The sequence below is a fragment of the Engraulis encrasicolus genome, chromosome 23 (genome assembly GCF_034702125.1).
Source record: "Engraulis encrasicolus isolate BLACKSEA-1 chromosome 23, IST_EnEncr_1.0, whole genome shotgun sequence".
Taxonomy (NCBI): Eukaryota; Metazoa; Chordata; class Actinopteri; order Clupeiformes; family Engraulidae; genus Engraulis; species Engraulis encrasicolus.
Genome location: NC_085879.1, coordinates 51,380,065 through 51,452,153, shown reverse-complemented (window position 1 = coordinate 51,452,153; position 72,089 = coordinate 51,380,065). Strand labels below are relative to the sequence as shown.

General features: G+C 40.9%; 1 protein-coding gene across 1 annotated transcript; it reads left to right on the top strand.

Annotated features, from left to right (window-relative positions):
• Positions 1-33,859: 33,859 nt before the first annotated feature.
• LOC134439810 (cytolytic toxin-alpha-like) lies at positions 33,860-67,995 on the top strand. Its single transcript, XM_063189716.1, has 7 exons — positions 33,860-33,921; positions 39,192-39,284; positions 45,460-46,905; positions 55,999-56,277; positions 57,420-57,671; positions 66,311-66,553; positions 67,340-67,995. Coding segments are annotated over exons 1-7 (2,331 nt in total). The 5' UTR covers positions 33,860-33,905; the 3' UTR covers positions 67,342-67,995.
• Positions 67,996-72,089: the final 4,094 nt, after the last annotated feature.

Below are 72,089 nucleotides of genomic sequence, written 5' to 3'. Positions count from 1 at the left end.
CAAAGAACGTCTACTGTTCTTTCCGGTCTGGTTGGGGTCTAAAAGTTTATCACTCATTTCAAACCAAAATTGCATTCAAAATTCAAATTACTTATAATTATGAGACATTAGTTTTTCTTTCAGAATAATAATGAAAAAAAAAAACAATGTCTGAATTTCGGGAAATACACAAGTGATGCATTTGCGTCTGTTGTCCAGTAGGGGGGGGGGGGTGCTGCAGCACCCGGAACACCATACTTCCTGCGCCCCTGAATGCATAATTTAAACAAGGACTAGGAACTTTAAGGAGTTACTAACTGCGTGTCTCTAGGAGAAGCAGTGGTCAGGAAGCGATTCATTCAAACAGGTTCCTTACTTGGAAAACTATGCATCCCTGGTAGATATTAGGTCATTTTTACTACATTAGTAGCTATTTTAATCAGTTCATGTGTGTTTTCAAACTGTTGAGACAAATATCAAAGCTCAACTATAATTTCAAGACAATGTCAAATGGATTTATTACACGGGTATTGTGAGTGAAAATTGGTTCTTTGGGTCTGAAGATCTCATCCGTGTAAGTAATTACACTTTTCTCGAGGTGTCAGTCACAAAGCACAATCATCTACCTGTCCCCCCACCCCCCCCCCCCCCACCCCCCGCATAACTTATTGCTGTGCAGTAGGATATACGTGGCATTAAACAATAAATAAGCAACCATGAACTTGTATTCAGATTAACTTGCCTTATTGGTGGTTCGTATTCAGTGCTTTACTGCATTTGTCTTTGGAAAAATGTAAAAAAAAAAAAAAAAAAAAATCAAAATTGTTAAAGGGGGGGGTACTAAAGCTAAAGCCCCCCTAAAATAGGCCTAACGACGGCCCTGTATATACAGTATAAAGAGTAAATAACGAGTACACACACACACACAAACACACACACACAAACTAAACTAAAGTAAACATCATGTCAATAGTCTGCCCTGGGGCAAGGCCAGCTCAAGCATTAGTCTATTATCTCGAAAGAGGAAGGTCTTTAGTTGTTTCTTGCAGGCTGCAAGAGATGTGCTTTGTCTTGCTGCCTCTGGGAGACCGTTCCACCACTTGGGTACCACAACGGAGAACAATCTTGACTGGGAGTACCTAGAGCGACTGGATGGCAGAGCACATGGCACCTGTGTAATTCGCCCTCTGCAGTTAAACTAAGGACAACTACAGTGTCTGTTTCTGGTGTCAAGGGTTGTACTCATCTATACATTGGCATAAATATACTATATAGTCAAGTCAAGTCAGCTTTTATTGTCACTTTCTTCATATGCACAAGCAGGGGCGTAGCACCAAATTTGGGGCCCTAGGAACGACCTCTTCCATGGCCCCCCCTACACACACCCCAACCTACCCCCCCCCCCCCCCTCCAGTAACACTGATACGGGCAAACGTGACGTGTGTGTGTGTGGTTGGGGTGTGTGTAGGGGGGCCCATGGAAGAGGTCGTTCCTAGTGCGCCAAATTTGGTGCTACGCCCCTGCGCTGAACAGAAACACACGCGCTAGCGCACACATTCGTTCACTTGCACTGCCCCGCACACACGTCACGTTTGCCCGTATCAGTGTTTGGAAGAGCAAGGAGAATCAGCTGTGATTTAGCCTAGGGTACTGACAGAAGCTGACTTCGAAATGTCGCTTAAAACCTGCTGTAAAGCAGAGTAAAGAACAAAAGTAGGCTATCGCTGTTTGGATTTGATGTCGTTATTCTCAACCTTTTAAAGTCAGGGCACCCCGAAGTTATATTTATTTCTTTGAAATCATTATTTATTAGGCTACTGCATATAATGTCAGAATTAAATTGACCAGGAACTATTTCACAGTAGCCTACCTTGTAGTAATTTTCATGAGCACTCAATGCAGCACGGAGGTAGGCTACTCTGCCTGTCTTTTCTATGCACACCGCTTTGCGCAGATAGAATGGCGTCAGCAGCATTCAAAACGCAGACTGGTGCCCCGTCAAAATATCGTCATTATTTTACCGGCGATGTCAGATGGTCAGAGACATGGCCAAGTAACCAGAGCTTTCCTATTGAGAGTGTTGAGACCGCAAAATAAAAGCAGAATGAAAGTTCAAGACTGACAGCTGTTCGCACCGCCACCTTGACATTGGCAACTGATGAACATGACGTTGATTACCTATTCATCGTTACGAGGACAGAATCAATCTGCAAATTTGATGACCAGGGCGGGCAGCATTGCAGCCGGTTGAGAAACTGCTTTTCTTCAAGACTAGGATAGCTAAAATAGGCTCACCTTCTCTCAAGTTCACACCATTTGCACCTGCTGCGACAGGGGGCATCTTCACGTCCGTGACATTTTCTGAAATTGAGTGGGATTCATTTTACAAATAGCTTTGCTGTCATTTGGATATTTGAACCAACATCGACCCATGTTGGTCTTTTGGGACACTTGTGAATATAGGCCTACCTAAAGACAAATATGGGTTCTATCACAATGATAGCCAACAAAATGAGATTTTTTTCATTTGACTTCGGCTATCACCAGTGGCGGTTCTTAATTGAGGCGTACCTAGGCAACCGCCTTAGGCCCCGCCAAATGTAGGGGCCCCCAGAGCACCCCCCCAAACTTCCCATAGGCCTACAGTTGGTAGTTAGGGCGCTTTGGTCAGTAATGCACATACTGCGTTCATGAATATTTATTTCTGTACGTCAGAAACAAAATAAACAGCATAATAAAACACAAATAAATATAGATTACATGCACACCCCCTCCCTTTCGCGTGAACATGGTATATTCCATCTATGCCATGTGCGCCAGACGAATATCCAAAACAACGTTCACGGTGACAAACTTGTGCAAGTCGGCGCGGCGCAAAAAAGCGCATTGCCAATTACAATGCAATCAGTGTGGTTGTGCTCTGCTGTGCTGCCTGCGCATATTTGTGCAGCATGTGGCATCGCGAACGTGTTCCTTTTGCGAGAGGAAAGTTGAGTCAAGCTCAGTTGTGATGAAGTTGCAAAATTATCAAAATGAAGCGCCAATACCATGGTAGTGTTACCAAACGGAGGAAAGGGAAGATACTTAATCAAAGACAAATTCACTTACGAAGCTGATAATCTTTTTTATGCATCAACACCAGTTGGCCCGAATGTTGTGGATGTCCATTAAGATGACGAGTGGATTACCAACTCAAAAAATGACGTGGTGGGGAAGGAGGATTGCAAGCAGACATGAACGTTTTGTGCTTTCCTGAATATGGATACCACTATGCGTAAATGTTTTAAAACTCCAACATCGGTAGCTTTGGATAACCCACATGACATGTTAGAAGCCTGAACTATCTCCGTGGATCCTGACCATTGACAGCCGTGCCGACAAGGAAGCGGTGCCCTACAGTAGCACTAGCAGGTCGACTACTGTGGCTATCCCCACTGATGGATCTGTGAATGACCACGGCACTGATAAACCCAATCAGGTTTTGTTGAAAGAATACCTCATGAGATATTTTGTTTCGAAAAGACATTACTTTTCCTCTAGCTGTGAACTGGGATTGGCTCGAGTAAGTTATTCCATTGAAAAGGACGCAGCCTTTTAAGCGCTTGCAGACAGCTCGGTTACTGTATCTTCAGACACACAACCTTCTCAATCTCTCTGAAATGATTTCAGAAACATGCTATCGAAATTTGGAAAGGCTTAAAGGGACACTGTGCAGGAAATGGTCAAAAAAGGTACTGCAACTATGCTGCTCATTGAAACTGGGCTGCCTATTGCCAAATTTGATATTTACATGAACGTTTACTAAGTAATAAACAAATATTTTCTAGTATGGTCCAAGTACAGTAATTTTTGCAGCTAAAAATGGCTATTTTTGGAAATTCTAAATGGCGGACCATGGAGAAGATCCCCCTTTTCATGTATGAAAAGTGCAATTTTTCCAGTCATAATGAATACTTAGAATGTGATGCTGGTGGTAAGTACTCATGAAAAAGGTAACATTAGTGAATGGGCAGCATGCATTCTGGAAATAAACAACTAAAAATCTCACACAGTGTCCCTTTAAACAAGCATGCAGCTTTCAAGGAACATTCAGTAACTTGACGCGATGTGGCGAGATTCAGAAAAGCGCAGAACAGCTGACATGTCACCCACAGCTCTACATGTAGATATGCTGTAGTTTTTATTGGCTAATCAACTGCGTTACTTGGCGATATTGCTGGCTAGTTCTGGATGCTAACAGGAGGTGATGTGGAAGTTCAGCCTGGAGAAACGCTGACATGATTGACAAAAGAATGCGCACTCTACTCATAGTAAGTCACATTGATTGTGTGTGTGTGTGTGTGTGTTCGCGTGTGTCTGTGTGATGGCAATTGGAACTATTGCTACTATGCCTCAGTTGGTTGCTTCGAATTTCACCCGCCGTGGTGTTTTGTTTTGTATTCAGTTTGAGATGCTTGCTGCTCGGCGTACCATACATCATGTGCACACACAGTTGGTGTGGTGGGATGTTGGCATTTGGGCAAAATGCAGATACTCCTCTGTTGGTTGCTTTGAAATGCGTCGTCAGAGGTGCATCTTGTCACCAGCCTAGAGAGGCAGGTGTGTGTGTGTGAGAGAGAGAGAGAGAGAGAGAGAGAGAGAGAGAGATGATGCCCATGTGTAATTGATTGATGCGCATGTGAAGATTGCAATGTTGAATATGTCAACATTGAATGCTGTCTAAATGAGAGCAAAACTGTGCCCAAGCACATTATGTTCACAAGGCCTTCTGACTGTTTTAGAGAGCTTGGTTTTTGAATTGTGTACATGCTGTGAGCTAAGCATCTTCCCTAAGCAAGCCTATTATGATTATTATTATTATGATTATTATTATTATTATGATGATGATTATTAAGCGGGCTTGCGGAGCAAGAGCAGAGCTCTTGCAGAGCAAGGCCCGTTTATAGTAATCTCTAAGTCCTGTTTTATTATTATTTATTTATTAAGCGGGCTTGCGGAGCAAGAGCAGAGCTCTTGCAGAGCAAGGCCCGTTTATAGTAATCTCTAAGTCCTGTTAATTAAGCGGGCTTGCGGAGCAAGAGCAGAGCTCTTGCAGAGCAAGGCCCGTTTATAGTAATCTCTAAGTCCTGTTTAGTTATTAAGCGGGCTTGCGGAGCAAGAGCAGAGCTCTTGCAGAGCAAGGCCCGTTTATAGTAATCTCTAAGTCCTGTTTCTTATTATTATTATTGGTCTTGTGCAGGGCAGCAGTAAAAATAGAAAATGGATCTCCTCCTAGGCCTTTCGAGATAGAGACACCGTTCAAACACTAAAACGACCGGCTCGGCTTGGAGATCGCGTATCGTTATAGGCTTCTCCGTGTCTCTTGTCGTTTTCCCGTTTTTGGCGATTTTGTGAAAGCCTGGGTCTCCATTGAAAACTATGGTGGAACCTTCATGAACCAAAGTTCCGCCACTCTAGAGATTAGAGTGTAGGAGGCTTTTTCGGTCATAAAACATCAACACTTTCACCTAGAAGTTTAGTTGACGCGTTGTTAGCGAGCTCTATGGGATGTCTCCAAATTGTGAAAGTTTCATCTCCCAACTCCCAATACTTTTTAAATGGCAGGTTTGTAAAAAAAACAGACCTGGCTCTATGGAGAATCCCAGTCTTTGGAAAAGTGCATTTTTCAAGAGATCAGCGCATGTCCCACACGGAGGTCCATTTGTGCCTGAAAAATTTAACCTATAAACTTCATTCAAAGACTGTTAGAGAGATCACAAGCATGACTCCGATCTGTGAAAAGGACACGTGCCAACTCCTTTTAGTTTTTTTACAACGATGTTGTAAAGACAAAAAACTCATTCTCATTTTCTCCCCTGTTAAAGGCTCAATACTAACTGTCTTTCAGTCAATCACAACAGGTGCAGCCAGTGAAGGATTCCATTTCAACTGTCACTGTCTCAAGATTCCATTCTTAACGAGCAGGTGCGAGCAAGCATTCTAGAAGTCCATTGTTCAGCTCTGCAATGCAATGTAATATAGTCTTGCTGGACTATGCATGACAATTAGCTGCTTGGCTTAGTGGTAATGCATGCTGCTGCATTAGAGATATGGAGGTTGAGGGTTCGAAACCCACCTGAAGCCATGTTGATTTTCTAAATTATATCATATGCAGCGTTCCTTGGCCGACTTAAAATGCCATGTACGTATATCATTTAGTATGGATGGCAAATGTGCTGAATTACAGATATTGAGGTTGGGGGTTCGAATCCCAGTCAAAGCCATGTTGATTTTCAAAATTATATCATATGCAGTGTTCCTTGGCCAACTTAAAATGCCATGTATGTCATTTAGTATGAATGGCAAATGTGCTGAATTAGGGATATGGGGGTTGGAGGTTCGAACCCCAGTCGAAGCCATGTTGATTTTCAAAATGATATCATATGCAGTGTTCCTTAGCCAACTTCAAATATCATGTATTGTATGTCATTTAATATCAATGGCAAAGGGGTTGGATTACAGATATGGAGGTTGTGAGTTCTAATCCCGCTCGAAGCCATGTTGATTTTCAAAATTATATCATATGCAGTGTTCCTTAGCCAACTTAAAATACCATGTATGTCATTTAGTATATCCCCAAAACGCAGAGCTACAACACTTTCAAGATGGCTGAATCCAAGATGGCTGAATTGTTTGGCCCATAACTTCTGACTGGGTGGATGGAGTTTTTCCAAGATTTCTTTTAGCTTTGTTTTCTCAATAGTACTTTGTTTCATCTCTGCCCCAAAAGGCAAGCCCGCTTCCAGCATTTTCTGTGAGAATGCATTTCTAGTTTATTATTGGTTCTCTTGTGCAGGGGGACAGTAAAAATAGAAAATGGATCTCCTCCTAGGCCTTTCGAGATAGAGACACCGTTCAAACACTAAAACGACCGGCTCGGCTTGGAGATCGCGTATCGTTATAGGCTTCTCCGTGTCTCTTGTCGTTTTCCCGTTTTTGGCGATTTTGTGAAAGCCTGGGTCCCCATTGAAAACAGTGGTGGAACCTCCATGAACCAAGGTTCCGCCACTCTAGAGATTAGAGTGTAGGAGGCTTTTTCGGTCATAAAACATCAACACTTTCACCTAGAAGTTTAGTTGACGCGTTGTTAGCGAGCTCTATGGGATGTCTCCAAATTGTGAAAGTTTCATCTCCCAACTCCCAATACTTTTTAAATGGCAGGTTTGTAAAAAAAACAGGCCTGGCTCTATGGAGAATCCCATTCTTTCGAAAAGTGCATTTTTCAAGAGATCAGCGCATGTCCCACACGGAGGTCCATTTGTGCCTGAAAAATTTAACCTATAAACTTCATTCAAAGACTGTTAGAGAGATCACAAGCATGACTCCGATCTGTGAAAAGGACACGTGCCAACTCCTTTTAGTTTTTTTACAACGATGTTGTAAAGACAAAAAACTCATTCTCATTTTCTCCCCTGTCTAGAGCTCAATACTAACTGTCTTTCAGTCAATCACAACAGGTGCAGCCAGTGAAGGATTCCATTTCAACTGTCACTGTCTCAAGATTCCATTCTTAACGAGCAGGTGCGAGCAAGCATTCTAGAAGTCCATTGTTCAGCTCTGCAATGCAATGTAATATAGTCTTGCTGGACTATGCATGACAATTAGCTGCTTGGCTTAGTGGTAATGCATGCTGCTGCATTAGAGATATGGAGGTTGAGGGTTCGAAACCCACATGAAGCCATGTTGATTTTCTAAATTATATCATATGCAGCGTTCCTTGGCCGACTTAAAATGCCATGTATGTCATTTAGTATGCATGGCAAATGTGCTGGATTACAGATATGGAGGTTGGGGGTTCGAATCCCAGTCAAAGCCATGTTGATTTTCAAAATTATATCATATGCAGTGTTCCTTGGCCAACTTAAAATGCCATGTATGTCATTTAGTATGAATGGCAAATGTGCTGAATTAGGGATATGGGGGTTGGAGGTTCGAACCCCAGTCGAAGCCATGTTGATTTTCAAAATGATATCATATGCAGTGTTCCTTAGCCAACTTCAAATATCATGTATTGTATGTCATTTAATATCAATGGCAAAGGGGTTGGATTACAGATATGGAGGTTGTGAGTTCTAATCCCGCTCGAAGCCATGTTGATTTTCAAAATTATATCATATGCAGTGTTCCTTAGCCAACTTAAAATACCATGTATGTCATTTAGTATATCCCCAAAACGCAGAGCTACAACACTTTCAAGATGGCTGAATCCAAGATGGCTGAATTGTTTGGCCCATAACTTCTGACTGGGTGGATGGAGTTTTTCCAAGATTTCTTTTAGCTTTGTTTTCTCAATAGTACTTTGTTTCATCTCTGCCCCAAAAGGCAAGCCCGCTTCCAGCATTTTCTGTGAGAATGCATTTCTAGTTTATTATTGGTCTTGTGCAGGGCAGCAGTAAAATAGAAAATGGATCTCCTCCTAGGCCTTTCGAGATAGAGACACCGTTCAAACACTAAAACGACCGGCTCGGCTTGGAGATCGCGTATCGTTATAGGCTTCTCCGTGTCTCTTGTCGTTTTCCCGTTTTTGGCGATTTTGTGAAAGCCTGGGTCTCCATTGAAAACAGTGGTGGAACCTCCATGAACCAAAGTTCCGCCACTCTAGAGATTAGAGTGTAGGAGGCTTTTTCGGTCATAAAACATCAACACTTTCACCTAGAAGTTTAGTTGACGCGTTGTTAGCGAGCTCTATGGGATGTCTCCAAATTGTGAAAGTTTCATCTCCCAACTCCCAATACTTTTTAAATGGCAGGTTTGTAAAAAAAACAGACCTGGCTCTATGGAGAATCCCAGTCTTTCGAAAAGTGCATTTTTCAAGAGATCAGCGCATGTCCCACACGGAGGTCCATTTGTGCCTGAAAAATTTAACCTATAAACTTCATTCAAAGACTGTTAGAGAGATCACAAGCATGACTCCGATCTGTGAAAAGGACACGTGCCAACTCCTTTTAGTTTTTTTACAACGATGTTGTAAAGACAAAAAACTCATTCTCATTTTCTCCCCAGTTTAGAGCTCAATACTAACTGTCTTTCAGTCAATCACAACAGGTGCAGCCAGTGAAGGATTCCATTTCAACTGTCACTGTCTCAAGATTCTATTCTTAACGAGCAGGTGCGAGCAAGCATTCTAGAAGTCTATTGTTCAGCTCTGCAATGCAATGTAATATAGTCTTGCTGGACTATGCATGACAATTAGCTGCTTGGCTTAGTGGTAATGCATGCTGCTGCATTAGAGATATGGAGGTTGAGGGTTCGAATCCCACCCGAAGCCATGTTGATTTTCTAAATTATATCATATGCAGCGTTCCTTGGCCGACTTAAAATGCCATGTATGTCATTTAGTATGAATGGCAAATGTGCTGAATTAGGGATATGGGGGTTGGAGGTTCGAACCCCAGTCGAAGCCATGTTGATTTTCAAAATGATATCATATGCAGTGTTCCTTAGCCAACTTCAAATATCATGTATTGTATGTCATTTAATATCAATGGCAAAGGGGTTGGATTACAGATATGGAGGTTGTGAGTTCTAATCCCGCTCGAAGCCATGTTGATTTTCAAAATTATATCATATGCAGTGTTCCTTAGCCAACTTAAAATACCATGTATGTCATTTAGTATATCCCCAAAACGCAGAGCTACAACACTTTCAAGATGGCTGAATCCAAGATGGCTGAATTGTTTGGCCCATAACTTCTGACTGGGTGGATGGAGTTTTTCCAAGATTTCTTTTAGCTTTGTTTTCTCAATAGTACTTTGTTTCATCTCTGCCCCAAAAGGCAAGCCCGCTTCCAGCATTTTCTGTGAGAATGCATTTCTAGTTATTAAGCGGGCTTGCGGAGCAAGAGCAGAGCTCTTGCAGAGCAAGGCCCGTTTATAGTAATCTCTAAGTCCTGTTTAGTTATTATTGGTCTTGTGCAGGGCAGCAGTAAAAATAGAAAATGGATCTCCTCCTAGGCCTTTCGAGATAGAGACACCGTTCAAACACTAAAACGACCGGCTCGGCTTGGAGATCGCGTATCGTTATAGGCTTCTCCGTGTCTCTTGTCGTTTTCCCGTTTTTGGCGATTTTGTGAAAGCCTGGGTCTCCATTGAAAACTATGGTGGAACCTTCATGAACCAAAGTTCCGCCACTCTAGAGATTAGAGTGTAGGAGGCTTTTTCGGTCATAAAACATCAACACTTTCACCTAGAAGTTTAGTTGACGCGTTGTTAGCGAGCTCTATGGGATGTCTCCAAATTGTGAAAGTTTCATCTCCCAACTCCCAATACTTTTTAAATGGCAGGTTTGTAAAAAAAACAGACCTGGCTCTATGGAGAATCCCAGTCTTTGGAAAAGTGCATTTTTCAAGAGATCAGCGCATGTCCCACACGGAGGTCCATTTGTGCCTGAAAAATTTAACCTATAAACTTCATTCAAAGACTGTTAGAGACATCACAAGCATGACTCCGATCTGTGAAAAGGACACGTGCCAACTCCTTTTAGTTTTTTTACAACGATGTTGTAAAGACAAAAAACTCATTCTCATTTTCTCCCCTGTTAAAGGCTCAATACTAACTGTCTTTCAGTCAATCACAACAGGTGCAGCCAGTGAAGGATTCCATTTCAACTGTCACTGTCTCAAGATTCCATTCTTAACGAGCAGGTGCGAGCAAGCATTCTAGAAGTCCATTGTTCAGCTCTGCAATGCAATGTAATATAGTCTTGCTGGACTATGCATGACAATTAGCTGCTTGGCTTAGTGGTAATGCATGCTGCTGCATTAGATTGGAGGTTGAGGGTTCGAAACCCACATGAAGCAATGTTGATTTTCTAAATTATATCATATGCAGCGTTCCTTGGCCGACTTAAAATGCCATACATGTATATCATTTAGTATGGATGGCAAATGTGCTGAATTACAGATATTGAGGTTGGGGGTTCGAAACCCAGTCAAAGCCATGTTGATTTTCAAAATTACATCATATGCAGTGTTCCTTGGCCAACTTAAAGTGCCATGTATGTCATTTAGTATGCATGGCAAATGTGCTGGATTACAGATATGGAGGTTGGGGGTTCGAATCCCAGTCAAAGCCATGTTGATTTTCAAAAGTATATCATATGCAGTGTTCCTTGGCCAACTTAAAATGCCATGTATGTCATTTAGTATGAATGGCAAATGTGCTGAATTAGGGATATGGGGGTTGGAGGTTCGAACCCCAGTCGAAGCCATGTTGATTTTCAAAATGATATCATATGCAGTGTTCCTTAGCCAACTTCAAATATCATGTATTGTATGTCATTTAATATCAATGGCAAAGGGGTTGGATTACAGATATGGAGGTTGTGAGTTCTAATCCCGCTCGAAGCCATGTTGATTTTCAAAATTATATCATATGCAGTGTTCCTTAGCCAACTTAAAATACCATGTATGTCATTTAGTATATCCCCAAAACGCAGAGCTACAACACTTTCAAGATGGCTGAATCCAAGATGGCTGAATTGTTTGGCCCATAACTTCTGACTGGGTGGATGGAGTTTTTCCAAGATTTCTTTTAGCTTTGTTTTCTCAATAGTACTTTGTTTCATCTCTGCCCCAAAAGGCAAGCCCGCTTCCAGCATTTTCTGTGAGAATGCATTTCTAGTTATTATTATAGCTTGGTCTTGTGCAGGGCAGCAGTAAAATAGAAAATGGATCTCCTCCTAGGCCTTTCGAGATAGAGACACCGTTCAAACACTAAAACGACCGGCTCGGCTTGGAGATCGCGTATCGTTATAGGCTTCTCCGTGTCTCTTGTCGTTTTCCCGTTTTTGGCGATTTTGTGAAAGCCTGGATCTCCATTGAAAACAGTGGTGGAACCTCCATGAACCAAAGTTCCGCCACTCTAAAGATTAGAGTGTAGGAGGCTTTTTCGGTCATAAAACATCAACACTTTCACCTAGAAGTTTAGTTGACGCGTTGTTAGCGAGCTCTATGGGATGTCTCCAAATTGTGAAAGTTTCATCTCCCAACTCCCAATACTTTTTAAATGGCAGGTTTGTAAAAAAAACAGACCTGGCTCTATGGAGAATCCCAGTCTTTCGAAAAGTGCATTTTTCAAGAGATCAGCGCATGTCCCACACGGAGGTCCATTTGTGCCTGAAAAATTTAACCTATAAACTTCATTCAAAGACTGTTAGAGAGATCACAAGCATGACTCCGATCTGTGAAAAGGACACGTGCCAACTCCTTTTAGTTTTTTTACAACGATGTTGTAAAGACAAAAAACTCATTCTCATTTTCTCCCCAGTTTAGAGCTCAATACTAACTGTCTTTCAGTCAATCACAACAGGTGCAGCCAGTGAAGTGTTCCATTTCAACTGTCACTGTCTCAAGATTCTATTCTTAACGAGCAGGTGCGAGCAAGCATTCTAGAAGTCTATTGTTCAGCTCTGCAATGCAATGTAATATAGTCTTGCTGGACTATGCATGACAATTAGCTGCTTGGCTTAGTGGTAATGCATGCTGCTGCATTAGAGATATGGAGGTTGAGGGTTCGAATCCCACCCGAAGCCATGTTGATTTTCTAAATTATATCATATGCAGCGTTCCTTGGCCGACTTAAAATGCCATGTATGTCATTTAGTATGAATGGCAAATGTGCTGAATTAGGGATATGGGGGTTGGAGGTTCGAACCCCAGTCGAAGCCATGTTGATTTTCAAAATGATATCATATGCAGTGTTCCTTAGCCAACTTCAAATATCATGTATTGTATGTCATTTAATATCAATGGCAAAGGGGTTGGATTACAGATATGGAGGTTGTGAGTTCTAATCCCGCTCGAAGCCATGTTGATTTTCAAAATTATATCATATGCAGTGTTCCTTAGCCAACTTAAAATACCATGTATGTCATTTAGTATATCCCCAAAACGCAGAGCTACAACACTTTCAAGATGGCTGAATCCAAGATGGCTGAATTGTTTGGCCCATAACTTCTGACTGGGTGGATGGAGTTTTTCCAAGATTTCTTTTAGCTTTGTTTTCTCAATAGTACTTTGTTTCATCTCTGCCCCAAAAGGCAAGCCCGCTTCCAGCATTTTCTGTGAGAATGCATTTCTAGTTTATTATTGGTTCTCTTGTGCAGGGGGACAGTAAAAATAGAAAATGGATCTCCTCCTAGGCCTTTCGAGATAGAGACACCGTTCAAACACTAAAACGACCGGCTCGGCTTGGAGATCGCGTATCGTTATAGGCTTCTCCGTGTCTCTTGTCGTTTTCCCGTTTTTGGCGATTTTGTGAAAGCCTGGGTCTCCATTGAAAACTATGGTGGAACCTTCATGAACCAAAGTTCCGCCACTCTAGAGATTAGAGTGTAGGAGGCTTTTTCGGTCATAAAACATCAACACTTTCACCTAGAAGTTTAGTTGACGCGTTGTTAGCGAGCTCTATGGGATGTCTCCAAATTGTGAAAGTTTCATCTCCCAACTCCCAATACTTTTTAAATGGCAGGTTTGTAAAAAAAACAGACCTGGCTCTATGGAGAATCCCAGTCTTTGGAAAAGTGCATTTTTCAAGAGATCAGCGCATGTCCCACACGGAGGTCCATTTGTGCCTGAAAAATTTAACCTATAAACTTCATTCAAAGACTGTTAGAGAGATCACAAGCATGACTCCGATCTGTGAAAAGGACACGTGCCAACTCCTTTTAGTTTTTTTACAACGATGTTGTAAAGACAAAAAACTCATTCTCATTTTCTCCCCTGTTAAAGGCTCAATACTAACTGTCTTTCAGTCAATCACAACAGGTGCAGCCAGTGAAGGATTCCATTTCAACTGTCACTGTCTCAAGATTCCATTCTTAACGAGCAGGTGCGAGCAAGCATTCTAGAAGTCCATTGTTCAGCTCTGCAATGCAATGTAATATAGTCTTGCTGGACTATGCATGACAATTAGCTGCTTGGCTTAGTGGTAATGCATGCTGCTGCATTAGAGATATGGAGGTTGAGGGTTCGAAACCCACCCGAAGCCATGTTGATTTTCTAAATTATATCATATGCAGCGTTCCTTGGCCGACTTAAAATGCCATACATGTATATCATTTAGTATGGATGGCAAATGTGCTGAATTACAGATATTGAGGTTGGGGGTTCGAAACCCAGTCAAAGCCATGTTGATTTTCAAAATTACATCATATGCAGTGTTCCTTGGCCAACTTAAAATGCCATGTATGTCATTTAGTATGCATGGCAAATGTGCTGGATTACAGATATGGAGGTTGGGGGTTCGAATCCCAGTCAAAGCCATGTTGATTTTCAAAATTATATCATATGCAGTGTTCCTTGGCCAACTTAAAATGCCATGTATGTCATTTAGTATGAATGGCAAATGTGCTGAATTAGGGATATGGGGGTTGGAGGTTCGAACCCCAGTCGAAGCCATGTTGATTTTGAAATGATATCATATGCAGTGTTCCTTAGCCAACTTCAAATATCATGTATTGTATGTCATTTAATATCAATGGCAAAGGGGTTGGATTACAGATATGGAGGTTGTGAGTTCTAATCCCGCTCGAAGCCATGTTGATTTTCAAAATTATATCATATGCAGTGTTCCTTAGCCAACTTAAAATACCATGTATGTCATTTAGTATATCCCCAAAACGCAGAGCTACAACACTTTCAAGATGGCTGAATCCAAGATGGCTGAATTGTTTGGCCCATAACTTCTGACTGGGTGGATGGAGTTTTTCCAAGATTTCTTTTAGCTTTGTTTTCTCAATAGTACTTTGTTTCATCTCTGCCCCAAAAGGCAAGCCCGCTTCCAGCATTTTCTGTGAGAATGCATTTCTAGTTTATTATTATCGTTCTTGTGCAGGGCAGCAGTAAAATAGAAAATGGATCTCCTCCTAGGCCTTTCGAGATAGAGACACCGTTCAAACACTAAAACGACCGGCTCGGCTTGGAGATCGCGTATCGTTATAGGCTTCTCCGTGTCTCTTGTCGTTTTCCCGTTTTTGGCGATTTTGTGAAAGCCTGGGTCTCCATTGAAAACTATGGTGGAACCTTCATGAACCAAAGTTCCGCCACTCTAGAGATTAGAGTGTAGGAGGCTTTTTCGGTCATAAAACATCAACACTTTCACCTAGAAGTTTAGTTGACGCGTTGTTAGCGAGCTCTATGGGATGTCTCCAAATTGTGAAAGTTTCATCTCCCAACTCCCAATACTTTTTAAATGGCAGGTTTGTAAAAAAAACAGGCCTGGCTCTATGGAGAATCCCATTCTTTCGAAAAGTGCATTTTTCAAGAGATCAGCGCATGTCCCACACGGAGGTCCATTTGTGCCTGAAAAATTTAACCTATAAACTTCATTCAAAGACTGTTAGAGAGATCACAAGCATGACTCCGATCTGTGAAAAGGACACGTGCCAACTCCTTTTAGTTTTTTTACAACGATGTTGTAAAGACAAAAAACTCATTCTCATTTTCTCCCCTGTTAGAGCTCAATACTAACTGTCTTTCAGTCAATCACAACAGGTGCAGCCAGTGAAGTGTTCCATTTCAACTGTCACTGTCTCAAGATTCTATTCTTAACGAGCAGGTGCGAGCAAGCATTCTAGAAGTCTATTGTTCAGCTCTGCAATGCAATGTAATATAGTCTTGCTGGACTATGCATGACAATTAGCTGCTTGGCTTAGTGGTAATGCATGCCGCTGCATTAGAGATATGGAGGTTGAGGGTTCGAATCCCACCCGAAGCCATGTTGATTTTCTAAATTATATCATATGCAGCGTTCCTTGGCCGACTTAAAATGCCATGTATATCATTTAGTATGGATGGCAAATGTGCTGAATTACAGATATTGAGGTTGGGGGTTCGAAACCCAGTCAAAGCCATGTTGATTTTCAAAATTATATCATATGCAGTGTTCCTTGGCCAACTTAAAATGCCATGTATGTCATTTAGTATGCATGGCAAATGTGCTGGATTACAGATATGGAGGTTGGGGGTTCGAATCCCAGTCAAAGCCATGTTGATTTTCAAAATTATATCATATGCAGTGTTCCTTGGCCAACTTAAAATGCCATGTATGTCATTTAGTATGAATGGCAAATGTGCTGAATTAGGGATATGGGGGTTGGAGGTTCGAACCCCAGTCGAAGCCATGTTGATTTTCAAAATGATATCATATGCAGTGTTCCTTAGCCAACTTCAAATATCATGTATTGTATGTCATTTAATATCAATGGCAAAGGGGTTGGATTACAGATATGGAGGTTGTGAGTTCTAATCCCGCTCGAAGCCATGTTGATTTTCAAAATTATATCATATGCAGTGTTCCTTAGCCAACTTAAAATACCATGTATGTCATTTAGTATATCCCCAAAACGCAGAGCTACAACACTTTCAAGATGGCTGAATCCAAGATGGCTGAATTGTTTGGCCCATAACTTCTGACTGGGTGGATGGAGTTTTTCCAAGATTTCTTTTAGCTTTGTTTTCTCAATAGTACTTTGTTTCATCTCTGCCCCAAAAGGCAAGCCCGCTTCCAGCATTTTCTGTGAGAATGCATTTCTAGTTTATTATTGGTTCTCTTGTGCAGGGGGACAGTAAAAATAGAAAATGGATCTCCTCCTAGGCCTTTCGAGATAGAGACACCGTTCAAACACTAAAACGACCGGCTCGGCTTGGAGATCGCGTATCGTTATAGGCTTCTCCGTGTCTCTTGTCGTTTTCCCGTTTTTGGCGATTTTGTGAAAGCCTGGGTCTCCATTGAAAACAGTGGTGGAACCTCCATGAACCAAAGTTCCGCCACTCTAGAGATTAGAGTGTAGGAGGCTTTTTCGGTCATAAAACATCAACACTTTCACCTAGAAGTTTAGTTGACGCGTTGTTAGCGAGCTCTATGGGATGTCTCCAAATTGTGAAAGTTTCATCTCCCAACTCCCAATACTTTTTAAATGGCAGGTTTGTAAAAAAAACAGACCTGGCTCTATGGAGAATCCCAGTCTTTGGAAAAGTGCATTTTTCAAGAGATCAGCGCATGTCCCACACGGAGGTCCATTTGTGCCTGAAAAATTTAACCTATAAACTTCATTCAAAGACTGTTAGAGAGATCACAAGCATGACTCCGATCTGTGAAAAGGACACGTGCCAACTCCTTTTAGTTTTTTTACAACGATGTTGTAAAGACAAAAAACTCATTCTCATTTTCTCCCCTGTTTAGAGCTCAATACTAACTGTCTTTCAGTCAATCACAACAGGTGCAGCCAGTGAAGGATTCCATTTCAACTGTCACTGTCTCAAGATTCTATTCTTAACGAGCAGGTGCGAGCAAGCATTCTAGAAGTCTATTGTTCAGCTCTGCAATGCAATGTAATATAGTCTTGCTGGACTATGCATGACAATTAGCTGCTTGGCTTAGTGGTAATGCATGCTGCTGCATTAGAGATATGGAGGTTGAGGGTTCGAATCCCACCCGAAGCCATGTTGATTTTCTAAATTATATCATATGCAGCGTTCCTTGGCCGACTTAAAATGCCATGTATGTCATTTAGTATGAATGGCAAATGTGCTGAATTAGGGATATGGGGGTTGGAGGTTCGAACCCCAGTCGAAGCCATGTTGATTTTCAAAATGATATCATATGCAGTGTTCCTTAGCCAACTTCAAATATCATGTATTGTATGTCATTTAATATCAATGGCAAAGGGGTTGGATTACAGATATGGAGGTTGTGAGTTCTAATCCCGCTCGAAGCCATGTTGATTTTCAAAATTATATCATATGCAGTGTTCCTTAGCCAACTTAAAATACCATGTATGTCATTTAGTATATCCCCAAAACGCAGAGCTACAACACTTTCAAGATGGCTGAATCCAAGATGGCTGAATTGTTTGGCCCATAACTTCTGACTGGGTGGATGGAGTTTTTCCAAGATTTCTTTTAGCTTTGTTTTCTCAATAGTACTTTGTTTCATCTCTGCCCCAAAAGGCAAGCCCGCTTCCAGCATTTTCTGTGAGAATGCATTTCTAGTTTATTATTAAGCGGGCTTGCGGAGCAAGGACCATGCAGAGCATGGCCCTTGCAGAGCAAGGCCCGTTTATAGTAATCTCTAAGTCCTGTTTCTTTTATTATTATTGGTCTTGTGCAGGGCAGCAGTAAAATAGAAAATGGATCTCCTCCTAGGCCTTTCGAGATAGAGACACCGTTCAAACACTAAAACGACCGGCTCGGCTTGGAGATCGCGTATCGTTATAGGCTTCTCCGTGTCTCTTGTCGTTTTCCCGTTTTTGGCGATTTTGTGAAAGCCTGGGTCCCCATTGAAAATAGTGGTGGAACCTCCATGAACCAAAGTTCCGCCACTCTAGAGATTAGAGTGTAGGAGGCTTTTTCGGTCATAAAACATCAACACTTTCACCTAGAAGTTTAGTTGACGCGTTGTTAGCGAGCTCTATGGGATGTCTCCAAATTGTGAAAGTTTCATCTCCCAACTCCCAATACTTTTTAAATGGCAGGTTTGTAAAAAAAACAGGCCTGGCTCTATGGAGAATCCCAGTCTTTGGAAAAGTGCATTTTTCAAGAGATCAGCGCATGTCCCACACGGAGGTCCATTTGTGCCTGAAAAATTTAACCTATAAACTTCATTCAAAGACTGTTAGAGAGATCACAAGCATGACTCCGATCTGTGAAAAGGACACGTGCCAACTCCTTTTAGTTTTTTTACAACGATGTTGTAAAGACAAAAAACTCATTCTCATTTTCTCCCCTGTTTAGAGCTCAATACTAACTGTCTTTCAGTCAATCACAACAGGTGCAGCCAGTGAAGGATTCCATTTCAACTGTCACTGTCTCAAGATTCTATTCTTAACGAGCAGGTGCGAGCAAGCATTCTAGAAGTCTATTGTTCAGCTCTGCAATGCAATGTAATATAGTCTTGCTGGACTATGCATGACAATTAGCTGCTTGGCTTAGTGGTAATGCATGCTGCTGCATTAGAGATATGGAGGTTGAGGGTTCGAATCCCACCCGAAGCCATGTTGATTTTCTAAATTATATCATATGCAGCGTTCCTTGGCCGACTTAAAATGCCATGTATGTCATTTAGTATGAATGGCAAATGTGCTGAATTAGGGATATGGGGGTTGGAGGTTCGAACCCCAGTCGAAGCCATGTTGATTTTCAAAATGATATCATATGCAGTGTTCCTTAGCCAACTTCAAATATCATGTATTGTATGTCATTTAATATCAATGGCAAAGGGGTTGGATTACAGATATGGAGGTTGTGAGTTCTAATCCCGCTCGAAGCCATGTTGATTTTCAAAATTATATCATATGCAGTGTTCCTTAGCCAACTTAAAATACCATGTATGTCATTTAGTATATCCCCAAAACGCAGAGCTACAACACTTTCAAGATGGCTGAATCCAAGATGGCTGAATTGTTTGGCCCATAACTTCTGACTGGGTGGATGGAGTTTTTCCAAGATTTCTTTTAGCTTTGTTTTCTCAATAGTACTTTGTTTCATCTCTGCCCCAAAAGGCAAGCCCGCTTCCAGCATTTTCTGTGAGAATGCATTTCTAGTTATTATTGGTTCTCTTGTGCAGGGGCAGTAAAAATAGAAAATGGATCTCCTCCTAGGCCTTTCGAGATAGAGACACCGTTCAAACACTAAAACGACCGGCTCGGCTTGGAGATCGCGTATCGTTATAGGCTTCTCCGTGTCTCTTGTCGTTTTCCCGTTTTTGGCGATTTTGTGAAAGCCTGGGTCTCCATTGAAAACTATGGTGGAACCTTCATGAACCAAAGTTCCGCCACTCTAGAGATTAGAGTGTAGGAGGCTTTTTCGGTCATAAAACATCAACACTTTCACCTAGAAGTTTAGTTGACGCGTTGTTAGCGAGCTCTATGGGATGTCTCCAAATTGTGAAAGTTTCATCTCCCAACTCCCAATACTTTTTAAATGGCAGGTTTGTAAAAAAAACAGACCTGGCTCTATGGAGAATCCCAGTCTTTGGAAAAGTGCATTTTTCAAGAGATCAGCGCATGTCCCACACGGAGGTCCATTTGTGCCTGAAAAATTTAACCTATAAACTTCATTCAAAGACTGTTAGAGAGATCACAAGCATGACTCCGATCTGTGAAAAGGACACGTGCCAACTCCTTTTAGTTTTTTTACAACGATGTTGTAAAGACAAAAAACTCATTCTCATTTTTTCCCCTGTTAAAGGCTCAATACTAACTGTCTTTCAGTCAATCACAACAGGTGCAGCCAGTGAAGGATTCCATTTCAACTGTCACTGTCTCAAGATTCCATTCTTAACGAGCAGGTGCGAGCAAGCATTCTAGAAGTCCATTGTTCAGCTCTGCAATGCAATGTAATATAGTCTTGCTGGACTATGCATGACAATTAGCTGCTTGGCTTAGTGGTAATGCATGCCGCTGCATTAGAGATATGGAGGTTGAGGGTTCGAATCCCACTCGAAGCCATGTTGATTTTCTAAATTATATCATATGCAGCGTTCCTTGGCCGACTTAAAATGCCATACATGTATATCATTTAGTATGGATGGCAAATGTGCTGAATTACAGATATTGAGGTTGGGGGTTCGAAACCCAGTCAAAGCCATGTTGATTTTCAAAATTATATCATATGCAGTGTTCCTTGGCCAACTTAAAATGCCATGTATGTCATTTAGTATGCATGGCAAATGTGCTGAATTAGGGATATGGGGGTTGGAGGTTCGAACCCCAGTCGAAGCCATGTTGATTTTCAAAATGATATCATATGCAGTGTTCCTTAGCCAACTTCAAATATCATGTATTGTATGTCATTTAATATCAATGGCAAAGGGGTTGGATTACAGATATGGAGGTTGTGAGTTCTAATCCCGCTCGAAGCCATGTTGATTTTCAAAATTTTATCATATGCAGTGTTCCTTAGCCAACTTAAAATACCATGTATGTCATTTAGTATATCCCCAAAACGCAGAGCTACAACACTTTCAAGATGGCTGAATCCAAGATGGCTGAATTGTTTGGCCCATAACTTCTGACTGGGTGGATGGAGTTTTTCCAAGATTTCTTTTAGCTTTGTTTTCTCAATAGTACTTTGTTTCATCTCTGCCCCAAAAGGCAAGCCCGCTTCCAGCATTTTCTGTGAGAATGCATTTCTAGTTATTATTATTATTATTATTATAATTATATTTTATTTTATTATTTTTTTTGGGGGGGGGGGGACACTTGGGTGGGCCGATGGGCCCCCTAGCTAATTTCGCCTTAGGCCCCCAAATTGCTAAGTTTGCCACTGGCTATCACAGAAGGCCACACGTAATGGAAATGGGATAGGCGTAACCAGTTATCCTACTGTGTAGCCTAGGCTGCAATTTTGACATTTGGGCTCACCTTTCTTGCAAGAAATCAGCTGCAGTTGCTTTCCTTCATTTTGTTTCCCCTGTCTCTCTTGCCTTTCTATTCTTTTTGTGAAAGCCTGGTGTTTTAGACGTCTTTCATTGCTAACCGACTGCTGTGTTTAATGCATAATATTGAAGTAAATGAGTGTTGATTCCGCATATTGTACAATCAAAAGTCCGCGAGCGGGCGGACTAAACCAATACGTGATAATGGGGGTGTCCGATATAGAATATAGCCTATTTGCAGGCTAGTATATCCAATTCAACAGATGTATTTCCAGAGAACATTGGAATTACATAAATTGCCAACATGTATTGACATTATTTTAAAAATAATGTTTTAAAAAAACGAAAGAAGAAAATTATTTTCCAATTGGAGGGCCCCCGGTGGGCCCCCCAGGTGGTCTGGGCCCTAAGAATGAGTCAGGGTTTTCCCCACCTGTGTGTGTTTGAATAAACGGCTGAGTCAGTTGCAAGCAGTATGAAGAATGCCAGCCAACGGAGAAGATTTTGTCCGAGTGTCTCTCTTTTGCTAAGCTAGCAGTCAGTAAAGTTGTTCACTGTCTAACCTACGTAAAACGCAAAGCTGCTGCCCACAGAACAGAACAGAGAGTAGAGTAGCAGATGATAGAAAGTAATTTAGGTAGTTAACAGGTAGAGGGAATCAGGTAGACAGAGACAACCAGATAGACCAGGGGTGTCAAACGTACGGCCCGCGGGCCGCATCCGGCCCGCCAGAGGGTTCCATCCGTCCCGGATGTAAATATATATATATTTTTTTTTTTTTTACTTTTTTTTGTTTCAATCAAATAAGCGAAATGCGCAATTACGCCCCTCGGGGCAAAATCGAGACCTGCATGACATTAACCCAATGGTCCCTCTGTTATACTGTATATATGTAGTAAAGTGCACATCACACTTCTATTATAAATGGTGAATTTGTACTGTAACAGGCATTTGATAAAACTCATATATTATAGAGATAAAATGTTAATACAGTACTTCTTTTTCATATTGTATTGGTATTGGTTGTAATTAAATAATAAATATAATTGGATTTGTATTGGTTCCTATTAAGCTGAAACTGGAAACGGGATGTTAGAGTGCGTGAAAATGCAGGAAATTACATCTAAGAAATACAACATTTTCTGGGGGAAAACCCCCAGACCCCCTGCCAAAATGAACTGTCCCATATTTAATTAATTGACGGTTGGCAATGAATGAATGAAGTCAAGGAAATTTTGCATAGGATTATCAGTATTGCATTGCTTTCTACATATTCAACACACTTAAAACGTGATAGTACTGAACACTAATCCTCTGCTTTAGGCTTTTTTTGCGATGATGTTACTAATGCGGCCCGCTTGAGGTCCACATGGGTTGTATGCGGCCCCCAGACCAAAATGAGTTTGACACCCCTGACATAGACAGACACACATAACGACAGACCGAGACAGACCAGACTGACAGGAACAGAGAGAGAGAGAGAGAGAGGCAGAGAGAGAGAGCAAGAGAGAGAGAGAGAGAGAGAGAGAGAGAGACAGGGTCAGAGAGAGAGAGAGAGAGACGGGGTCAGAGAGAGAGAGAGAGACAGAGAGAGAGAGATAAGAGCCAAGAGCTAAGAGCTCAAATAAGGATGCCAAGGAGCGAGCTCATGACAAGTGTGTATAATCTCTCTTAACCTTTCTGGGAGATCAAAACTGTTGTTACTGCTTCACCTCGTCATCAAGGTGCCCTGCTGTGTTGAATCCTACCAGCAGACCTGCCATCTACTATGTGTGAATTCTTGTCATTCAAATATTTTGAGAACATACTTTTTAAACCAATATAAAATGTGTTTTGCAATTCAAAAAAAATCTACAAAATAGATTTACCCGTTTTGCAATTAAACTCCACATCTATAGCCTCAAAATGTTAGATTTCTAGAGATGGGTATTAGAGTTACTTGGGTACTGCTGTTTCCAGAATAATTTTAGGTCCATAATGCAACCTAAGCATTTCATTATTCTGGGGCTGAACCTCAGTCACTTGACTGTGGTCAATATGCCCTCAGAGGAGAACAGTGAAGAAGACTGTGGTTGATAAGTGGAACTGGTGAATTTCCGAGAACTTCTTGTACATCTCAGGATCACGAGCTGGGTGGATAATCAGGTCAACCACTGCTGGATGTGTCTGACATCAGACACCCTTGTGAACATTTGAAGTGGCCTGATGCACATAATGACCAAAATTGATATGCATTACCCAAGTTAGATGGGAAATACATTAAGGTGACATTTTGGGCAATAAAATCAGGAAATGATGTCATAATGACGTCATAATATCCAATAAAGACACCAAACTGATGTCATTCATAGATCTTTGGCTGAAGATCATCCCCTCCAAGTTTGGTGGTCATATGCCATTCGGTTCCTAAGTTATGAGGGGGGGTCAAAAGAGCGCGCACACACACACACACAATTCACACAAGTTGATTTTATGGTTGATACTGTACATGGCCAAACTATAAGATTGCAGAGTAAAATGTGTAATAAATTAAAATAATGATAATTTAAGAAATACTATATGTTTCTAAGTATTTCTGTAATTCCATATTATTTTGTTGGGTCTTCCACTTGAGATTTAGGTCGCTGATGATCCAGATGGTTAGTGCATGTACTTTGTAGTTTTGGGAAAATATTGCGCTGTGTTATGAACACAGGTAGAACTCTACACTGAAGTGTTGCAAAAGGGACAGTTGTCCTGGGCACAGGGAGAGAGGGGACCCAGAATTGGGTCCTCAGTACATTGTATGCAGGGCTCTAAATTACCACCAGCCAACCAGCCAAATGCTGGTGAAATTTCATTTTGGCTGGGACCCTTTCAGACAGCTTTGTCCTGGGCCTGGCCAAAGCTGTCAATTGCCCTGATTAGGACTTGTGCAAGCCTGAGAACACCATACTGACCTTGATACATTGGGGTGGCAGCATCATGTGATATAGGCCTGAGAACACCATGCTAACCTTTAATACATCGGGGTGGCAGCATCATGTTATACCGTAGGGTTGTATACCTTGGGCATCATGTTATACCGTAGGGTTGTACACATCGGGGTGGCAGCATCATATTATACCGTAGGGTTGTACTGTACACATCGGGGTGGCAGCATCATGTTATGCCGTAGGGTTGTACTGTACACATTGGGGTGGCAGCATCATGTTATACCGTAGGGTTGTTTACATTGGGGTGGCAGCATCATGTTATACCGTAGGGTTGTACACATTGGGGTGGCAGCATCATGTTATACCGTAGGGTTGTACACATTGGGGTGGCAGCATCATGTTATGCCGTAGGGTTGTACACATTGGGGTGGCAGCATCATGTTATGCCGTAGGGTTGTATACCTTGGGCATCATGTTATACCGTAGGGTTGTTTACATTGGGGTGGCAGCATCATGTTATGCCGTAGGGTTGTACACAATGGGGTGGCAGCATCATGATATAGGGCCTACCATAGGCCTGAGCACACCATGCTGACCTTGATACAGTACATTGGGGTGGCAGCATCATATTATACCCTTATTTTGCTGTGGAGGAACTGCCACACTTCCTAAAATAGAAGGCATCGTGAAAAATATTGAAGCAAAATCTCAACATTTGCAGACTGACGGCAAATGGGTCTTCTTAATGGACACTAACTAAAAGTGTACCACTAAACTGTTTAAAAAGGACTTGAGGACAACAAATGGAGTTTTTAGATCGCCCATCACAACGATCTCAATCCTCTTGAAAATTCTCTCTCTTGTTCTTTGATTTGGAAATAATTTTGACTAATGGAAATAATTTTAATAACCCTAAATTACCTTAAACTCGAAATATTTTATCTGATTTTAAGGTAGAGGATGCGATATGATTGTGTGTCTTTACATACATTACAAACATTTCAACTGTATATACAAATATCAATAACTTGTAAAACAGGCATAAAATGCAACCTTTTCAAACAATAAAAAAATGAAGACAATAACTTATTACTGGCAGTGCGATTAAAAATGGACTACAACTACAGGCACAGTGGCTATCTAGAAAGGGGAACAGTCAAGAATGCCAGTGTGTGGTGGAAATAACGTGCCATTGGACAAAGAGGAAGTAAGATGGGTTTGGTTAGGATGAAAGAGGATCAAGACAATAGTTTAAAAAAAAAAAAAAAAGAAAAAATGGAATCGAAAGCAAACTAACTGGGGATGAAAGTGACCTGAATGTTTTGTCTGCAAATACTTCACACGCAACAAAGTTATGTGACAGTGCCATGTTACCAGTTTTTTCTCCATTGGTTTGGCTCATTTCTCTAAACAGATTACATTCTCAAAACTAGAATGGGCACTCGGTAGAGCGCAAACCTTCGACTATGCCACTTATTTTTTTCTGTCCATCTTCAAAATGTGGGGCATAACATTCTCCAAATTTTTTTTGTTAGTTTCTTTTAAATCGGACCGGAATATCGTAATATTACATTTTTGGCCCAGTCGTGACCTCTTATTCAATTCAGCATGCACACGTTCTTCTGGCATATAGTGCTTGGCAAAGAAAAACGTTTTTGACCTTTTTGTGACCTTGACCTTGACCTTTGACCCAATCACTCCCAAAAAGTAATCGGTTGTTCCTTGGGTCATGACCAATCATCCCACTAAATGTCATAAAAATCGGCTCAATTTACGTTTTGACCTTTTCGTGACCTAGACCTTGACCTTTGACCCAATCACTCCCAAAAAGTAATTGATTGTTCCCTGGGTCATGACCAATCATCCCACTAAATTTCATAAAAATCGGCTCAATTTACGTTTTTGACCTTTTCGTGACCTTGGCCTGGACCTTTGACCTTTGACCCAATCACTCCCAAAAACTAATTGATTGTTCCTTGGGTCATGGCCAATCATCCCACTAAATTTCATAAAAATCGGCTCAGTTCTTTCTGAGTTTGACCTTTTCGTGACCTTGACCTTGACCTTTGACCCAATCACTCCCAAAAAGTAATCGATTGTTCCTTGGGTCATGACCAATCATCCCACTAAATTTCATAAAAATCGGCTCAGGTCTGACTGAGTTATACGAAGTACAAACAAACATTTTGACCTTGACCTTTGACCTTTGACCCAATCACTCCCAAAAACTAATCGATTGTTCCTTGGGTCATGACCAATCATCCCACCAAATTTCATAAAAATCGGCTCAGTTCTGACTGAGTTATACGAAGTACATACAAACAAACAAACAAACATATTCACAAATAAATAAATAAATACACAGCGGTCAAAACATAACCTTCGCCGACTTTGTCTTGGCGAAGGTAACAATATGGACAACTTCCCAAACCAACTTGCAATTTTCCACAACAGACTGGCATTTCTCATTGCTTTCATCAAGAGAGGTCGTTATCAACCATTCGCATGGCTTTGCGTAAGTAATAGACCCCAAAATGTAGGGATAGTTCATATGCGCAGTAGTGTGAAAAGCTGCTCCGTCCTGGACAGCGCGAATAAAATGTATTGGCCATTCTTTCAAAGAAACTGCTACGCATGTGTACTACCCCTACATTTAGAGTAGAGTAGAGTAAAGTATCATTTATTGATCCCAGGGGGAAATTAAGGTGTCAAGTAGCATACACACATAAAGACATTGCCCACAAGACATAACACACATATTTACACATAAAATAATCATATATAGCTTACTGTTGTATACATTTTGCCAAGGCATCTCTCTCTCACACTCACACACACACATTTTGTAGTGTATTAGGCAAAGCCATGCGAATGGTTGATAACGACCTCTCGAGCCTCCTGGTAGTTAGAGTAGGCGCCTACTCTGCCATTCCTATGGGACCTCTTCTATCAACTTATAACGCCCATTCTATCGTGTGATAATGTTAGAGGGAGGTGCAAAAGGTTATGCAACATCAGCAGACAACTAGCAAACAGCTATACATCTGGCTGCAGGTATAGATCCATCAGATGGAGGCGAGCACGCTTCCACTGAAGCTTTGTACCACATGCCATCACTGCACTAAACAACATCCCATGGTGACCCCCTGCATCTGACCCTCCTGGAGTGTATATAGTGTCTGTCATCATGTTGCGTTCTGTGCTGTCTGTACATGTCTGAGTGGGTATGTATCTAGTATGTAACTGCCACCAATGTCTAGTATGTAAATTGTGATTGTCAAAGGTGTTTTGATGTCTAATATGAATGCCTGTTGTAGGCTGTGACAAGACTGTTATGGTGGTGAGAACAAATTTCCCCTTGGGGACTATAAAAGTCTGTTTGTCTGTCTCTCTGTCTGTCTGTCTGTCTATTCCTTTTGGGAAAATATTTGGAATAGGCCTATGTTAAGATTTTAAGCATATTGAAATTGACTGAAGTGGTACTTTATGCCTAATTTATGCTTCAGACGCATAGCTTCTGCGTCCGTCAAATCTGGAGCTCGGGGCCTCTCTAGACAGCTGACGACACTGCTCACATGACAACTGAGTTCTGGAGTTTGGCGCATGAAAGCCACTGATCCCGGAACATCGGAATCATGCCTGTTTTGTTTTGGTCCTCTTTTCTTTTTTTCACTTCCACTTGAGCCTCCACATCCACAACATATAATTTTAGCTGAAGTAAGCTAAATTAAACATTCAGAGGCCAGCATTACTGACATATGTGCATCTGCAATTGAAAGACATCAACTGGTGTTGTTGATAGTGATTACAAGATGATATTTTAGCATTTATGATACTGTTTACATGGCAGTTGCATGCATGGGCGCCATGTTGATGATGCGTGTGTCGTCACACAAAACACAAGCTCGGGAACTCGTTGTTCTATACTTCCGCCAGAGATCAACCTCGATAATTATCGATCTGACATTACGTCTCCAAATGTTCACTCACACTTTCCCAAGGTTTAAGGTCGTCTTTCTTGGCATTCTCAACTTTTTGAACGAGCCATAAGGTCTCTAAAGGAAAACTTGCTGGTTTTACACACTGTCATAACAAAGTGTGGGGAGGCAGCCTTTAGCTACTATGCTTCAAAGCTTTGGAATCAGCTTCCTGAGGAAGTGAAAAACGCCCCAACTGTTGATAGTTTCAAGACCAGACTTAAGACTGTAGAGTGCAAGAAAGGATTTCCAAGAGAAGAGAATATTTTTTACTCATTGAAGGTTCATTCCCTTAAATTAAAGTTTTACAATTTCTAAATGCGCGGGGAAAGGGGAAGGGAAAGAATGGTAAGATGGAGAGTCTCTGGCTCAATTCGATGACTCTCCTCCTACATAAACAAGTCACTGATCAGATAGCTGAAGTTAGCTGATGAGGCAGCCGTTACGAACGGCACTAACGCGTGCGCTGCCTTGCGCATTTTATGTTACGGCGATTCTATGGCGGGAGTTACGTTCATCACATTAGCGCTTAGCTTACGCATGCTATTTGAACGGTGAATGATCGTCAGACGGCGGAATCGTAAAATGGGCTATAAATAGATCTAGCGACAGCATATTTAGATACTACAATGTTGATTTATCCATTCGATTTTCAATATCTACATACATAAGTGTCAGAATAAAGGTAAGGTAAAGATAAGGTAGTAGCTTGGGTAGTAGCCATGTTTGTTTTTCAGGTTTCCGGTTGAGAGGGAGGTGGCGCACAGCATGTTGGGTACCAAGGCAGCGAAGTCAGCATCTGATGCTGCCCTCAAATATCCCCATTACGCCCACAAATGCACTCAACTGCCAAGGGAGGAAATACAGCAATTTTTCGTTTCGATCTACACTTCATGATTCGACGTTCAGTTAGCTGCCTTCCCTGTTTCGAACGGACCCTCTGTTGTGCGCGCCTCCAGGCCCTGCGCGTCTGTGTCTTTATCCTGGGAAATCCCGATTGGGTCACGCCCTCTCCAGCTGGTAAGTCCATATTAGGCGTCGTGCGTCATACAGGATAATTGACTGGTACGAGAACTGTGTTAGCGACAAAGACAAAGCTTTTCCCTGATGCCTTCTCTTAGAGATCAACATGTTTATCATGTTTTTATATATTTTTCCCCTTATCTCCTGCTATTATCCCTACTTTTTATTCTATTTTCACCAGCCAGGCCATATGCTTTTATTTCTACTTCATTTCAAGTTATTTTATTTTATATCATTTTTATCTTACTTTGCTGTACAGCACATTGAATTGCATTCATGTATGACATGCACTATACAAATACAATTGCCTTGCCTTGCCATTACAGGTGCACTGTGTAATGTTTTTAGTAGTACAGTTTATTTCCAGAATTCATGCTGCCCATTCACAAATGTTACCTTTTCTATGAATACTTACTATAACTATAAAATTCTAAGTAGGCCTATTCATCAGGACTGGGAAAATGACATTTTCATAAATGAAAAGTGGTATCCTCTCCATGGTCCGCCATTTAGAATTTCCAGAAATGGACATTTTTAGCTGCAAAAATGTCTGTCCTTTGGACACACTAGTAAATATTAGTTTATTATTTAATAAATATTCATGAGAAGAGGACATTTTGGAAAAAGGCAGCACCGTTTCAATGAGCAGCATAGTAGCAATACCTTCTCTGGCCAGTGGCCACCATCCTACACAGTGGGTACACCTTTCAGACCTCATCTCTAAAGCCGGGCATACACTGTGCGATATTTTCAGTCGTGGGTATTAAGCTCCTGCTCACACTGCACGAGTGAATTTCGCGATTTAAAAGTTCACATCTCACCATACTCAGCCAACCTCAACGTTGCACAGTCGTCGTCTACAGGGTTCACATCATAAGCAGACAGTACCTTCATTTTATTAACATGATAAAAAAAGTTTAACAGCTTGCAATTTATGATTATGTTGAGAACAGAGTTGACAGGCAATTTTCCCCCCAAAAAAATCCATTGACAAAAATAATGGATTCCATTATGGAAGAAGTGACCTCAAAACATAGTTAGCCAACTCTTTTTATTTCACTGTGTGTGTGTGTGTGTGTCTTTCGTTTTGTTTCGTTTGTTTCCTTCTTTTAAGTCATTGTAATTTTGTTTCCTTAACTGTATTTTTCTTCTCGAGCACACATCAGAAGAACTGCCTTTCCCTAGCTTCTCATTTGCCGTGCCTTATGGCAGTGGTTCTTAACCTTTTTTCTGAAAGGCCCTTACCTGTGCCAAAGACAAGCCGCGCACCCCCATCCCAAACTTCTACACGTGTATACGCACTGAAAAAGGATTGAAGTGATTAATTACAATGATTCTTGCTTGAGACACTAATCAATATCTTATCTTAATGCCTTTACATGGGGACCAAAACATGTATCAATTTGGTTTTGATTTGGCCTAATTATAATGTTCGCCAGACGAGTTTTGGTCACAACCTCAACACAAACAAAATACAGTGCAACCCTGAAATCTCTGGCGCACCCCCAGGGGGTGCCCGCACCCCAGGTTAAGAACCACTGCCTTATGGGTTGATGTGCTTTGTAATAAGAGTGGATTGTTGTTTTTCTACCGTTTGCAGTGTTATTGAGTTACTGTGAAGCAGTTGCTATCGGGTAATTGGGGAGGGACTGAACAGTGTGTGCGCTCTCCTCTCTCTCAATGTCAAGTCTGTCATTCCCTGTGTCTCATGTTTGAACAATGTTCTTCATTTTGGGGTATTTTAAAGGACATTTTATAGAGAATTTGTGTTAATAAAAAGACTCCATTGAACCCCATACGACCTGTCGCTGTCGTCCTAACAAACCTGTGAGTCTGCGTGCATTAGAACTTTCTAGAGGGGATAACTACCCCCTCTATCATTCTACCCACCTCATATCATTGTCTCTGGCTTGATTCCAGCTGGAATGAAGCCAAGACCAGAGCTGAGCTTCAACTGATTTCTCACTTCCCCCAAGGCCATACCTGTACAAACACCATTCACCATTCCCATGTCAAAGCATTATGAGGAATTCAAGAATAGCATTGCAACATTGTGTGTGTGTGTGTGTGTGTGTGTGTGTGTGTGTGTGTGTGTGTGTGTGTGTGTGTGTGTGTGTGTGTGTGTGTGTGTGTGTGTGTGTGTGTGTGTGTGTGTGTGTGCGTGTGCGCGCGTGTATGTGTGTGTGTGTGTGTGTGTGTGTGTGTGCGTGTGTGTGTTAGAGGAGGGTTGTTGTCACATCACCCCACATTAGAAGGTGGAGTCTGCAGAGTATATAACACACTGACATTCTACTGTCCATTTCCACTCTCACCTGGTAAGAAGATCACAGCAGCCTTCAGGTGACATTCTACTGTCCATCTCCACTCTCACCTGGTAAGTCACAGTTTCATCCTGCGGTGGGATGTACACTTGATGTATGTGTAGTCTCCTAACGTTTAGTAATCAAGGGAAATGATCTCCGTTTAAGTAGCTATACACTTTTAAATTTTCCCTTAGTGAAGACGTAGCCCCAAAATGCACACTGTACCATCTGAGGCACTCTGCAATAGTCATTAAAAGGTTAATTAGGCCGTATCATAGTACTACTCCACTATGACACAACACCTGGTCTTTAGTAATGCACTAGGACTCTGTCATTGCCATTCTGTTCACAACAAATTTATAATGTCGTGTTTTAACAGGTTAAACTTGCTATTTTTATACCTCTAAATGGGTTTTAAGCTTATCTTAACCATGCAATCAAATCTGCTTGCATTTGCTTTTAATTTCTATCTTTTCGTTTAAATTTTATTTTCTTACTTGGTTTTAGCGTTTTAAGTATTGATGCACACTCAAAACTTGCTTTTAACGTCTGACCTTGTTTTATGTTTTTTTTACTCCTCTGTTTACATCTATTTTAATGTTTTTTTTAATGTTTTTAGTTTGTGTACTGTGTACGTTTGCTGCTACCTTCGACAGGGCTCACTTGGAAAAAGATTTAAATCTTAATGTGATTTTGTCCCCTCATTAAATAAAGGTAAAATAAGAATATATAAACGAAGGACAAAACTATAAATAAACGAAGGACAAAACTATATTACCTTAGTTATATTATAACTAGCCTTGACTCACACATGAACTTAAAGTTAATTTCAATATGCTGTTGTATTGCTCAGTCACGCTACCCTTGACTTGTCAGTACCTGGTGATGCCACATTTTTCGGCTCAGCCCTTTCCGAGATATGAGTTATTCTAATGAGAGCAGTGTTTGTTTATATATATATATATATTTTAAATGAGCATAGGCCTACTCCAAATTTTTTTCCCAAAAGGTACTTATGTTTGCTAGTTGTTTGCTGATGTTGCATAACCTTTTGGATGTTTTGGGGAATAAATAAAAATGTTTTTTTTTTTTTAATTTATAATGTAAACAAACCGCTACCCCCATTACAACGACCAAGATCTTGGAAAAGGTTGAAGAAGAAGGTAAAAAAAACCTCAAGTACTGACCAGTCCAGGGTAGTGTGAGCATTACATCTGCATGTTGAAATTGACTGAAGTTATCCTTTAAGTGCCATCCTATAGCCCATAGGGGTCAATATCAGTGTGTGACCTAACCAAAGCACTTTTAGAAGAATGGTCAAAAATTCTTATTAACACAATTCTCAAACCTCAAACAGTGAAATGGCAAGCAAAAGGTGAACCGGCATCATATTGAACCCTTTGAATGAGGAATTGGACCTGTACTATGGCAGTAAATGGCACTTAATTTCATCTGTCAGCCACTTTAGCAAATACTTTTGGTAATATAGTGTACATGGGTAGATGACAGCAAAAAACATTTTTTTTCACAAAACCCTTTTTATGAGGCAAAGAATTATATGTCTACATAGTGCGGCAATTAATCTTTCAAAAAATCCCAGTGGTCACAATGTTGGTCTATTAATTGATTATTTGTTTACATTGCTAAAGCAATGAGCTGTAAATATGTCCTTTGGTGTGACATTTAGAAATATATATATTAAATAATGTTGAAATGGCTTGAGGGAGTTTTATATACATTTTTACACTCTTTGTATTTAGTGCAATATTTTAAAATATTAATTTAATGAGAAATAAACATTTAAGTATTTTTTCCCCCCATGAGAGGCAAGCTTATTGGAAACCTTCAAGGAAATACAGAGATAACTTTCCGTTTAAATGTTCAAAATTGTCCGAATTTATACTATATATATACAGTACTTTTTCACAACATATACTTAAGTTTAACCATTTAAAACATTAACAAATTTGAAAGCATGAATTAACTTCATTTTAAGAGCCTGTGACAGCAAAATTAACACGTCGCATCATCTACCCACATACTTTGAAGTTCTTCTAGAGTTCTAGTGTTCACACATGACCTGAGGAAGGCCGACAGGCCGAAACGTTGTCACATTGAAAACTGTTTATTTAACTCCTCCTGCAAGTTCTTCTAGTGTTCACCATCCGTTCATGTCAGAATGTTTTTTGTGTTACAGTTTCGATCTCCAAAAAAACCTGGTGTTCCTTTCAACCAGCTAATCAAATACCTGCTGTTCCTTTCAACCATTCAATCAGCATCTTCACTGAAACCATGGCTGAAATAAAATGTAAGTAATAAAAACAACAACAACAATAATTATAATAACTAGATCTCATTTCCTCACAGAAAATGCTGGAGTATGCTTGTCCTTCATGCATTCTTTGCCTTTCTTGCATGCGTAACATTCATACACACGTCACACATTGCCCAATAGACACTGGCAAGCATACTAATAATGGGTCTTACACACCAGGGCGGTAAAGCGTCGCGGAACGGCCACGTTTTTTACCGGCGCCGGTGAAAATACATTGAAACATATATGTCCTTACACACCAACCGGCGGTAGTCGAGCGTAGACTGCGCGGGAGCCGGCTCCGCGCCACGCTGCATTTGGAAAATAGAACTCGAGCATATTTTTCACGCCAGCGACCGGTGGTGTCTCATTCAAATGAATGGCAAAGTAGCATACTAGCTTTGACTGTGGGAACGCCGACGCTGTCAGTGTGAAAGGCAGAGAAAAACACACCGGCCGAAACTAAGCAGAAAGACCGCGTTCGTCCCGCGACCGTTCCCTTCCGCCTTGGTATGTTTTGGCCCTAATGAGGATAAAAACAGCAATACATTATTATTTTTATTTTTATTATGATATTGATATTATTGAAGAACGAATGAATACAGTACAGGCCAGGAGGTTGGACACACCTTGTCATTTACAGTAATTTACAGTAATGCATTCTCTTTATTTTCGTGGCTATTTACAGCACATTGTACATTTTCACGGAGGGCATCAAAACTGTGCATGGACACATGTCAATTCTATCAATTCTAGCAGCTGTTCAACAACTATGGGACCATTCCATCATTTGCGCTGAACACAGCAAATGCTGAGTTTCAACTAACGTCAGCTGCAGTGGCAAAAATGGGCAATTTCCGCCTATATTTGACATCCAACATTCATAGTACAATGTCTCTGGTTCTACATAAGCTATTGCCATCATGTATGCAACAATTGAAAGATTACATTTGGGACATCAACTTAATAACACCAAATGGTTAAATTGAGATATTTATGAATTCAATATTATACTTGGCACAACAGTAAAATCCATTAAAAAAACACACACACATTCAAAACGGCTATGATTTATTTGCTATTTTTTAACCTGAAATTGGGTTTTAGGGGCAGAGCTAAAAAAAAACAAAAAAAAAAAAAAAAAAAAAAAAACCTGATACAACAACATGTTGGCAACATGTGTAAAATATATGAAGACCTTTGGCAAAGTTTTCAAAGAGATATAAAGAAAAGCCAGTACATGCCATTTGCGTTCCTAATTGCCTATCCAACTTCTCTCACCCTACTCATATTTACCAGGGAAAATTCACTGAAAATAAAGTATGGTTACATTTGTATTTGCATTTTGAATTCAAGTACCATAGCTGAATTAGGAAGGCCCATAGACTAGATAGTCAATTATATAGGTACTGTATAATGCTATATAGGGTATATTATGCACTAAATAGTATAGAATAATATCAAAAACATTATTTAACCTGCCTTTCAAAATATGTAGATAGTAGACATGAAGCCATGAGGTCAGAAACCTTTTTGTCCATCTAGGAGAGTGGCTACAATGAGACTCACTGCATTCCCTGTGTTTTGATTGTTCATCCTAGTTAGTTTATCTGTAGGAGCCACCGTGGGGCATCGGATTAAAATGCAGACACGATGTACAGATCCAGAGTATTTACTGAAACTTGTGGAGTTTACAGTTGTTGGGCTTGGGATTATTGCAGTTGGGGATGATATGAAATAGGTTGTGAAGTTGTGACAACGAAGTTGTGGATGTTACTTTAGTCGTGTTGTGGTTTCTACAAGTAAAACAAATGCAACAATGCCTTTTAGAAACATAAGAATGGTGGCTACATTATTAATGGCTAAGCAGCATGGCTAATCATACACTGACACACATGGAAAATAGCTAACCAAGCACTACTACATTCATTACCAAATATCCACTTAAATCTAGACATACACGTTATTACACTGATATGTTACACCGTTATAGACAACATATTATCAAATTAGGAACATAATCTCCATCTAACACAGCAGGGAAAATTACACATTACACATTATAAGTTAACTTAACCGCAGTAGCGCGGGACACGCGGTGCAAGCTCTGAACGCAACTGTCGGCAAATATACGGTTATTATCAATGACATTCAAACGGACATTTAACAAGTCCTACACAAACAAGAAATGCCAACACTTACGGTTTCTGAACACACAAACGGCACAAACAGTCCACAGAACCGAAGGGGTTCCTTTCAAATCTCTGCCTCCTCATCCACTGGTCTGCGCATACAACCCTCTGACTCGCACTCCAATTAACTGCACAAGTGTAGCCACAAGGATTGCACGCGCAGGACACACGGATGGCCAGTAGGAGGCTACCTGGTAATGTGAACAGTCTCTAGTCCTTCATAACACCCTGTCTTTTAGTAGTTGCAGTGCATAGTGTTGCATGTGCTTGCTTTTCACATATGTTATCAGCAGGGCTTTGAACTGGTTCAAGGAACGAAAACGAAAACCGGGAACTTTTTGTATTTTACAGGGAACAGAAACGAAACCGGAAACTTTATTATTTTTTATGTTCTGGAACGGGAACACTTATTTAAAAATAATGGTAACCGGTTAATACCGTTCCTCAAATAAAATTTTAAAAAGTAACTATTTTCCTGCGCACGTTACCATGATGGCTGAGATTCACGTCCTGTGTGACATCAGACATTCTCTGACTGAATGGAGAGAGAGCTGTGGATTACAAAGTCTCCACTCCGCATCTTAAATAAGACAAACCACTGTCATACATTTCCATTGCATCATTGCAAGACATTGCAGAGAAGCGCGTGTAAAGCGCACCGAGAATTTTCTACGTTATTGGGTATCCATGGTCGCTTCAAATATGCACAAACTCCATCATAGCACTTCCTGTTACCCAAGTCAGCGTGAAGCATGCATTTTCATAATTGAGGTTTATTCTCGGCTTCTCCGCTTAGGTCATCCCTGAATGACAAAATTCTGGAGGATATTCTTTTCATCCACTTGAATAAACAGTTTGGAATGTAGGCTGACTCATTTGCACTTCCGTCTTTCTTGGTTAATTAACGTCAGTTAGGCCTATGGGGAGTAATCAGCTGACAGGAACGAAATTAACCGTTCCGGGAACAATATTTTTTTGTTCTAACCGGATCGGGAACGTCAATTTATTGGTGGAACTCATAACCGGAAACGTTATAATTTCGTTTCTGTTCGGAACGGAACGTTTGGAAAAAAATAACGGTTCAAAGCCCTGGTTATCAGTGTTCTAAACAAGTTACAAAACGTGAGAGAAGCAATGCAATCATCCCCATAATCATAAAATATTAACTGAATAACCTTTACAGTGTTTTATCAGCACTCTGGCTGACGCTCCACAACATTCAACATGCAAACTGTTACGCATTGACCAATAACGTTTGCATTTCGCTCTATTGTGGGAATTTAAGTCGTTTCTTAGAACAATAGGCTATTGGACAAAAGAGGTGTCAATCACTTTTAGTAGGTCACTACAATTTTGCAAATGGCAACCAAAGTCAGACCTGCTAGCTAGGTAGCTTCTCGTACGATTATACTGTATCAAGCACGTGTTGTGTCCGGAAATAAAGACAAGTTGGCCCGTCCATGTATCCAACAAGTTGTACACATTGCTATTGTAATGTGTCTCATAAATGATCTATTGTCAAGAACGAACAGAAATATCAAAATGGTATGTTCTCTATTACATTAGTAGGCCACTACAATTTCGCAAATGGCAACCAGCTAGCTAGGTAGCTTAGGTATTGTACGCTTATACTCGCCGACATTTAGTTACTTAGCATGCATAGTGTTTAATACCTTAATCAACAGACACATAAAACAATACCTGGGTTATTGTTTCAGCGGTCAAGCTGGCACCGGACACCTTGGTTGTTCCTCCCGACAATCTAGCCTGTGGACTCGATGGATTTGCACGGGTCTTCTTAAAATTCCTTTGTAGGCGTGGACTCACGTTGCCGTTTGGAAGTGCCGCTGTCTCGGAAGTCCTGCTCCCATTGCCTGAATATTGGCAAGTCTTTTTCAAGCCTTCTAAGGACCAACGAGCAATGCTGACAGCATCTGGCTGACTATGTTAAATCAACAACGCTAACATTTCCGATATGCTTGTTGTTCTTTTTGCTAGAAAGATGTCAGAAAAATGTTTAAACGCTGAGGGTCCAACTTCTCTCAGATTTATTTTACATAAATGCCAGAGATCGTTTGGTGCCCTTGAGTAATCATGTTGTTTTTGGTTTTCATTTTACTTTGAGGGAAACATGATAGCCTCGTCTCCTTGGATACCATGAGTGCATCTTAATATGGGACCTTGCCTCCTCCACTTGCCTCCTCCACTCGCTTCTCGTCATGATGACATCACTGACAACAGCATTATATTGCAATATCTTGCAAAAGCTCAATTGTAGAGTCTTTTTCTCGTTTGCAATTGGGATGGTGAATGAAAAACAGTCCCTCAAAAGGCCCCTCCTCCGTGGAGAAAACGATAAAGTTTCCCAGCTGTCAGACTCGCCACAACAACTTTTGAGGGACTGTTTTTCATTCACCATCCCAATTGCAAATGAGAAAAAGACTTTACAATTGAGCTTTTGCAAGATATTGAAATATAATGCTGTTGTCAGTGATGTCATCATGACGAGAAGCAAGTGGAGGAGGCAAGTGGAGGAGGCAAGGTCACATATTAAAACGCACTCTCAGTGTTTCGCCAATCAGCAAACAGTTGAGAATGGTGATGTAGAACTCACCCGCGAGCTCCGTTACTGATTGGTTAAGGTAACTATATTTACACTTTCGTTTTATTATTTGTATGCTTTTGCGACGCTATAATGTAACAGACATGCTAACAAAGCACAATGTGGGTTTTAGTTTGAGTTCGGTACTTCAATTAATTTAAATGATGGAATAAGATGAGACCATCTCCCATCGTCCACGGAGACGGATTCCTCATGGCTTTTGCTCAATTTGCCCATATTTATGCACACGCATATTTTTGTTTAAATCCACATACAATTCTTTCTATAACACCTATGAAAATTCTCCCACTGCTGAAATGTTTCTCTTTCCCTACAGTTTAACATATGTTAAAAGGAAGTTGCTACTTTAAAAGCTCAACGAGAAATAAACTGATGTAATGATTTTCCAAAAGGGTGCCCAAACTTTCTCATAGCACTGTATATATTAATAATATTTATTTATATTACAGGTGCAAACGACTCCATGGAGGTGATCAGTGCTCTCAGTAGACCCTTCCGTCTGGGCATGCTCTATGATGCCTGCAGTGACAGAATAGTCCCAGGTACGCAGTGTGTGTGTGTGTGTGTGTGTGTGTGTGTGTGTGTGGGCAGGGGGGCACAGCAGATCCAACTCTTTGGTAATAGTATGGAAATAACCAGAAGCAAGCCAGAGACGTTGTCAGTGTTGTACCCGAACGCGTTCAATGAACGAAAGTTTATGAACACGTTCATATTTTGAGCGAATGTGAAGGTACAGTATATACTAGATGATGAACGATCTATGAACGCGTTCATTCCGTAGTTACCAGATTTCATTAATATTCCCACAGAAACCGTGACTAAACACTAAACACACAAAACTTTCGTCTCGTGCAAAGAGGCGGGACCAAGCAAACAAGTATGGCTAGTTCATTTTGTGAAATATGAACGAACTAGTTCATTTTGAAAGATTTATGAACTATGAACACGCTAGTTCATTCTGAGAGCTGTGAACTGAACTATGAACTAGTTCTGCTCGAAAATGAACTTTCCCAACACTGGACGTTGTATTGGGAGAGACGATTATCTTAGCGTTCGCTCCTGTTTCACCAATGGCAGGTATGTCAATTCACATCGAGCCAAAATCTGAATCTGGACCGAATTCAATATTTATTTTAAAAAATGCATTGAAATTGTGCATATAATACCCACGCTTCAAGCTTAAAGGGGAACTTCACTATTCTGAACATTAAGGCCATTGTCTGAGTTGTCTGCCATATTTGAGAGTCCCCCTTACTGTTTATTTCATGTTTGCTGCAGTCTCTGTTATTTGGCTAATTGGGTTTTATCTCAACAAGCTTTATAATGGCCTTCTATGTTCATGTCCAACTCTGTTCTTAAAATCACCTTTAACATTTGCTTTCAAGAATATGCAACTCACCAAGTGTTGTTAGATTTCGGACATTTCCAAAATTCTCTTCTCCAATAAAATTTGAAGGATGAATGCTCTGCATTGTGTTTTAGCTGACTCACTTGCAAAAATAAAATAAGTCTTCACTTCGTAATTAAAAGGATCGATCAGAATACAATTTATTATAGAAAAAGTGAGATTACAAAAAGAATAAGAAGAAAATAAAATAAGTGAAGGTGGAAGAAAAATAAAGCTTAAAGAAAATGAAAAATGAGACAAAGTCTCACAGCGTCTCACTAACTAGGCAGCATCCTATCTCTGTCAAAATCGAAAATGGACAAAATGGTGGCAACTGTTTTTATACCATCTTCCTCATGTCAGCAGGTTACACGTATGCAAGAATGATATTAGTTAGGGAACATGTCGTTTCCATGTCTACAGTAGTGACGAAGCATAAAAACACATATTGCTAAGGATAGAAAATAGACCAAGGACACTTCTGGTATCAAGAACAAAGTGTTCTGGGTGACCTTCAATGGCAGAGTCGCCAGCTCTGTTCAAGATATCAGAAGCTAAACATGCACATTCCTAGCCCAATTGATTGGAACACAGGAATGGCTTAAGTTTTATTCTAAAACTTAACAGTATGGTCAATCAGTTGTTGGTCGGCTGCAAAATGCAGTAGGATATACCACTCAAATTTAACAGTGTTTAAGTTCAAGTTCAAATAGTTTGTTGCCATGACGACATAGTTGATAGGAATTATCCCCAACACCAAAAACATACAATTGACAAGCACACAACAGCAAGGTACATACAGTAAATATAAATATGGACAGACATAACAATAGACAGAAAGGGTCCCAGCAGTCATTGGACAGCAGTTAAATTACAGATGTCCCTGGGTGTTAAAGTGCCTAGCAGTGTTCAGCAGTATTCACTGGTGTTCCTTAACATGTTTTGTAGCGAAATATGGCTTCTGTCATGTTTTATGTAGCATTTTGTAAATTAAGTTTCACTTTCGCTTTCTATCACAAAATGTCAAATAAAAAAATGTCAGAATCCATATTTCACCTTGAAACTTGTTTGGGACTGCTAGTGAACACCCCTAACCACTTTGTGAGCTGTAGACTTAAACAAATGTTTAAGGTGGCTTTTATAGTTGAACATGCCCATAGACGGTCATTGTAAAGCCAATTGAAACAAAAAACGAATGAGCCAAATGACGGAGAATGCTAGCCTGGTGAGCTGGTGAGCATTTGGGCGAGCTCGGAGAGAGTGTGGGCGGGATAACGATTGTCTATCAAAATGCCTTGGCACTCAACACCACACATTAGGATGGTGCAACATCCAATCACTCGGAATCCCCACACAGTTCTGTGCAACATCACAGCTGTTTTTCAGAATGTGCACGTGACACGCCCCTTTGTAGGTCAAGCGGCAACTTTGTGCCTTCATAGAAATTAATTTGTGTGATGACCACAGCCACCAAAAAGTTTCCAAATAAATCGTGTTTTCACTTACACAGTTCAACCACATGGCCCTCCTTGGTCAACCAGCGAAATGTTGAGCAATTTGGTGCTTGTTAAATGGATATACAGTCCCAGGAAAAAGTTTGTACACCCTTTGAAATTTCTTACATTTCTGTCAAAATTGGTCATAAAACATGGTCTGATCTTCCCGGAAATCACAAGAAGGAACAACCAGAGTCTGCTTTAACTTATTCAACCCAAATATTTACAAGTTTTCATATTTTCATTGGCCATAAGATGCAAACATTCACAGGACAGCAAGGCATACGTACTGTAAGTACACCCTTGCATTCAATATGTTTTAACCGTAAGTTAGTCGCAATAACCTCAACCAGATGTTTCCTGTAGTTGCATATCAGATTAACAAAACAATCTGGATGTATCTGGTCTCCCTCTTCTTTAGAAAACTGCCTCTCGTCAGCAAGGTTTGTGGGATGTCTGGAGTGCATAGCTTTCTTGACTTCATGCCTTATAATCTCAATTGTTTTTTGTCAGGGCTTTGACTGGGCTATTCCAGAATGTGTATTTCATTATTATGAAGCCATTCTAAAGTCGATTCGCTTCTAAAGTATGGGTTGTTGTCACATTTCAGCACCCATCCTCTTGTGTGCTTCAACTGTGTGACAGACTACCTCACTTTTTTCTGTAAAATATCTCTATAAACTTCTGAGTTCATTGTTCCACTGATAATAGCAAACTGAAAAGGGCCTGAGGCAGCAAGGTAGCCACATATAATGATGCTCCCGCCCCCATAATCAAAGGTAGAGATGATGTTTTGGTGAAGGTGTGGTTTTCCAGTTCTCCTCCAAACATGACATTGTGTCTTCCCCTGAACAATTCAACTTTGGTTTCAACGTTGGTCTACAGAATATTTTGCAGTAATTCTATGAAGCATATAAATGCTTTTTTGCAAACCTCAAAGGTGCAGCAATATTTTTTTGGACAGAAACCCCATTCATTTTAGATTGGCAGAATGAATCCCATTTTTAGCTATTCTTGGTTACATCTCCTCTTCTGAGTATGGTGGAGGGAGCGTCATTATATGCGGCTACCTTGCTGCCTCAGGCCCTTGACAGTTTGCCATTATCAGTGGAACAATGAACTGTGATATTTTACAGAAAAAAACCGTGAGGAAGTCTGTCACACAGTTGAAGCACACACAAGTATGGGTCCTGAAATGTGACAACAACCCATACTTTAGAAGCAAATGGACTTTAGAATGGCTTCATAATAATGAAATACACATTCTGAAATAGCCCAGTCAAAGCCCTGACAAAAAAAACAATTGAGATTATATGGCATGAAGTCAAGAAAGCTATGCACTCCAGACATCCCACAAACCTTGCTGACGAGAGGCAGTTCTCTAAAGAAGAGGGAGACAAGATACAAACAGATTGTTTTGTTAATCTGATATGCAACTACAGGACAAGTCTGGTTGATGATATTGCAACTAACTGAGGGTTAAAATCTACTTAATGCAAGGGTGTACTTACTTATGCCCTGCTCTCCTGTGAATGTTATGGCCTTTTGACCAATACAAATATGATAACAGGTAAATGTTTGGGTGTAATTAATTAAAGCAGACTCTGATTGTTCCTTCTTGAGATTTCCGGGAAGATCAGACAATGTTTTATGATCAATTTTGACAGAAATGTAAGAAATTTCAAAGGGTGTACAAACTTTTTCCTGGGACTGTATTTATGATTGTTCTCAACATGGCATGCTCTGTGTTAGCGAGCTAGCTGGATAACCATAGAACTAATATAAGGCAGATACCTAGCTCTTTGTTATTGATGAAAGGTTGGCTAGCCGCTAGCTCGGTAGACTAGGTGTCATTCCCATATATTTAGTAAGCTACATGAAGACTTTCAAAGCTCCGAAATGTCTCGTTTTTTAATGACATGGGTCTTATTAGAAATCGGGGCAGCAATTTCATTCTACACCTACAATAGTGGTCTGATAATAGCGTGTGATTATCTGGATCGGTAAAATGCTCAAATTAGCTTACCGAGCTAGCTTAAAACATCGAATTATCAAATAGTGATGTGTAGTCATCTATTTGTGTCAGATAAGTTCATGGTGTATTTTTACATCAATTCATGGCAGCCATGACATTTATTATCATTCAGGCTTTCTAAATTAAGCAAAAACTTTTGTGTTGTAAGTCGCACGGCCGGCCGCCATGTTTCTTCTTAGAAAGTTTTCTGTGTTTACTAGGTAGCCGGGCCCCCCATCTTGCTCCTCACGATTTGATTGGCTCTGTCATCGGATAACTTTCAGCCTCGCAAAACGACAGGGGTCCGCTAGACAGCCCCCGGGAGCAAATTCAATTTCCTGTCGCTAGGGGCGTCTCGATATCTAGGCTAAGAGACTGCAGTAAACATGAAAACGGTGAGGGGGACTCTAAAACAATGCAGACCACTCAGAAAAGGGGCTTAATGTTCAAAATAGTGAAGTTCCCCTTTAAAGCTAACACATTCCCATCATATGAAGAAACTGACAATAAAAGCTGACTTGACTTGACATTGCCTAATTAAAGTGGTGATTCGCTATTTTAGACATTAAGCCCTGTTTGTGTGACTTCTGGGGTGAAGTAGAGATGTTCTCATCACAATTTTGACATTTGGTGCTGAACGGAGCATTTGGATCTGCAGCCCCCCCCACCTTTGCATTGATTCCAATGAAGCACTCAAGCAATCGATCAGAAAATGGCATTGAACTTTCGTTTGAAAACTCACCGAGTGGTCAGAGGTGGGCAGCGATACGTTGGCTCGAAAATCACCGCGAAATACGCTTCCAGAGAAGATATATCATCATTATTGTCCGTCTTCATTGATTGTATTGGTTTGACTAGTATTACTCCGCGCGACCGGAAATGGGGGTGCGTTTGTTTACGTTACTATCTATGGTTTGTATGCAAGCTGTAGTTTTTGTAGCTAGTCCCGCTCAAAGATAGCCGTTCTACCTCGCTCCTTGATGTCTACACAAACAGCACAGTATCGCTACCTACTGGCTGGATGTCTACTGCTATTCAACGGCGTCTGGGGAAAAATAGGTCCGCCAAATGCTAAACAACAGTTAGAAGGCATATTTCGCTGCAATTTTCGGGTCAATTTATCGCTGTCTACCACTGACCACATGGTGAGTTCCATGTCTTCTTGAACGAAAGTTTAATGCCATTTCATAATCAATTGCTTGAGTGCTCTATTGGAGTCAATGTAAAGGTGGGGGGGCTGCAGTCTTGGATACCCAAATGCTCCGTTCAGCACCAAATGTCAAAATTGTGATGAGAACATCTCTACTTCACCCCAGAAGTCACACAAACAGGGCTTAATGTCTAAAATAGCGAACCACCACTTTAAGGTTGGACAACCAGTCACTAACAGTGAAAAAGAGCACTTCTTAATGTTTGATGGAAAATATGTATTTGCACGTACACTACAAGAGAGCCAGGTAGCATGTGCACGGCAGCTGAATTCTGCCCCATTTACTTTGCATTGACGTGATGTCACTCGGTCGGCTAGTTTTTGTTGCATTTTTTTTTATAAATCTATTTGCAAGTTTTGAGGGTGGCAACAGCCAAAATAATAATGGGTTGTCAGGTGGTTACACATGCAAAAAATAAATTGCCACTCCTTACCATGAACAAATTGACAAGATATGATTCTTGGCCCATCGCCTATTACTGTGAATGTGAGCCTTGACAATATGTGTGTGTGTGTGTGTGTGTGTGTGTGTGTGTGTGTGTGTGTGTGTGTGTGTGTGTGTGTGTGTGTGTGTGTGTGTGTGTGTATTTGTTTATGTGTGTGTGTTTAGGAGTCAGCATATGGAAGACTGAGGATGTTACAAATGCTACACGAGTCAGTCTTCAGCCCAACATGAGATACCAGGTGGCAGACTCGAAGTCTACTAGGGATAAGACTAATCTACTGGACGTAAGCGCTTCAGTGAAGCTCAGTTTCTGTGCTGGGCTGATTGAGGCAGGGGGATCTGCCCATTATCTGAACAGCCAGACATCTTCCCATCAACAATGCAGCATCACCTTGCACTACCACCAGACCACTGATTTTAAGGAGCTCATGATATCTGAACTAGCGGCTCCACAACCTGAGGTCTTTGACATGACTGATGCTACTCATGTCGTGGTGGGATTGCTGTATGGAGCAGATGCACTGATGGAATTCCAGCAATCAGTCAGCAGTGAGGAGAGCAAGCAGGACATAGAGGGTGAACTGAATGTGATGATTAAGAAGATTCCAGGAATTCAGATTGATGGCCACGGTAAGGTAACAATGAATGATGAGGACAAGAAGAAGGTGCAGAATTTCAACTGTAAGTTCTACGGTGATGTTCAAGTGAACAGCATTCCGTCTACATATGAAGGTGCTGTGCAGCTGTACCAAAATCTGCCCCATCTGCTGGGTGACAATGGAGAAAAGGCTGTGCCAGTCAAGGTCTGGTTGTATCCTCTGAGCAAATTAAATAATACTGACATGAAGCTGAAGAGGATGATCTCAAAGACGCTGGGGGATGAGGCTGAGACAGTCATGGATGATTTCCACCAAGCTAAGATGAGAATCAATGACCTGTTGGAACAAAGCAAGAAGATAAAAGTTGAGGCCATCACTAAACAACTCAAAGACTTTCAAGGTAGTCTTAGTGTTTTCAGCACTGTGTTCTTGAGCAAATTATCAAAGTTGATCCCAGCTATCAGAAGAGGACAAGACAAGACAGAAACAGACATGGCAAAATTACTTCAAGCCAGAGACACACTTGGCTTCAGCGGGGAGCAAATGAAGCAATGGCTTGATCAAAAGGAGACTGAGATAAACATTGTCACTGCCTACCTGAAGAGTCTGGGTGATGAGAACAAAGCTCCCGAGAAGAGTCCAAATGTTGATATTAAACCTCCGGGCCCAGAGCTTGAATCCTACCTCTTGCAGCCAGACGTAGGTGATGTGTACGTGTTCAGCTTCACCTCACTGGAATATGAGGAGCCTTACCTGGAAAAAGTCAAAGAGGCTCCCAAGAAACTTGAGGATATTTTGTCAAACAGTACGCCTGAACATAAAACAGAACAGGAAGATCCCTGGTACATGAAGGAAGATGCCAGGAAGGCCCTGAAGGAATCAAAGGAAATCTTTGAAGCACTACAAGAAAAAGCCAAAATAATCAGTTTCATCTCCGACCAAGATTACTCAGGAGCTTCGATCCGCTTGTATCAAAATGGTGACCTGAAGGATCGACATGTTACGTCCAAAGGTAAGTTACTGTGCTCTGCTCTTTTTTTATCAGTTTCACTCTAACCGTACTATTAATTATAGCAGTATTGCAGTTAGCCGATGCAAGTGACTATAACAGACATAGCATGTGCATATATAGTATTAGGAAATTACCCCAAATAATAATTACCCATGTTGACACCTGTAATTGCATGACTATGCCTCTGGGAGGAAATATCACCTCCAGAGTAGATCTTGGCCATGATGAGAAAATAGGCACAACAGGTTCAGATAGATTTGAACAGATAGTGCAGGTGGATATGTCAGAAAAAAGAGGTTTAGGAACATTTCATATAGATTTTTCCAAATTGTGTTTTTTATCAACTACAAACCCGTAGTCTTCAAATCCACCTGTTTCCATTTTTTTTCCGAAGTGGAAACGCCCAAAATCCAAGATGGCGGATATGCAGTCAGATTCTAACACAATTGAATGTAATGGAAGGAAACATGTCATATACATTTTTGGAATTGGTGTTTTTTAGCATCTCTTGGACCCCCTGAATACAAAACTACCTGATTCTATTTCCCCCCTTTATTTTTAGAACCAAAATCCAAGATGTCTGACATAACATATAGCAAAAATGACATGTTTGGTGTTTTGAGGTCTCTAAAGTCAGTGTTTTTTTCTTGTATTTTTAATATTCTTGATGTATACAGGACCGTTCAGTCAGTCATTACATGAACTTTTTCAAAAATCATTTAAAATTTATAAAAATTCCACATGACATCTATCAAACGATTGCGTAAGCTTACCTCTCTATATGGCCAGCTGATGTGTCTCATCCCAAATCTGAGCTGGCCCCTTTGATAATTTGTGTTTTATATTTCTAGGACCCCCTCTGAAAACAAAACAATCTGTTTCAAATTTTTAGAAGCAAAATCCAAGATGGTCAACATTGTAGCAAAATATGAACATTTGGTATTTTCAGGTTTATTAAGCTATTGTGTTATTTCGTACGCCTATTGGTAATATTTTGATAGGCACATAACTGTCATTACATTAAATGTTTCGTCTCATAGGAAGAGCATCTGGAATTTGGGGTGACACACTGTAAATGTTGTGCGCACATGTCAGCTAGCAATTGGCTAGTTGCAAAAAGTTGGCCTGTTGCCTCCAACTAAACTCTCTAGACTGATCAGAAAGTTAAAAAAAATCCTATTAATTGTGCAGCATCATTGAGGGAGCCAGTTTCTTTTCATTTTTATGTCAATTATTTTCATAAAAGAGTCACACTTGTGCCACTTATACGGATCCTCATGATGCCAAAGGTCTCACAAAGGTCAGTGTATGATAGTGTGGCAATCAGCAGTCAGCGCACCTGCCAATCTTGCACCTGAAACACAGAGGACAGACCAAGGAATTAGCAGGGAGGACAGCCAAGCCCCCTTGAGTCATGACATATGGTAGTACTTTGGGTTTGGGTTCAAATAACAGAAGGCCTTGGTTCCAAGTCGTGTGAGCCCACTCTCCTCTTCTTCACTACACATGGCTTCAGAATTGGGATGACTTGCTATGAGGCCAACATAGGCATGCCAACCGGATGAGCCACAACAGACCCACAGAGATGTGATCTTAATGGATGCTACTGATGGGTGAAGCATAATATTAGACACCATGGATGATATAGGCCTAAGTAAGTTGGGAATTATATGAGGGACGTTCAGAGGGTATGAAGCACATGAGTGGGCTTACCATATCAGGGTATGACCCATCACTACAGTTGAGGATATTCTCTGACTGTCATGCCAGTGAGCCCAGTTCTATGAGCAGAGAGCATGGCAAGATTGTTGGCATTGGAGGAATGCAACATCCCGGATAGAACATACGGTTTCACAGCCTTCAGGTAAGCTGAGGCCTTGAAGCAACTTTGTAGCCCTTTGCCTCGATATAGGCAGCCTATCCAGTGAATGTGCATATTACTGTACAGGTAACACTGCATAATAGGTAGGCCTACTGTACATGAAGTGACTCATAGCAATTGTTGTTGGAACAATAATTTGGACCAGCATGGAATCCTCTGTGCTCGAATTCACAAATGAATGGCGTCAGAGTAGAGTAGAGTATCATTTATTGATTTATAGACCTGAAAGCAACATTAATGTTGATTTTGCTAAACAAAATGTCTTCCATCTTGGATTTTGTAATGGGCTTAGTTTATGTAATGGCTGACTTCACATTCATGTAACAAATATTACCAAAACAAGTCAACAATGGCTTTATAGACGTCAAAATATTAAATATGCCAATTTCGCCATAAATTATGTCAGCCATCTTGGATTTTGCCACAAAAAATGAAGGAAAACATTGAAAATAATTTGTTTTCTATTCAATGTTGCCCTGGAATTATAAAACAGTTTAATTGAACCTTAAAACGGCATTAATGGTGAAATTTCTACACACAATGGCAGCCATCTTGAATTTGCCACTAAATGTTCCCGAAAAAAATGGAAACAGGTGGATTTGTATTTGGGGGGGGTCCTAGAAGTAAAAAAAACACCAAATGGAAAAATCTATATGAAATGTTCCAAAACTTACATATCAACCTATACTACTCCCTCTCCCTCTCCCTCTCCCTCTGACAGTGCTCTCTCTCCCCTCGTTGGAGAAGGAATCACAGCTGGTTTATTTCCTCCAGAAATAGTACCGTCCGTGTTGTGTCTTGTGGGGGAGGGAGGCAGGTAGGCAGGCAGCTCCGCTTAGCGTAGCTTACTGCAGCTTCTTTGGCAGAGCGGACAATTTGCAGATTGATGATTACTGTCATCATGGTTCTGCTATAGTGATCTTGTCATATATCGTTCAATGAATTTTCTTTTTATAAAGTACTGATCACATATCCAACATTTCAAAAGCCGATTGGAGTGGTGAAGGCTAGCTGGTCTGAGGCTAAGTGCAATGCTTTCTCATGTGAGCTGACTGCATCTGACCAGACACAAAGGCTACTCTGTTCCAAGAATCTGCAACCCCCCTGTCTTTTTTGATGATACAGTAAGCTGATCATACTATACAGATCCATAAAAAATAACTGTAGAATGAGTAAAAATAGTTGACTTACCAAGGCTCCTTTATTTAGGCTTAGTTGTAAGTTTTTAGCGATTTCGTGCTAGCTAGCTAGCTAGCATAGCGAAATTTATATCCAAGCATTCCCAACATCACCACTAGTCCCGTGCATTCTCCTGTTAGATGATATTTTGTAAGCATCATCCTGATGTTGTGTAGGCTGATCACATTATCCAAAATGAAAGGTTGCCACACAGATCATCTCATGGTGTATTTTGGGCAAGCTAGCTACAATGCCTTCTAGCTAGATAGCAACAGGGGGTTGTATTTTGGTCATGAGAGGAAGGGGTTTTTTTGGTCAGGCTCTGACACTAAAATCAGTAGCCTACCTGTGTTAAAATCAGAGGGCAACAAAGTAGACTACTGTAACAGGTGCTTTACTTTCAAAAATGATTTTTCTATGCTACTTTTGAGATTATAATAGTAAAAAAGGGATGTTTTTGTCTTGACATTTCCTCCTGGTCTGAACTAAGCCCTGCCTTGACTGTTCCTAAGGACACTTCTGCCACCTACAGGAACAGTTAGAAAATGCCTAGAGGCTTGAAATTTATACAGAAGATAGGTCAGACCGTCCTCGAGGTCTGGCTGTAAAAAAACGCAATTATCGGCGAACGACGTCGAAGGCAGGGGGCGTCACTATTCGAAATGACGTCATTCGACGGCCAAGGCAGCCAATGAGTTAAGTCCTCATCACAAAAAGTAATTCCCAAAATTCAGAGTGTTTGCAATACAAAGACCTGCTATAAGCTACATGGAGTTCTTAGGCCTCTTTCGCATAGACCAGAGATTCTTTTCCAGGAGGAGGCGAGCACTTCAGAAATTAATTGGGAGTTTGAAATGACAGTAGAGATTCACACACATGTTTACAAACAAAAGGTATGAGAGTGAATGAGTCCGGAGAGATGCATCGGTCTGCATAGAACTGCATACAAAACTGACAAAAGACCTAGGATATTATAAAATACCAGGCAAACATTTTAGAACAACATATGTTTTATTGATAATCCAGCTTATTCTGTTTTCAAAAAAGTAAGATGAAATAAAGAAAACAAGAAAGAAAATGCAATTATTACCAAAGGGAATTAAAACATTAAATAACAGGGAAAATCAAAGAAAATGAAATACATTAAAATCAAAAGTTGATAATTTAGAGCTGTTTAGGGAAGGCATCTGAGTCTGTCTTGAGTTAACACCTTGAGTACCAACGACGTAATATAATATAATACAGTATAATATAATACGTTTTTTATGCCCACGCGTTGTATACCAACAATGTAAAAATACGTAATATTTCGAATATACACCCTTCAATGCATAATATATGTGATTTTGGGAGGTCTGTGATGAATACAAATGATACAAATGGCAGTCAAAAGCTTGTGTCAGGTTGTGGACATTTTAATTTTAATCACAACGCTAGAGCAGTAACCGTAGGCAAAGCAGATGGTCTATTATGAATTGTTCATTCACAGTTCGTCCACCCGTTTGTTTTGATTACATCACGCCACAATGCAAGAGCAAGGGGTGAATGTCGACCAAACTAGTTCAGAGAACGAGAGGAGGAGGGAGGGGGCATTCTTACTTTGCCGGTGTGCTTCTCTTGTCCATACATATCAACTGAACTCATTTTGTCTATTAATATTATTTATTTAACAGCAGCACACATTAAAAGACCTCAATTACAAGCTGCATTAACAACTAAAAAAGTATGCCGTTGTCTCTGCCACGTTAAAGAAACACTATGCAACTTTTTCATAGTCATGAAATGGCTTGGAACCCAAGATTTTGCTTGACTGACCCGTTATGGCGAAAATGGCAATATTTCCATCACCATTTGGTGGTCCTGCTCCGAAACAGCACTTGCAGTTTTGCCAGGTGGCGTCGCGCCCTTTGTTGTTGTGGAACAATTTCATTTTGTACGTCTTTGACCCATGAGCGGAACGAGACGAGACCCATTCCCCTTCATTTGCTAACTAAGCACCAGCTCGCTGAAAGCTGGCCAGCTGGTTGTAAAATATCACACTGGCATGCAGCGAAAACAACGAATGGGACTGCAAATAAATCACGAGTTAAATGAGATTAAAGGTTTGGATAGGCAAATAAATCGCTTGTGTGAACAGTGGAAAAGGGCTTCAAAACGGAGAGAGCAGAACGCCAAAAGAGCAAAGATGTGGATTTTATCATTCATTCATTTATGCATTAGCATTCTCAAAGGCTACGCCACCTGGTTTAGTTTACAAAGCTACACAAATGTATAAGAGTTGAAATCTGATGGCGCACATTTTACTTGATGTCAAAGGACACAATCAGTGGAGCGAGGCTAAAAATATATGTTGTTGCCGATCAAGAGGAGATTAAACATGATCTCTAGCCGGCTTATGGATGTCCACTTTCACTTTCAACCCCACACAAGTTGAAAATGCGTCTTGTGTCCTCGTAATATTTATTATTACACCAAAATAAGCAATAGCCTAGTCTCCTCGTTCTTCTAATGTACAGGTACTATATAGTTACTGGAAAAGTGAAATAAAGAGGGGAATATCTGTCAGGAACAAGTGGATCAAATATCTGAAGGCAGTGCAAACATGATTGCAGTTGTGTGAAGTGAATAGACGAAGCAGCGAACTCATAGGCTATAAGCAACGGGGTGAATCGCACATATGAAAAAGCCACTTCGAAGTGGAGAGAGCTGAATGCAAGGAAGGGCATCTGGCTAATTACAGAAGATGAAGAAATTTAATTCGCACATAATCTCGAAGCCAATGTCTGTCTAATTCAGTTCAATGCACATTTTCGGCAGAACCACTAGAGGCCGCTATAAAGTTGTTTATTTCGGTGTGTTTATGTCAAAGTTGCATAGGACATCTTTAAGTTGTTTATTCGTGGTCATGGATACTGTTGCTATGCGCCCGGGGTATGCAGGCTGGTTGAAAGGCTTTCCCCTTCTCGTTCGCGGGCTGAACAGTTTGTTCGCTGTGCTGTGCAGATCTAAGGTGCTCCTCTTGTCCACACCTATCAACTAACACCTATTTTGCAGATTATTTTTATTTATTGAACGGTAGCACCCATTGAAAAAGAAAATGATAATTTACAAATTGCATTAACAACTAGGAGTATGCCTTTGTCTCTGCCACGTTAATTTGTTTATTCCTGGTCATGGAAACCATTGGCTGGCTGGTTGACTTGCCTGGCTTCTCGTTCACAAACGAACTGACAGAACTCAGGTCGTTCGCAAGCTGTGTGAACTGTGGACTGTAGGCCTATTGCATGCTGACTGGGTGAGCTGAGCTCTAAATTATGAACTAAATATCTGGTATGTGTAAAATCTCTGATAGCAGTACTAAGATGTAACAGATTAAATGGCACCAAAGTCACTTAGGCTGAATCTCAAATGAAGCACTTGTGCACTTTAGTGTTCATGTTTCAGTGCGTATGCCGTATTAGTTACGCACTGAAACATAGTGCCCGAAGTGCACAAGTGCGCCATTTGAGATCCAGCCCCAGAATAAGTCCTTTCACTCGGCGGCCATTTTGGCTACACCTCAGGGTTGCAATTTCAGATTAGTAAGACCAGGTGCAATTTGTCGGAAAACTAGAAGGGGGGGATATGTTTAGACGTCCTAAAATGAAATGGAACTAAGGAGCGACCCACAACCCATATGGTTGGAATCACAATGAAAACTAGTTCAAAATGGCTATCTCAGCTTGGCCGTATATGTGAAAGCAACGCTGTAAATCATATTTTTCTTACTGATGTGTTGAACTGCACATGCGTGGAATTCCACGAGACGTTCTGCACCGCGGATCAAGTGACCGCGGACTCTGTTGCAACCCCACGAGTAGCTACCCGATGTGACCCACACATGTCATCAGCAACCGACCAGCAGAAGCAGATTCTGAGGGCATACTGATAAGGTTTGAGCAATCGTAAGAGCTTACACACGGCAAGATGATTGGATAAATGACAGCGCAGCTCAGCAAGCAATTGGCTCTTGTTGGGATATGTGCAAGCACGCGCCATATTAGCATAGCGAATTGTCCCCGTTTATTCCTATGGGTGCTCTCTGAAGTGTTTCATCTCCTATTAGGGGTCTTACACACTAGGGCGGTAAAGCGTCGCGGAACGGCCGCGTTTTTTACCGGCGTCGGTGAAAATACATTGAAACACACAGTGCCTCCAGTTAGTATTGGCACCCTTGAAGTTTAAGCACATTATGTGACATATCTCCAGACAACAAATAATAAGGTCAACCATGATTTTTCTATAGATAGCTTATGGTTGATACTAAATGTAAAAATGATCAACAGCATTAAATACTAAACTACGAGAGGGACAAAATTGAAGAAGGTAAAGCTCCTGGAATCACTGGTATTGGCACCCTTTACTGGATACCATTGTGGAAACCTAATTTGACTCAGATGGTAGATAACAAACGGGAATCACCTCTGTCAAATTGCTTTTGCCCATAGGACATGAATTAGGCAAGGAAGTTTTATATTTATATTTTAAAGAGCCACCTCTTACATCTTGTGCGTCTTCGACAAATGTGAAGACAGAGGGGCTGTATGAGGACACCAGAAATGCTGTTATTAACAAAAACAAGACCTCAAAATAATAAAAGGTCATCTCAAAAGACCCTGGTATACCATTTCCAACACTGTGTTGTGTTATTCAGAAATTTTCCAAACATAGATTGGTTAAGAATATCCTTAGATGTGGGGGTAAGGGAAGAAATTATGATAGAAGTCTGTGGAAGTCGGTGCAAATAATGACAAACCACAGGGTCTAACATCTAGAGACCTGAAGGTCAACTTTGAACTGTTTTGGGTAGTTTTTTTCAATAAGCACCCCAAGTTAAACACTACACAAAGTATTGTTTTTTGGTTGGAGGCAAAGGCAGACCACATTGCTTCATGAAAGTCATAAAAGGGAACACCTGAAGTCTATATAAGAGAATACAAGGAAAGTCCAGCCCTTTTAAGAATGTTTTAAGGTCATATGAAGCAATAGTACAGCTTGTCAGTGATGCACACAAACAGCATGTTTGCATATTCTGCAAGAACATCTTAAAGGAAAAGGACACCCTACCAAAAATCAAGCATAGTGTCAGATCCATACATTTATGTCACCCCATTGATGCATTAGGCATTGGAGGCTTTAGCCATATCACAGGCATCATGACAGGCATCACAGGTATAATCATTTTCAGGAAAATGTGTAACCATGTGCAAGAACACTTGGTTTGGGGTGAAGATCATGTTCACTCCAACAAGACAAAAACCCAAACCACACATCAAAATACCACCAGAGAAGTGCAAGAAGCTCGTAGACAAATACCAAAACCTTTGGAGGCTGCTATTGCTGTCTAATGGTGTGAAACCAACCCGTTAAGGAGGGTGCCAATATTCATGGACATGCCCTTTTTCAGGAAAAAAGGGCATGTTTTTGCTTGAAATTACAATGCATTTGGAAAAAAATACTTTGCTATTCTAAATATCTTTGGACCTTCAATCATAAGATCATGTTGGTAAAAGTTGTTTATATTTCCATTTATTTCTGGATATATTGCACATTTTGTAAATAAAATGAAGGGGTGCTAATACTAACTGGCGGCGCTGTATCTGTCCTTACACACCAACCGGCGGTAGTCGGGCGTCAGCGGCGTGGGAGACGGCTCCGCGCCGCGCTGCATTTGGAAAACAGAACTTGAGCGTATTTTTCACGCCGGCGACCGGCTGTGTCTCATTCAAATGAATGGCAAAGTAGCACGCTAGCTTTGGCTGTGAGGGTGTTTTGAACAGGACTGCCGCGCACGCCGACGCTGTCAGTGTGCAAGGCAGAGAAAAACACACCGGCCGAAACTAAGCAGAAAGACCACGTTCGTCCCCCGACCGCTCTGTTCCGTATAGTATATCAAAATAGTAGCCCCCCTCGTCTGTTGTAGATGGAACCAACATCTTCCTTGTCCACAATGTGCACTTCATCACTGAATGTTGTGACCTCTCTGTCATCAGATGATTCTGAAGGTGTTCCTTCTCCCGGGCCAATCCAGTTTGTGTCAGTGCAGCTAGACTCAGTGTCATTACGCTGGTCACCTCCAGAGGGCGCTCCTGGTAACTACACCTACAAGGTCACCTGGACAGACGGTCAAAGTGATGACAGCCTTGAGGTGAGGACAGGTGTGGAGGCAGATGTGACAGGGCTGACTCCAGGAGAGAAGTACCACTTCACTGTGGCCACCCTGAGCCAAGATGGTCGCCAGAGTACACCTGTGGAGGCTGATGTTTACTTAGGTAAGATACATGGGGTTTTATACTACTCCTAGCAAAAATAATAGTCTAATAGGGGAGTGTACCAGGCAAAGATACTGTTTTCAGGCTGACAGAACGGTGCCCGTGCTTGCAACAGTTATGTTTTCACCTGCGAACTATTCCGCTCATACCAAGCTTTTCTGCACGTGACTGTTACCCAGAACCTACTGATGTCTACGTTGTTGTCACGGATTGCGGAGAAAACCCCCCGAAAAAAGTGTTTTTCAGTTCACATTGTGAACCAACTCTCAAATTCATGAATGTTAAGATCTGCAGTGTGAATAAGCCGGCCGGTTCACGATTAGGTGTGGGAACGGGAAAGGCCACCGGCACCTCAGTCAGCCTGAATGAGCCAAGGTGTGAATCTGGCTTCATGGTTCATCAGGGCAATTGTTGTAGCCTACCGTTTGTTGTGGGACATTAAAGTGATACTGTCCCATTTTTGGAAATGAGCCTATTTTTGCCATTGAGTTCTATGAGACCAGTTAGCCGCCAGCTGGTCTCATAGGACTCAATGTTAACTGCTAGCTTGGAGGTAAAATTTGCACTGCCATACCCCAGAGAACGGTTGAGAGTACAGGAGAACGGTAAAACCCTATTATTTAACTGAAGGGGAGGTGTAAAATAGGCTTATTTCCGAAAATGGGACAGTATCCCTTTAAAAGGTGCACTGTGTAATATTTTCAGCAGTTTCTTTCCAAAATGTATGCTTCCCATTAACAAATATTCACCTTTTCACAATTACTCACCCACCATCAATATTCATTATAACCCTTTTGCCCTTTTCATACATGAACAGGTGGATCCTCTCCGTGTTTTTCCATAAATACACAAATCTTACTGTACTGTAAATTTCAATCTATTATGTAGCAAATATTGATGAAAAAAAAACTACAGCACAGTTGCAATGCCTACTCTGGCCACCATCCTACACAGTGCATCTTAAATTGAGCATGCTCCATAGCAAATGAAGAGTTGCCCCCTGCGTCTGCCGTCTGTTCAAGGCTGGCGGTTCTGGATGAGTATGGCTTCCTCCATGTCCCTCTGAAACCAACGTCTTCCTTGTCCAAAATGTCCCCTTTATATCACTGAATGTTGTGGCCTCTCTGTCTGAGGTTCTGCAGGTGTTCCTCCTCCTGGGCCGATCCAGTTTGTGTCAGTCCAGCCAGACTCGTTGTCATTACGCTGGTCACCTCCAGAGGGCGCTCCTGGTAACTACACCTTCTCGGTCAATTGGAAAGGAGGTCTAAAGCATGTTACAGATAATGCTTTAAAGGTGGAAGAGCTGTATCCTGGAGAGATGTACCGCTTCACTGTGGCCACCCTCAGCAAAGATGGCCGCCAGAGCACACCTGTGGAGGGGGCAGAGTACACAGGTGAGATACAGGGGCTTTTATACTACTCCCAGCAAACATAATAATGTGTGTGTAAAATGTTTTAATGCTGTGCTGCAGGGCCGACCTGAGACTTAAGCAAACTATGAAATTACTTTTAATCCAAGCAACTTGCCATGTAAGTAAAGAATGATATTATCACTGCTGCATTGTTTTAAAAACCCTGGCAAAGTTAACTTGTGTAAAGAAGTTTCATCATAGACCAACATAATCCAACTACGTAGGTGGTTAGGGTAACTCCAGATCACTATTTGTGCCACAAATGCTTGTAGATATTTACACCAAATTCTAAGCGAGTCTGCAAGTCTTATTGTTGGGGTTTTAGCTGTTTGCCTCAAAATGTGTTAAACCACATTAAGATCTGAAAATACTTTATTTTAATCATATTTGTGAGATTGCTAACTTATGACCTGTAAATTGCTCATAGCTTTTTCTTACACTAGAGCTGTTGCCATGCCTACACTTTTTGTTGGTGGACAGGTTGAAATGTCAGGAAAAAAAAGAGATTTAGGAACATTTAACCAAAGCGACTTTCAAGAGAGGACATAATCAAGCCAACATCACAAGCAAATACAAAGTGCACAGGAAATATACAGAACAACAAGTGCAGTTGCAAAGAGGGATTAGTAGGGTTTTTTTTAAGAGTAAATAAAGAATACACACACAGCACACACACATACACACATACACCCACAAACTTGTCAAGAGTCTGCCCTGGGGCTTGGCCAGCTCAAGCATTAGTCTAGTAGATACTCTCGAAAGAGGAAGGTCTTTACTTGTTTCTTGAAGGCTGCAAGAGATGTGCTTAGTCTTGCTGCCTCTGGGAGACCGTTCCACCACTTGGGTACAACAACGGAAAACAATCTTGACTGGGAGTACCTAGAGCGCCTGGATGACAGAGCCAGACGGCTTGTGCTGGATGAGCACAGTTCTCTTCCAGTAACATAAGGCGTTAGTAGGTCCTTCAGATACGCTTGGGCTGTTCCTGTGATGGTTTTGTAGGCAAGGGTCAATGCCTTGTCCTTCATCCGGGCGGCGATCGGTAGCTTGTGCAACTCAATAAATAGAGGAGTAACATGGGTCCTTTTGGGTTGATTGAATATCAACCGTGCTGCCGCATTCTGGATCATCTGCAGAGGTTTTAGCGCAGAAGCAGGTAGACCTGTCATGAGTGAGTTGCAGTAGTCAACGCGGGACAGGACCGTGGCCTGGACAAGTCGTGTAGAATATTGTGTCAGCACAGGTCTGATATTCCATACATTGGACATCTGGAATCGACAGGTCCGGGTCACTGAGTTGATGTAGTTGGAGCATGACAGCTCATCATCAGTCATGACGGCAAGGTTTTTGGCGACTTTGTTTGGGGTCACGATGGTGGAGCCTATCTTGAGGTTGATGTTGTGACTGAGTGACTCTTTAGCTGGGATCAACAGGAGCTCTGTCTTGGCCAGGCACAGCTGTAGGTGGTGGTCCTTCATCCATGTTGACAAGTCGGTGAGGCAGGCAGAGATGCGTGCCGAAACCGTGGTGTCCTCTGGACGGAACGACAGGTACATCTGGGTGTCATCAGCATAGCAGTGGTAGGAGAACCAGTGGTGTAGTCTACGTAGAACGCAGGTATACGCTGAAAATAATTTTCAATATTTAGAATATCCGTTTCATCAACGGCCACTTCTCATGGAAGCATTGTAATTTAACAACACAGTGATATATTAGACTTTATTAATTTGGAGATTGCGTCAATCATTCTCCGACGGTAGGTATTTCCAGATATGAACGCCTTTCAGTTGACCACTGGGCTGCTGTCACAGCAGCGCCATATTTAACCGGTATCATAATTATATGGCCAGCATCAATCAGTTCCAGGCTATACGCACATTATCCTGTAGGTGGTGGTAGCATCAATGCAAAATGTAATGATGCAAGTCAAAGATGGCGGCGCCCCGGGTTAGGCTATGCCGAAAGGCTGAATAGCCACAATTCAGGTGTCCATTTATCTATGTTTTCATTGCGACCATCCAATCAGACGCGGCTATTCTGCCTCCCTTTCATCCATCCAAAACAAAAATCTAGCATGGAGTGCGTATCGGTAGTTGCTAAAGGTTGCTAAATTGTAAACTCGAGGCATCTACGAAATGTCCTTGTACATCTGGAGTGGGCTGATACGTTCTCATGTTCTCACCATTTGGATCGGATTATACAACTATCATCTCAACATCCGTGGGTTCGCCTTTGCAGGTAGACTTTCCAGGGCTGTGACAGGTAGGCTAATGTGTTTAATAACAATATGACTTCACCCCTTGTCTAACTTTCACGAACATTCAAGTTTAGTTCAAGCTTGAATATTAAGTGTTCTGCCCAATTGTTAATGATTTTATTTTTCATTTATGAAATAAATGGACATGTCGAAGACACACAACCTGTTTCATGATGTGATGGTGTTCTGCTACTTTAAAACAATCACTCTGTTAGGCCTTGCTTTATGACCAATGAGTACAAAGATCAGGGGTGGATTGGGAAGAATTTCTCCACCGGGCCAATTTTGCCAAAGCTGGCCCCATACCAAAAACATTTAAATAAATATATAAATAAATATAGCCTACACTGTATATTGTCACATGTGTGTTCCCTTGAAAGGTTCTATATATTGTGCATTCTTTTTTCAATCACTTTTTGTACAATTACAATTTTTATTACATTATTATGTTCAATTCTGGTTGAAATTTGAATAATCAAACTGTAACCTTTCACACTATTTATAACATAATCATTTTTATAGTGACTTCCAATTTGGATCAGTAATTGTTTCCCAAGTTCATGACCTTTACTTCACAGAAAGTACAAACTTCAGGGGCCTCATTTATCATCAGTTCATAGAATGTCTTCTAAATTGTGTCTTAGGAGTGAAATTTAGAATGTTCGCAAGTACAGAAAAATCGGGATTTATCAAACGTGCGTTGGCTGCTCCTACGCACAAGTCTGCATGATAAATCCCACACCTTCCAAATCACTGTGCACGTGCGCATTCGGGGTAATTAGCATCCCGAAACGCCTCCAAGTAACCATATATGGTATTAAAATATATTCAAATGCCATGTTAATTCGAAGGCGCCACCCTGTTCGGACACACATGAACACACGCGGACACACGCGCCAGTCGAAGCGCTGGTGGGAAGTGCGGAGATGGTGATGTGTGAAACCATTTCTGTGGCAGAAGTGGAGGTTCTCTCGACAGGAAGAGGACCGTGTTGCATAATAAGTAAAAGAAGGAGACACACATGAACGAAAACACTGTAAAATAGCACACTGTCATACTCCATTGTCATTCAAAGCAAACTGTAGCTTGCACGGTCAATATTATTTGCAATTTCGTGTTTCTTCCACTCACACGCATGGTCTGAGGTGTGCGTAGATTTAGGCACATTTCTACGTTCAAGTACATGTTCATAAATCCCACACTTTGCTCAGGAATGATCGCACGCACGCTTTACGCACAGATCTGTGCCTAAGAACGCTTGATAAATGAGGCCCCAGGTTTGCACAACAAAACTTTGTTGGATTTTTTATCCAACCAATTCAGGTGAATGTAAACACCAGTGGGTAAGCCATCATTCGTGACCAGGATCAGTTCCGAAATCTGACCACTAGATGGCAGTAGACACTAGGGAAATACTCCAGGAATCTATTGACATCCAAGAGCAGGTATAGGCCTATGCATTATATTGTATTATATTATATTATATTATATTATATTATATTATATTATATTATATTATATTATATTAAAAGCACTGTCACATTTTACTCAAGGTGCTTAATCTCAAAAGTAAAATAAATGACGAAGAACTGTTATAGATAGATAGAATAGATTTTACTAATGCATTAGGGCATGACTATTGAACATCTTTCCGATGGAGAGTTGGAAATTGAGATATTAAGACACAATACATTTTCGTACCATATAGCCTCTTTGCTCAAGTGCCTTGTACAACAACTCTGATAGGGAGGAGGTGTATATTGCAAACAGAAGGGGTCACAGCACTGATCCTTGGGGTACGCCTGTGGAGAGGGTGTGAGTCGTAGACAGTTTCCCTTGCCATGACACACTGAAGGTGCGTCCAGATAGGTAGAGTTGAACCAAGAGTGGACAATGCCAGTGATTCCCATGGCCGTGAGTACCTTCAGGAGGATTGTGTGTTTGACTGTGTCAAAGGCTGCAGACAGGTCTATTAGGGTGAGGACCGAGGATAGTCCTTCCGTTCTTGCAGTCCTTAGAGCTTCAGTCACTCAGAGTAACGCAGTTTCAGTTGATTGTCCACTTCTGAAACCAGATTGTTTTGGGTCCAGTAATCCGTTCTGGTTTAGGAACGAAGGTTCGTGGGGGGGGTCACTCGTCCTTCCGACATAGCACCATTCAGACATGACGCCATTGCGACATCCCGTCATTCCGACATTTTGGTATCACCATTCCGACAATTTAATGTCACCATTCCGACACTTGTGGGGAGCTGTCCATGGTCGTGGTGCTTAATGTTTCCCTTAATAGGCGAGTACATCTATGCAAAAAAAAGACCTAACCCCAAAAAAATTGATACAAAAGGTTTTTCAACTGATTATGTTACCTCTAAGTGTCCTTAATAACATACTAAAAATCTAGGAAAATCTGACTTCAGGAAAGGTGTCATTTTCAAGATCAAAGTTTTTAAAAATAAAGGTTACTACATGATAATTACATTGACATGAACTAACATGTTTTCAGGATCTGTTTGTTTGGAGTGCTGTTTGGGTGGATAAAGACACTACTGCTATGATAATATCCATGTGCTGTTTGTCAGGGCACATCATCAGTAATGAATCATGGTGTCACTAGGTATTTTGGGTCTTTCAGCAGCTGAACTGAATAGACAGGAGCCACTACATGTGTAAGTAGAGGGCAAGGTGAAACGGTTGGTACTGGAGGCAGACAATGTCCTGAAAGGACATAGGGCTTTAGCATAACTTTCGGGTGAGCCAGAGTAGGGCCTGTTGTAGCTTCATAGGCAAGGGTCAGGGCCTTGTATTCAATTAGGGCATGAAAAAGAGGACATGACTGGGAAACTGAGGCTATGTGGTCAGAGAATGATAGATGGTCATCAACAATGACACCTAGATTTCTTGTGGCCTTATTTGAGGCAACAGTAGCAGAATCCATATTGAGCTCGATATCATGGCAATCTAAATCTTTGGCTGGGATCACCAGCAGTGCATTTGGGCGAGGCTCAACTGAAGGTTGCATTCCTTCATACTTGTGGATAGTTCAGAGAGGCAAGCGGAAATGTGTGTGACCGTGGAGTCATCTGACACAAAGTAACTGCTTCATCGGTGTAACAGTAGTATGAGAAGCTGTGAGAACAGATACCATGGCCCAGTGATGTGGTGTACATGGCAAATAGGAGTCCCAGCACCAGCCCTTAGGCAGCTCTGTGGAGAGGCTATGATTTGAGGACAGCTGACCTTGCCCTTGATACATGCTAAGAATGATACCACCAGACTCAAAGAATGTCTGGAAGAACTTGAGACACATAAAACTCAATTATTTATCTTAGAGAGATGTTAAATAATCATGTTTTGAAAAAAAAATGCTAGCTGGTGAGTCTGCACAAAGATTTGTAGATTTACTACAAAACAAAAAGAGATGTCCATAATCTATTGTGGAGATATATTCTGGCTTACTAGAAACAAAATAAAAGAGGAATTTTGAGCTTGGCTTTTCAGATTTTGAGGTTTTGCATTTTGAAATGTAATGCATATTTAATTAGATATAGTCCAATTACCATATTAAAACATAACATTTCAGAAAACTTGCAATACATTTTTTTCTCACAAATATGTGAGTAATCACCGGTTTAAGTTTCATGGTGATATCGGCAAGCTACATTTTTTGGCCTATTCACCTGGAGAGTCTCTTGACCCTTATAATAAGCCTATGGCAGCCATGTTGAAAAAACTCATTTCCCAAAGTCAGATTTGACTAGATTTTTAGTATGTCATTTAGCAGGTCCAATAGTAACAGAATCCATAAAAAAACTTTTTGTATCAATTTTTTTGGGGTTAAACCCTAAATGTACTCGCCTATTACGACACTTTCATCTCTGCCTATGGCCTGGCTCTCCAAGGCCTGTCCATAGTGCATGGGTGGGAGACGTGACGCCTTGTTTTTTCGCAACATTGGTTAAAAACCTACAAAACTGTTCTTTTTCCTTTAAAAAACAAATGTCAATGAAATAAGATGTGATACATTATGTTTCATATTAGTCTTAGATGAGAGGAAACATTTTGTTAAGATTTATGTAAAGGTTTATATGTCAAATATCCTGCGGTGTGACTGTTGCCTGGCTCTTGCCCGACCTGTAGTTCCGCACAGCTTTGTGAGCTCCACTACTAGGTCTGGGAGCATGTAGCAAGATTCCATTTCTACAGTGAAAAAAATAATCGCAGCATGTATTGCTTCAATATCAACAAATTCTTTCAAAACCATTTTCTGTTGATCTCTAAAGCGTCAATATGATCTATAATATGACCTGTGACTCCTCAATGTGAGCTGCCAGTGATATTGAAGTGATAAATGCTTAGCATTATTTTTTGGGTCCAGAAATTGAATCCTGCCACATGCTCCCAGACCGATGTGTGTGTTTGGAGTGCCACCAGGGGGCTCCAGAGCACACACACGGAGGTCTGGTAGGAACCAGGCTAGTGTGACTGTAACATTAATGAAACCTGGAATATAATATATATATATATATAAATTAACCAACAACATTTTGAATAATGTATGAAGCATTTGGCATGATTGCATAAATATTAACTTTATATTAAGATATGTGAATGTGAAAAAAAAACTCAAGACAGTAATATTAACTACAAGTTCAATGTCGTAACACAAATTGCGTCCTGTGGGGTGATGGATGTCAATGTTTGTGAACGGCCAGCTGCAAGGCCAACTACAAGGGTCTTAAAAGACTGGCTCCTAACCAGTCAGTATCTCAGTTATTGGAGAGTGTTGTGGAAGCTTAAGGTGACTATTAACCTCTTAATATGTCTTCATATTGCAATGTTTCTGTCACGCAATGCTTAGGTTCATTTTATGGTGTCCTGTGGCGTGACTGCTCTTATAGAAGGAAAAAAGTTTTTTTTATAAATGAAAACACGTATTAAGATTAAACACAATATCATTATCAAGTTAGCATGAGCTCAGATGTCAGTCATGTATACAAAAGGATTAAAATTGCCATAATGCAATGAATTTCCTGTGGTGCGACTTCATTTTCCTGCGGTGTGACATGCCTATGCAATGTGTTGATGCAGGACACATTTTCTGAAAAATGGCAAAAATTTGGCGAAATTCCACGGACCACTAAGTGCTTTATTTTATTATTTTTTTTCATTTTTTTCAGGAATTGGAAAAACTTTTTTCATTATCAACGCTTTTTTTTTAACAGTAAGGCCCATAATGTAATAACCTGCCCATAACGTAATAAGTTATTACGTTATGGGCAGAACATTATTAGGTTATGTGTAGGGAAATGTTATTACATTATGGGCAAGTTATTACATTATGGGTTTATTACGTTTCAAATGGGCCCAAATTATTACGTTATGGGCAATTATTACGTTTTGGGTTCTTACAGGGTTGTAGTGGCATGCCATTCATGTTAATGCTGATAGCTAACCCTAATTTATGCGTATCTGTTTTTCTTCAATATCTCGTGAAAAGTGAAAGTGAAAAAAAAAAGTGAAAGCCAATTGGGAAACTCCAACTCCCATTGTCATTGTGACACAGCACTCCACAGCACACAAGTGAACACTGCATACTGCACACAACGAAATTGCATTTATGCCTCACCTGTGCAAGGGGGCAGCCCTCAGTGGCGGCCCATGGGGAGCAGTGCGGTGGGACGGTACCATGCTCAGGGTACCTCAATCATGGAGGAGGATGGGGGAGAGCACTGGTTGATCACTCCCCCCACCAACCTGGCGGGTCGGGAGTCGAACCGGCAACCTCTGGGATGCAAGTCTGACGCCCTAACCGCTCACCCATGACTGCCCATAACTGAACTGAAGGCAGCCGTGGCCTAGTGGTTAGAGAGTTGGTCTTTCAATCTAGGGGTTGCAGGTTCAAATCCCCCCTGACCTCTCCCACATCCATGGCTGCAGTGCCCTTGAGCAAGGCACCTAACCCCACATTGCTCCAGGGACTGTAAACAATACCCTGACAAATAATAACTGTAAGTCGCTTTGAAAAAAATGAAAGCGTCAGCTAAGTGAAATGTAATGTAATAATGAAAGTCTTAGAGACTCCATTTTTGTTTTGGGGGTTATAAGGTCATCCCAATGTGAATTTGCTAATGCTAATGCTAACGTAAATAATAGTGCTAACGCTAGTAACTTGTGAACCAAACTTCATTTTTGTTTTGTTTGGTTTTAATGTATGCATAGATATTAAACATTTAACTGCTCAGCTCTGCCCCAAAAGGCGAGCCCGCTTCCAGCATTTTCTGCGAGAATGCAATCTAGTTGCAATGCAATCCGACCCCCAACACACACACACACACACACACTGACCAAATGTCATTCCCCTGCAGAAGTCCCGCCACCAGAAAACCTCAATGTGGTCGAGGTGTCGCTTGCTGCCACTCTGACCTGGACCAAACCAGCTAGAGTGGACCAGGTGACTTACCTGCTGAAGATGATCAGAAACCAGGAAGTCATAGACACCATCAAGACAGAGTCCTGCAGCTACAGCATTATCTCATTACTAGAAGCCATCAGTGTCACCACTGTACTCAACAATGGCCGTCAAAGTAAACCAGCCTTCATAAACCTCTGTGAGTGAGCCTCTAGCTGTTCTTATTATTTAGGAGGATAATGATATTATCTAATGCTATTATAATTATTGACATGAAATATGTTTAGGAGGGTGATGATATAGATAATGATATTTAGAGGTTTAGCTGGTGGGCAGTAATAAAAACAATATAAATTATGATTTTCTAGCATGCCTTTGTTCCCTTGTTAGTGACATGTGATGATGCAGGCTGGGCTGGGGAGGGGCGTGGGGGGGCTTTGTACAGAACATTGTCTGTACTATATGTAGCCTACAGTACTATGTGCTGTCGTTGTGCACTCGGAGACTCACTCAGGATCGTCCTGATTGGGAGACCTGGCGTGGGGAAGAGTGCCTCTGGAAACACCATTCTGGGGAGAGAAGCATTTAAGTCCAGGGATTCAGCGTAATCTGTCACATTTACATGTCAACAAGAATCAACCACAAGTCCTTGTGAACTACTTGTGGTTGATATCCTGGTGTGTTAAAGACATATATAGATCCAACTGAAGTTAAAGAGGAGATTAAATGCACAAATTGATCCTTAAGTGCATTCAGGAGAGAGAGGGACAGGAAGTTGAATACGTCTTAATTTTTTTGGCTAAAATTAGGCATTAATGGCATTTGGCAACTACAGATTTAGCGGTTGTCAACTCTAGATGTTCTTATAATTCATGTCCAACTTCCAAAATCCCAGAATCATGACTACACATGACAACAGGGAAACTTACCAACGGCCGCTTTAAGTGAATCATTATGTTGTTGCCCTGTCTTCATGTTCCCCCAGAGTGGGCCTTTCAAAGCCAGTGAGTAACCAGTTGGAGTGGACCTAGTCTACATTCCGCAGATCATCAAACATCAGGGCACAGAGAAACTCCTACCATCAATGTCCTGTAAGCAGCACAACATTTAGAGGGTGCCCAGGGAACTTCTGGAATCAACTTTCTCAGTGTTGAATTGACAAATTTTTACTGTTGTATGTACGTTTAGTGTACCTGCTCTGCTGCAGATCATCAAACACCACTGTAAACAACGGCCATCAAAGTAAACAGCCTACAAATCCTTCAATACAGAAGCCAGTATGAGAGTTCACATATATAACCTGTTTTAATCTTTGTTGTGGTGGTGGTGGTCATAGTGTATGTAATGATTCCCAAACGTTTTCAGTGAGGATCCCGCTGCCTAGGCATTTCTTTGGCCATTAATATTACTAGATTTTCCATTAATAGTTTATCCACTAATATTGCTAGAAATCCACAGGACCGCAAATACATCTATTAACCATACACGTGAATGCTGTTGCTAGCCCAATGATGAAATTATTAGCTGTTAACCTGTGTATTTCCCGTTTTATGCGATGTCCCTTTTATCCACGACCCCCTTCAGTACCTCCACGACCCCCGTAGGGGTCTCGACCCCCAGTTTGGGAACCACTGGTGTGTAACATGCACATTCACAGCAGGTTTAGCTGATGATGCTTAAAAGCATCCTAAAGTAGATGATAAAAGGTGTTTCAAAAGCATCCTAAATAAAAGGTGTTTCTTTCATACCTGCAAACTTGTCACCTTTCGGCGAAATTCGCCGTTTTGATTCCAAAATAGGTGACTTATGTGAATCGTGCAGATCCGAAGAGTTTTTTTTTTTTTGAGGGGGGGGAAGGGGGTAGTTCTAGCCAGCGCCCGACTGAAGTTCTGAAGGGTAAACATCTGCCAGTCAGATATACGTAAAAGCGGCGAGATTTCCTACATTACCCATAAACACCAGTCATGATGTAACCCACACCCATTGGCTGCCGTTTAATCACAAGGACGCAGCTTCACATTCACTGGCTGCATGTTTGAAGGCTTGAAGCCCGCGCGGAATCGGTGTTGATAAATAAAATGCCAATAAGAGGACGAGCGCGGATTACTTTGGTTTTGTTGGTTTTCATCGGGTGATAAAGAATGTGGCAGTGGTTAATGCAAGGTTAGGTGTCGGTGAATGCAAGTAATAACTGTAGTGACGCTGAAATGAAGTGGTGGTGGTGGAGCGAAAACGGCTTGGGCTGGACAGAGCAGGACAGCGCAGGGAGAATAATGTCAGCGTAGCTGTCATTCCTCGTCTGACATTTGCCAAGTCCTCGCAAATGCATACGATGGAGTCGCCGTTTCCTAATAACGCACACGCGATCGAAAATACCCTGCATGGATTTGACATGGATGTGCGAGTAAGTGAAAAACAATAACAAACAAAACAAAAAACTACCGACGTTATGAAAGTAAGTTCTCCGTGATGTTATTGTTGGTTTATTTTCGACATATAGTGTAGGCTAGTAGCCTACTTGTCATTCCTAGCGCATGGTAGTATATTTAATCCTGGAGGGGTTTAAAGTCCTAAAGCAACAGAATAACGCGCATAATAAGATAAGACATCATACACGTTATTGCACACGTGTGTCTGTGTCTGTGAGTGTGTTCTCTCCTGTCCTCCTCTCCCTTCATCTCTTCTCCTCTCCTCCCTCTCTTATGTGCATTGTCCATGGTATTTGACTTGTGCTGTGTGTGAAGTTTGAATGATGCTGTGTGGAGGATGTGAAGTTTTTTTTGTGGTTATGTGTTTTTGTATAGCCTATGTTAAAGGTATAGTTTGTGTGAAGCGTGTTGAAGGCATGCTATGTTTGTGTGAGGTGTTGGCCTATAGGCCCTAGGCTACTGTATGTGAGGTTTGAGTGATGGCATGTGAGGTTTTGTAGTGTTTGGCTGTCTGTCTGTGTTTGGCTGTATGTCTGTGTATGTATGTGGCACTGTTTTCAGAGGAAATGGAATAAAAACTAATAGAATGTAATACAATGGAATAGAATAAAAACTACATTGCAAATAATGAAAACAATGGGGGGGGGGGCGGTAATGAAATGGAATAAATAGAACTGGGGTGGAAATGTTTAAAATGGATGAAATGTTGAGAGGTAGACACTAGACAGGAGGAGCTGGAAAAAGGGATAGAGCACAGAGACAGGCTAATTTTGGCTTTTTTTGTTTTTGTTTTTGTTGATGCGGGGGGGGGGGGGGGGTGGTATGCGTTGGGGCTCGCGATAGTTTGTCACCTTTTTCAACCCTCCTGAGTTTGCAGGTATGTTCTTTGGAGAGGACGTATGAGTACTGTAAACATCCCACTTAAGAGCCACTTACAGTCTGTCACATAAGTGAGTACACGCCTCACAGTTTTTGCAGATTTATAAGTATATCTTTTCATAAGACAACATTTAAGACATTTCACTTAGACACAATGACTAGTGACCTGTTAACAACATACATACTGTAACCGCTTAAATTTGTTGTTCACTGCGAAAAAAAATAAAAGTACGGCCATTAATGTTTGAACATGTACCCACAAAAGTAATTCCACCCCAGATTAAAATCCGGTAGAGATGAGGCCGTGTTGGCACATTGAAATGAAAAAGGATTAAAAGGAAGGTCAACGGTGTGCGATTCAACCTTTCTTTACACTGAACGTTTTACATTTTGAGTCTGCACCTGGTTGAAATACATTGGTGTGAGATTTGAATGAAATCCTATGAAGAGTATCATGTTCTGCCACCGTTGTCACAGTGCATGTTGACATGCATGTTTCATGTAGGTCTAATTCAGATTTCCAATGTTGACGGCATTTATACATCCCCAAACCATGTGAGTCCCACTACCATGCTTGACTAGCCAGATTATTAACTTTTTTTCATAAAACTCACTTGTTTACCAACACACATGGTTGACACCATCTAAAGCAAATTTATTTACCTTGGTCTCAAGAGAGATGAACAGACCAAGGATATGGATGTCTGGAGCCATGTCGTGTGGTCTGAAGAGACCAAGATAAACAAATCCGCTTGAGATGGTGTCAAGCATGTGTGGTGGTAAATAAGTGAGTTTTACAAAAAAAAGTATCATCTGGCTAGTTCCAGACAGTAATGGCTGTATTTTGATTTTTTGTGAGTGAACAACAACTTTAAGTGGTTATATATGTTGTTAACAGATCACTAATCATTGTGTCAAAGTTCAATTTCTTTAACGTTGTCCTATGAAAAGATACACTTACAAATCAGCAAAAATGTGAGGGGTGTACTCACTTTTGTGACATACTGCACTTAAGAACAATGTAAGCACTAAAGAAAACTACCAGATACTTTTACATTTGTTATTTAACATCAATAGTATCCACAAGAGCAGTACATACACTTAATTGAGCTTCAGATAAATGGACACAGCCACCATTCTCTTCCATGCTCATTGCCATTTACTTTTTACTTATTACTTGTTGTTATAATCCAGAATTACTATCATACTGGATTTACTTATTACTTGTTGCTATGGTATAATCCAGAATTACTATCATACTGGATTTACTTATTACTTGTTGTTATAATCCAGAATTACTATCATACTGGATTTACCTATTACTTGTTGCTATAATGGTATAATCCAGAATTACTAGCATAGTGGATTTACTTATTACCTGTTGCTATATTGGTATAATCCAGAATTACTATCATACTGGATTTAATTATTACTTGTTGCTATATTGTTGTAGCCCAGGATTACTAGCATACTGGATTTACTTATTACTTGTTGCTATATTGTTGTAATCCAGAATTACTATCATACTGGATTTACCTATTAGGCCTACTTGTTGCTATATTGTTATAATCCAGAATTACTAGCCTACTGCGTGTTGTAAATGAGTGATGCTAGCGCAGGTGACTCACTAGCCTTGAACCTTGAAGCCTTGAAACACTTGTAGTTTAGTTTAATGTTTGTTTGACAGATACCCCATTGTCTTTGACTTGTCTTTATCTTTGGCTTTTTCAATAAACTTTCTCTGAGCTGCATCCAGCTCCTGTGTGAGACTCCCTTTTTCTCCTTCCTCAACTACTCTTTTGCAATTAGGCACCAAGCGAAACTCTTCATGAAAGACTGAGGCGCACATGCCAGCTGTACCTTCACATTACAGAAATAAACAGTCTTGAATCCAAACTTGAGTTATTTCTTTAAAGAAAACTTTAAATCATTGAAAGCAAAAAAAATAATTTCTAACTTCTAAATAATCATCTCAATGCACTGTGACGGTCAAAAGACTGTGATGATCCTATGATTAGTGGCTTTTTTACAACGTCATTAAAAGCAGATGAAAATAAAACTCTTTTGTTGAAAGCAAGCCACTGTTGGGGACATTCTAACTTGGACTGAGAGGAGAGCATTTGTTCCATCATTTGGCAGCATAATGGCTAAATGCCATTTCACCCTGTCTGGATTGTTACCATAGGTACAACCAGCAGAATAGACTCTGAGGACTTTAAGGGACACTGTGGAGGAAATGGTCAAAAAGGGTATTGCAACTATGCTGCTCATTGAAACTGGGTTGCCAATTGCCAAATTCGAACTTTACATGAACGTTTTCTAAGTAATAAACACATATTTTCTAGTATGGTTCAAGTAGAGTCATTTTTGCAGCTAAAAATGGCTATTTTTGGAAATTCAAAATGGCGGTCCATGGAGAAGATCCCC

Coding starts and splice junctions, on each gene's coding strand:
- LOC134439810 (XM_063189716.1), top strand. Junction 46,906..55,998: donor TCGACATGTTACGTCCAAAG/GTAAGTTACTGT, acceptor CTCTGTCATCAG/ATGATTCTGAAGGTGTTCCT. Junction 57,672..66,310: donor GGAGGGGGCAGAGTACACAG/GTGAGATACAGG, acceptor ATTCCCCTGCAG/AAGTCCCGCCACCAGAAAAC.